This window comes from Mustela putorius, unplaced genomic scaffold (genome assembly GCF_011764305.1).
Source record: "Mustela putorius furo isolate JIRA1106 unplaced genomic scaffold, ASM1176430v1.1 tig00000759_pilon_pilon_pilon, whole genome shotgun sequence".
Classification (NCBI taxonomy): domain Eukaryota; kingdom Metazoa; phylum Chordata; class Mammalia; order Carnivora; family Mustelidae; genus Mustela; species Mustela putorius.
Genome location: NW_025421467.1, coordinates 9,144,312 through 9,216,400, shown reverse-complemented (window position 1 = coordinate 9,216,400; position 72,089 = coordinate 9,144,312). Strand labels below are relative to the sequence as shown.

Here is a 72,089-nt window from a genome sequence, read left to right as displayed (position 1 = left end):
GCCTCTCTGCTTACTTGTGATCTGTCTGTCAGATAAATAAATAAAATGTTTTAAAATATATATATATATGTAAAAACCAATAAAATGTACAAAGCTAAAAACTAAAAATATAACATGTTGGCCCAAAATGCAATAAAGAGGACAGGCCAGAGGTGCCTGGGTGGCTCAGTGGGTTAAAGCCTCTGCCTTCGGCTCAGGTCATGATCCCAGGGTCCTGGAATCGAGCCCCGCATCGCATCGGGCTCGTTGCTCAGCGGGGAGCCTGCTTCCTCCTCTCTCTCTCTGCCTGCCTCTCTGCCTACTTGTGATCTCTGTCTGTCAAATAAAATCTTTAAAAAAAAAAAAAAAAAAAAAAGAGGACAGGCAGATACTTAAAGGCAAAGGGAAGAGCAAGTTGTGAAAAGGCAAACATGGAGCAGTTTGTGGCTGATTCCAAGACGTGAACCAGCTCTGTGGGAGTAGCAGGTACACAAGCTGAGGCAGGAGAGAGAAGCACAAGTCTGTCATCTAGCCTCACTGAGGTGGTGCACCTCGAGTCTGGGGACAATGTGGAGGTACTAAGCAGACAAATTATATCATCTGTTTAGTACTGGCTGCAGAGGGAGCAAGATAAGAGGCAAGGAAGCCAGTTATGAAGTTATTCCAGTAACAGAGACCAGAAGAGTAACCTACAGCATCCAAAGTCAGGGTAGTAGCAATGAGGCTAGAGACACGTGGGTGGATCTGGGGAAAGGAACAGAATGGAGAAGATCTGCTTCCTAATTAAACAGCAGGTAAGAGTGAAGGAGAAGACAATGCCAGGTGTGCAACTCGGCCAGCTGGGCGGAAGTGGTGCTCTCCTTGCAAATAGGGAACACAGGAGAAAAAGCAGTTTATAGAGGATGATTAAGTTTAGTTCTTAATGTATATTATTTGAGGTGCCTGTGGGAAATCCAAGGGTGATATTCAAGAACAAAGACAGAACTCTAGAATTGAAACACGCAGTGCAGGGTGCTGGCTGACAGTGCACGATTCAAGGCCAGACTGGCCAGTTCCTGACTCTGCACTTATCTGTAAAATAAGATCAATAATAGTTCTACCTCACAGGCTCATGGTGATAATTAAACCACTTAATACCAATTAAAATTCTTAAAGTGCATGGCGTGTAGTAAGACCTCAGTCCATATCTTCTTCAACACCATGATTATCATTTTAGCAGCAATACACACATATGCATGGGAACACACACAAAATTATTGAAATCAGGAAAAGATAAGATCTTAGAGAGGAGGAGGAGGGGTAAGAGGTAAGAGGTAGTGGCTTAGGACCAAACATTAAGGTGTGTCAACACCTTAAGGACTGAGGGAAGAGAAACAAGCAAAGGAGACTGAGCAGAAGATGGAGACAGTAACAAGAAAACTAAGCAAATGTGATGTTAAGGAAGTCAACAGAAAAGAGTGTTTTAAGGAGGAATTATGCAATAATGTTAGCTATTGCCAGGAAATCAACTAAAATAAGAATTCACTGTTTGTAGTCAACCATCAAATTATATAAGCTTGACAAAGGACCGTTTCACTGGAGTGATGAGACAAAAGCTAGACTGTGATCATCTCAGATTTTCTGTTTGGGGTGGCCTGGGTAGCTCAGTTGGTTAAGCATCTGCCTTCAGCTCAGGGTCATGATCCCAGGGTGCTAAAATCGAGTTCCACATTAGACTCCCCACTCAACCTCCTTCTCCCTCTAACTCTGCCTGCCACTCCCCCTGCTTGTGCTCTCTCTCTCTCTCTCCATCAAATAAATAAATAAAATATAGTTTTTAAAATTTCAAAAAATTCTCTTTTTGGAACAATTAGGAGAAGGCTTGCTTCTAAAAGTTCAGAGTTGCAGACAATGATAATAAAAGAGGAGAGGGTTCTAGTTACAGGAAGGACAATTGTCACATGTATTCTGCTGGTGTGGATAGTACTTTGAGACATAATTCTCTACTCATGACATCTTCTATGAATAAACATCTAAGCATGAGGACTCAGAAGCAAGAAAAAGCCTTTTCTAAAAGGGGTCTCTTAACGTCATGGCTGGCACCAGCTACATACACCTTGAGGAAGACCACTCTCCCTACAAAATATCTCACCACAAAGCACCTTTTGAGATGCAACAATTGTAACATGCCTTGGTACTGTTACATTCCTGAGCAGTCATCCTGAGTAGAACTGGGAAGAGGTGAGCTGATGTGCGTCAAACCTCCTAGGTTTCCCTAGGAGGCAGCTCTGACATGCACTAGGAAACACTGAGGAGCAATTCTGTTGTGGTGGGAGAGGAAGGGCCTAACAAAAGCAAGCAGTGGGGCTAAGAGAAGGAAAACCCAAAAAAGGCCCATCTGAAAGGAACACAAAGATGGTTGGGGAGCAAGGGGTCTCCCGCACCAAGAAATCACAGTCCGGAATGTGGAATTAGATGCAAGGTATATGGGAAGTTGTCAGGGGGAACATGGGTTGGAGAGAGAAGCTATCTGTTAATTCAGTCAAAAAGCAGATGTTGAACATATGCCACATGTTTACAGTAACTCACAAGTTGGGGGAAGGGGATTGTGAACATAGCACTAAAAATCACAAGATCTGTACAAAACCTAAAAGCATAGAGGCAGGTGAGAGGCAGGTGAAAAAAATGGAGGGTATTTCTCCAAGAAGGTGAGGCATTCCTAAAAAGAGGCATTCTCCACATCACCAAGGAGGGACAGGTACTTTCATGCAGAGAGAACATGAGCAAAGGCATAGATAGAAAATTAACAATGACAACAGCAATCTCCAGCACTTATTTCACACTTCCTGCATGCCAGGTGCTCCCCTATTCCAACTCATGTCCTCAAAACAGCCTTACAAAATGGGCTCTGTCATTCTCATTAAACGGGTAGGAAACTGAACTTACAAAACATTGAGAAATTTACCCACTTCTCAGTCCTGGCAGGGTAGAACCTGGATTCACTCCCTGCATCCCCAGTGGTTTTGGGGGGTGGGGGATGGTGGATTTTTTTTTTTAAGATTTTATTTTTTGGGTGGGGGGAGAGAGCATGAGAGAAGAGAGGTCAGCAGGAGAAGCAGAATCCCTGGGACTCCAGGATCATGACCCGAGACAGTCACTTAACCAACTGAGCCACCCAGGTGCCCCCAGCATCCCCAGTCTTATACCCACACTCCACTGGCCAGGTCCCCTTTGAAGAAAAGGCTTTTCCCAGAGGCCAGACTTTAGTTTTGAAGAAAACAGCTCAGGTCATAGGCTGATGCCCAGGATTAGATTGTCTTTATGGCCACCCTTTTCATTTTTCTTGAAACTCTTACCTGTCCACAAAGAAGGGGTGGCTTATTTTCCAGTCTTTGTGCAGAAAAATACCAATCATTTTTCTCTCAATTCTAGTAAATAAAATATCTATAAAACCTCATATACTGCCCTTTAGTTCCACAACAATCTCCTAGATACACAGAAGAAGGAATTATAGAATATGGGGTTGGGGTAGGAGAAGTGTCCCTCTCCATCTACAAACACTTATTTAATTGACTAGTCTTTTTTTACCCCTCTGAAACCTTTTTTTTTTTTTTTTTTAAGATTTATTTATCTTAGAGAGAGAGAGAGCACACGTAGGAGGACCAAGAAGAGGGAGAGAGAATCTCATGGGTTTCGATATGAGAACCCTGAGATCATGATCTGAACCAAAACCAAGAGTGACATAATTGACTGTGCCTCTGAGGTACCCGGCCCTCTGAAATCCTAAAGCAGCACAGGGAACTTGTGTAGAGGCAATTCTGAGTGAGAGAGAAATAGAGACAGTGCCAGCAAAAGGAAGGCAGAACCACAAAGTTTGGAGAAAAGAGGCCATTATAGCAACAGATATCTTCCTATCATTGGAAATTCAGTGGGCTAAGAGGATGCTAAGGAAATATATTAAATAAACTAATAGTTGTCAATTTCATTTTCTACATCAACACTTTAAAGATTGTGGGCATAGAGCCATGAGGAGAATTAAATTATTCACTTAATATGAGCACTAACTCTACATCTGTCATGGTGCTTTAAATGCATCATTTCATATAATCCTCAAAACAACCCTTATGAGGTAGGTACTAATATTATTCCCCAATTTACACGTCAGGATTCTGAGGCATAGAAAAATGAAATGACCTGCCCAAGGTCACAGATAGTGTCAGAGCCAGGATTTAGTCTCAGGCACTCAGGCTCCAGAGCTTACACTCTTAATCATGAGACAAATCTCTAAGCCCTCTTATCTTTGTGAAATTATTTTAATAATTTAGTGGCTTCAGGAATGTTTCCTAGGCTATGGCTGGGTTCATATTAAGCATTCTTTCCCATAAGCACTCCTTATCAGGGGGCACCATTTAATTCAGGAGAGAGAGGAAGAGAGAGAGAGAGAGAGAGAGAGAAGGGCCACATCCTAAAAAGCCTGGGATGAAAACCAAATGTGTCCTCCCAAAAAAAAAATTTTTAAGGCACTAAGTTCACATGAGACTACTTAAATAATGCTAACAGAGTTTCAGCAGCAACCTTTTTTTTTCCTTTCCAGGATATGGGCTCAGGTGCCTGAAATGAGGAAGTTGGGTGACCATGATTATTTTTTAAGATTTTATTTATTTAAAAGAGAGAGAGAGAGAGAGAGCACAGCAGGGGAGAAGAGCAGAGGGAGAGTATCTCAAGGAGACTCCCTACTGAGCACAGAGCCCAACACCCAGCTCGATCTCACAAAATCAAGAGTCAGACACTCAACCCGCTGAGCCACCCAAGTGACCTGGTAATTTTTTTATTATTAAATAAAACATCTTTATTTTTTGTCTTCCGTATTGAATAGGAAGTGATAGATGTATGAATTCATAACTTTTTATTTGGACCATGGCTTAGAACAGTCTGTACTTTTGAAATTAAAAATAATAACAATAATAAAAATAACAAGCTGATGAATCATTATCTTTGATGACCAAGTGAAGAATTAGCAGTGAGGAAGACCCTTGTTTTTTTACTGTAGAAGATTTCTCATTGTCAACTAAGATGACTCCTATTTTATAAGCATTGACCTATTTGAAAGAAGTGTAACTTATGTAAGTTTCTTTTGTTATTCACTACCCCTTCCTGACATCTATTCAAATATGTAATAACTTTTTATCAAAAAACCTGCATACTAACACTAACGAGTACTAATATTTCATGCATCCATTCTGGGATTATACCGTCTGAATGAATACATCTTTTCTTTGAAATTAGTTTTATGTGAGCAGTACCTGCAGGTGGACCACTGAATATTAACAGAATAAAGGATTCTTCCACGCTGTCATTGCTGTTATATATCTCACTCCCACTTTTTAGGAGAGCTGGTGTTTGACTCAACCCTGAAAATCCCAATATAGATGCTGTTTTATTGGCGGTAATGTCTAGTCCTTAGAAAGATTATGTCATAAAGTTCCCTCTCTCTCCCTCTCCCTCCTTCTCTCTCTTTCTCTCTGCCTCTCGCTCTCTCTCTCTCTCTCTCTCTCTCACACACACACACACACACACACACCCCAAGCAGTTCAATCTTAGCCTGACCTCCCTGACCTGGCAACCAGATGCCCCCAGGTAAGCTTGTCTCTCTTTAGCATGAGAACAGTCCAGATTCAATAGAGTATATTGACCTTCCTTTTGGTCCATCTCACTCATGCCCAAAGGAGAGTCTGCGGTGGGAAAAGTCATATATCTAGAAACCTGTATTTAACATAGGTCCCTAGCTGGTTGAATAAAGCTTGCTAGTGTACTTTTAGAATGCTTACTTTCTTATTAGTTTATAGATAAACTACAAAACAATAAACTATTACAAAATAATAAAGCTCTAAAACCATAGTCATTATATAAATTGAAGTGATCAAATTAAACAAAACTCTGTACCAAACATGAGTCACTATGTTCATATAAGGCTACTTAAATAATGCTACCAGATTTTCAGGAGCAAACAACATTCTTCTCCAAATAAAAACTTGGAGATCATTGGGCAAAGTGCCAACCCATTAAAAAAAAATTATTTTTTCTTTTTAACTTAATATCTTCACCATGAAGAAGCATCTATTTTTCAGAAATTTTCTTCTTTAGCCCTATTTAAGATTATGCCTCATATCATTCCTAGAGATAATATGAAGTAGATCAGAATTATACTAACAAAAGGGTATTAAGCTGGTGATAATGTAAATGATTATTGTATAAATTATTTTCAAGGATTTTTTTCTAGTCATATTTCTAAGGAAGAGCTCTGTTCAGCAGAAATATGAGCCACCAACGCAAGCCACATGTTAAAGTTTTCCAGCAGCCACATTTAAAAAGTTAAAAGAAACAGGTGGAATTAACTTTAATAACATATTTTATAATAGTATACTTCAGTTAACCCATTATATAAAAAATTATTATTTCCATATATAATCAATATGAACTAGTTATTGAGGAGTTATTTTCTATTTTTTCACACGTTGTCTTAAAATTCCAATGAATTTGACAATTACAGTGCTTCTCAATTCAAACAAGCCATGTTTCAAGGGCTCAGCAGTCACATGTAGTCAGTGGCTACTTTGGTTCTGGGGAAAGTTTAGTTTCATATGTAAACTGCACTACTATATTAGGTGATAAGAAAAAATGATGTCAAAAAACATGACTCCTGCCCTCAGTGAGGACAAAATGCAGGAATTCTTCAGGCTGAGGAATTTCCTGAAAGGATACAGGACTACTAGCATAAATGTGCCTTTCTGCAACTTATAGACTTCCCCAAGACACTTGACATCCATCTGTCAGAAAATGGATAAAATATGCCAATTTTATTAAAACAAAGCACTCTAATACCATCAGCCAGAAAACTGTTTTAATAAATATATAAACCTTGGGGCGCCTGGGTGGCTCAGTGGGTTAAGCCGCTGCCTTCGGCTCAGGTCATGATCTCAGAGTCCTGGGATCGAGTCCCGCATCGGGCTCTCTGCTCGGCAGAGAGCCTGCTTCCCTCTCTCTCTCTCTCTCTGGCTGCCTCTCTGTCTACTTGTGATTTCTCTCTGTCAAATTAATAAATAAAATCTTTAAGAAAAAAAAAAAATAAATAAATAAATAAATAAATAAATAAATAAATATATAAACCTATGTTGTCTACAAAGTAAATAAACCACCCCCCCCCTTAGATGTGGCGCCCTTGGGCAGTGCATGACCTGCACAATTGTAGCAGGAGCACTACTGGTTCTCTTGGCCCAATTCTAGCAATGGCACCTTCTCCTCTCCCCAAACTCTCCCTCTCACACTCCAACCAACATCAGAAGAGCAGGACTCTCTAACACTGCTTCAGAAAGTCCACTGCCCCCTCATTCTGATGATAGTACAAGTTACGAAGAAGGGTACCTGGCTTCCTTTATCTGTACCCCCCACCCCACCCTCAACACACCATTCCTCCTTCAAGGAAGGTCGATGGATGGCCTATACTTCTACTGTCTTGACTTCCCATAGCCTCTGCCAGAATCTAAAAGTAAGGCAAAACTGGAACATTCCCCTTTAATGCAACCTGCTTCCTGAGAAAGTTCAGATGGCAATCCTTAATTCTGCATCCTGCATTTAGTCCAATACTTTTTTTTCCTCAGGGGTGTTCACATGATAAGCAATATTTGCACTGTGGATATGAAAGTCGACATTGTCAGTTAAGTTCGTTTCAGGCATCATCAGGCATTCATGGAGGGTCTTCTTCCTGGAGCTGCTGAATGCTTGTCTTTGGGTGGGGTCCTGGCAGACAGGCTGCTCAGCTGTACTTTCTTCTTTCACGTTTCTCCATGCCTTTGCCACCCTACACTAGACCCTCTGCTGAAGTTGACTCTGAGAGCGCTTTCTTTTCTCTAGCCTACTTAATTTGTGGGTATGATTATTGAGCTTAGCGCACATTAAAAGTATTTACTTTCAGTTTATATTTATTTCCAGAAATAAACATATGATATGGCCCAAGACTGAATGTTAGCATGATAAAGTATACTCATCATCTAGAAAACTTCACTGTGGTTCCACTGACTGGTAATAATAGTCTTTCTTCTAAGTAAGTGAGTCATCTTCACTCAAAGCTGAGGGAACAGCATGACATTTTGAGTTTCCAAGTCAACACTTTGTTGTACTTTTTTAAATATAAGTGGAATTGACTTACCTAATTGCACACAGAAGCCACAAAGCCCTAGGGCCAAGGAAATTTGTAGAGGCCAAAGAAAATGTTTTAATTTTTTCTAAACTCAAAAGGGAAAAGGAAATAGAATCCAACCTGGATTATATCTGTATTTATACCAAGGCAATTATAAAATATAACTTTTAAGTTTTTATGGAGGAAGGGGCTTAGGAAAGCAAAACTATCTAGGACCCAGCAGAGTACTGGCACATCCCTACTCTGGCTGATACCACAACTCCTGTGAACAATCTCGTGGACACTCTGTTCTTCATAAGTGAAGAGTATATTTCCTTCAAAATTTATTTCCAACTACTGTTTTAAAAAAATAAAATCTTCTTTAGCAACGATATGCTGGAGTTTTCCAAAGAATCCGAAGAGTTTAGAAAAAGAAGGCCTAGACTGTGAGAGTCTAGACTCTCTAACCTGTTTTGAAATCTGCATAAAACATTCCCTTCCAGCTATACAGTTCAAGGTCAAAGGAGATTTTGAACGTGCTAATTAAAATGTTAGATAATGCTTGAGCAGAAGAAGACTCATTCTTATTCACACATTTTGAGAGTGATTCATGAATGAGTGGGATAACATGTCAGACTGTATCCCAGACCTTAATCGCTTATCAAAAGTTAAGCATTTACTTACATCAAACCAAATTTACTAAATATAACTTCATAATAAAAGTGAAATTAAACTTAGAACAAAATCAGTAAGTCAGGTAGGTGTTAGCATTATGGTCTCTATAAGCTTAAGATCGCTCTTGATGTGGAATGTGTGAGTAGCTGACAAAGAAATGTGTGTGGCAAGAGGCCAGCAAGCACATGAGGCAAGAACTCCAGCAAAGGATGCAAATCCCTTAAATTAAAGGTAAAACAAATTTGAGCAGCACGCCTTGGATTCCAGCCAATGCTCCTTTCCTTAGCAAGGCCTGAGCAGTCCAGATGCAGAGACTGAAAGGTGCTGGTACAAAAGCAGCTGCCAGAAAGTGAGCTGAAGTAGGACCCAGGGTCTCAAAGACCCTAGGTTCATCAATAAATATGAGGTCGTTGGGGAGAGCTGTCAAAAAGCTATAGGTGATATTTCATGAAAGATGAAAGGCTTGGCGAGCCTGCAGCAGCCAGAGCTAAGGTAGCATTTTGGAACAACAGCATGGGCAGCTGGTGGTTTGAAGGACTGAGCTGTGGAGCAGCTGAGCCCCACAAGCAGTGCCTACCACAGCCAGGCTCCTTCATACCATTCCTCACCACTGGCTTCAACTCCTAGAGCAATAATGCCAACCACAGATGCCCTAAATCCATGCAGAAGGTGTCCACCAGACTATAAGTGGTTTTCACTTAAGCTAATAAAAATTCAGACATTAAAATGTTGAGACTTGGGGCGCCTGGGTGGCTCAGTCGGTTAAGACGCTGCCTTCGACTCAAGTCATGATCCCAGGGTCCTGGGATCAAGCCCCACATCTGGCTCTCTGCTCAGCAGGGAGCCTGCTTCATCCCCACTCCACCCCACCCCCTCCACCTGCCTCTCTGCCTACTTGTGATCTCTGTCTGTCAAATAAATAAATAAATAAATAATAAGATCTTAAAAAAAAAAAAAAAGAAAGTTGAGACTTGTGCAAAATCACATAGTTAACTAAAGTGCCTAGGTGGCTCAGTTGGCTAAGGTGTCTAACTTTTCATTTCGGCTCAGGTTATGATCTCAGAGTCCTGGGGACAGCTCAGGTCATGATCTCAGGGTCGTGGGTTCAAACCCTGTATCAGGCTCCACACACCATGGATTCTGCTTATCCCTCTCCCTTTACTCCTCCGCCCTCTCTCTCTCTCTCAAATCAATAATTAAAATCTTTTAAAAAAGAAAAAAGAAAAAGGTTGAGACTTGTGCAAAATCACAAAGTTTTCTAAGGCTATAGATTCTGAACTGTAACAGAGACGATATTTTGTAATTGTTGTCATTTGTAGAGATAATTAAGGATTATGCAACCAAAACATGTAGGAAACAGGTATTTGTTAATCAATTAATGAAAATAGTATGCTGTTTTCCTGGATTTTGTGTTTAGGGTATTTTCACCTTTTAAAAGATTTACGAAGTGTCATGTCTTCTCTCATTCTAAAGAAACATCTACACTGAAATGTGTATTGTGACTTTGTTTTTACTTAAAGAGTACCCCCCATTGAATAAGCTAAAGCACCCACAAATCTGCATGTGTTCCTGACCATCTGCATACCCACCACCAGATGTAAGGTCCAATTCCTTCATCATCCCAATGAAGAGAACCTTCTCTCTGGTTAAGTTGGGAAAAGAATCCAAATGAAGGGTGGTGAGCATATTTGAAATAAAAAGTGAATTGTCTTTGTATCAATCAAGGGTGAACATAAAGTTCGGTTGGTTAGGCTGCATTAATTACAGTGCTGAGCTACTACTTACCCAAAGGAGACAGGTGAGAGGGAGAAATGAAGTGGTGGGTATGCTGAAAACACAGTCCCAGCCAATCTGGCCATATTTGCTCATCATCATCACCAACTCGTGATATAGTCATCATCAGGCTAAACTCTGTTAGTTCTTTCTCTCCAGCTTCTCCTTGTCACTTAGAGATATATGGGAAGCTCAGAAGTAAGAGTAATTCCTAGAAAGTTTTCTTTCTAGATGTAAGAGATCACCAAGCCTGGCTTCCCATGCTTAGATCAGGTCATTGTAGCTACTATCTAGGCAATGATGACAGGGTCAAGGGAGTGAGCCCTTTTCTTCTGGTTCTCTTTATTGTTTGAAGTGTTTGAGCTAAAATTACTGGTGCTATGTCTTGTTAAAGTGATTAAACAAGGAGGCCATTTGACCGAGGTGGTCCTAATGTCTTGGTAGTTTATATAATAAACTTCAGCCCTAAGCTGAAGTCAATGCACTTGAATCCACAAAAATAACACTTAAGAATCAACAATCAAAAACAGCCAATGAGGCTTTCCCAAATAAAACAACCACAAGCTACAGCCAATCAAATAATTTTGTGTTGCTTCTGCATCTTCTCTAGAAAAACCTTTCCCCTTGCCCCCGTCAGTGGGGCACTTCTAACCACTTTCAGTTTGGTGTTCCTTGATTCCAATGACGTCTGCTCAAATAAATTCTTGAAAAAAATTTAAATGTACCTCAGTTTATACCTTTAAAGAGTTTCTAAAGCCACTCACTGTAGATTAAAGTTTAAAAAGGTGGGGGGGGGGGGGGAACACCTGGGTGGCTCAGTCAGTAAGTGTCCAACTCTTGATTTTGGCTCAGGTCATGATCTCAGGGTCTGGAACCAAGCCCAGGGTTGGGCTCTGCACTGGGTGTGGAGCCTGCCTAAGTTTCTCTCTCTCCCTCTCCCCACACCACCCTTATTCTCTTGCTCTCCTTCTCTCTTCCACCCTCTCTTCAAAAAAAAAAGGGGGGGGGGGGGGGAGCCTTAACCACAGCCCTGCCTTGGTTCACAACTCTTAATTTTACAACTCTTATCACTCCATTCCGTCCTCAGGTTCTACACTCTCATAAGGAAGCTCTACTGCATTTGATGATGATGATGATGATGACTAGTTTAACAGAACACTTACTAGAACTCAATATGCTCAACACTTTTTCATATGATCACATTAATCATCACAACCACACTTTGTGATAGATACTATTATTATTACTGTTTTACCAGTGGGGGAACTGAGACTTAGAGAAATTACTTAAACAAAGTTACAGATTGCAAGTGGCAGGATTCAGTAAATTTTAATAAACCTTAAACCCTTATATATTAGAAAAATTCCAGGAGGTGGAAATTTTGTTGATCTTGTTCTTTGCTATTAGACATCATAAAATTTTTTTAAAAAATTAGTGAGCATGCCTGGAGATAATTAAAATAGAGATTTTCCAAGATGCCCGGGGGGCTCAGTCAATTAAGCATCTGACTCTTGATTTCAGTTCAGGTCATGATCTCAGGATCTGAGATCATGGAACTGAGTTCTGCAACAGCCTCCTTGCTTAGCAGGAAGACTGCTCAAAGATTATCTCTCCTCCCCTTCTGCCCCATGCCCCATTTGCACTCTCTTTCTCTCTCTCTCTCTCTCTCTCTCTAAAATAAATAAATAAACCTTTAAAAAAAATAAAATAAAATAAAGATTCTCCAAAGAGAGGTTTTAGTAGAATGGAGGGAGATAATTGAATTAGGTGAAAAATAAAGAACCCTGATGAGGTGGGCCATAACTTGGAAAACAATTCTATATAACTTGGACCTATAGGTAATGCGAGGAGGGTCAGGGCTATAGTAGGTAAATGTAAGTGTTATATTTAGTGCCTCAAGACCACTGAAACATCCTTATTGATATAGCTAGTTAGTAGGAGCAGAACTTTTTCCCATATAATTTTTTTTTCTGATATTTAACCTGAAAGAAATGACAAGACAAACTGCCATAAAGCTGGTTCATCGGATTCACTTAATCCCATCAACATGATTATGTTCATTGAAAAATTGTCAAGGATTATTATTTTAGGATTCATTTTTTAAAATAGTTGAAATTGTGTGAAATATCACTGCAATGTACATGAGTTCATCATCCGTTGATTTATTCTCTGCGTCACGCTCTTCTTTGCCATGTACATTTTCCTACCACTTCTCAGACTTAACACTCTCACTTTTTCTTAAAAAAAAAAAATCTAATTTCCTTTCTATCCATTCCTCCTTTTGCTTGTCCTAGTCATCATGAATAAATTGTGTATGTATGAAGATGTCAGTGTACATAGATGAACAATGTGAATCAGAATACATTAAACTGACACTGTCAGTCTTCTCTCAACACCAACCTCACAAGCATAAATTTCCCCCTTTTATTTTTTTAAGAAGAAAATCTTCCTACAAAAAGATGTCTTCAACTAGTTAGGACCAGATTTCTGGAGTTTTATTCCACATAAGTGTCAAAACTTGCAATTTAATAAATGAGAAAGAGTTTTCCACCTAAAAGCTTCAAGGGGAAAGTACTTTCACTTAATACCTGGGTGGAAGGATTTACCCTCGAGGTACCACATGAGGACAGGCAGTGGCAACAGAGATAGTTTTCTGCAAAGGAGTATTTATAAGTGAATCTTTTTAAAAAATTTTATTATTATTTCTTGAGAGAGAAAGAAAGAGAACTCAAGCATGTGAAGGTGGTGGGGAGGGACTGACAGAGATGTAGAGAAATTCGTAAGCAGGCTCCATGCTAGCCCTTGAGATCATGACCTGAGCCAAAATCAAGAGTCAGACAGTTAACCAAATGAGCCACCCAAGCGCCCCAAAGTTAATCTTATTTAAGTACTGGTTTTCCATTTTTTTTAATTTTTTTTTTTAGTTTGTATTTAAATTCCAGTTGGTTGACATATAATGTAATGTTATATTCAGGTGTACATTTTAGTGATTCAACACTGGGGTATAACATCTGTTACTCATCACAGCAAGTGCACGCCTTCATCCCATCACCTGTTTTATTGATACCCCCACCCACCTTCCCTCTGGTAACCATCAGTTCATCCTCTCTAGTTAAGAGTCTGTTTCTTGGTTTGCCTCTCTTTTCTTCCCCCATGATCATTTGTTTTGTTTCCTAAATTCCACATATAAATGAAATGCACCCTGATATTTATAGCAGCATTACTAACAATAGCCAAAGTATGGAAAGAGCCCAAATGTCTCTCAACTGATGAATGGATAAAGAAGTTGTGGTATGTATGTATGTATGTACACACACACACACACACACAAAGAACTATTACTCAACCATAAAAAAGAGTGAAATTTTTCCATTTGCAATGATGTGGCTGGAGCTTGAATTTTAATGCTAAGCAAACTAAGTCAATCAGAGAAAGCACTGGTTTTCATGATAAAATTAGAAGGCACTGTCCTGGATGAAAATGGCCATTAGATATAATGAATTCTTACCTAAGAATTGAGAGATTCTTACCTAAGAATTGAGAGATTTTACACAGATTCTTTTTGTAAAAGATTTTTTAAAAATAAACCTTCTGAGTACATATTAACAATATTTAAAATATGAACATAATTTAAATAAATAATTCTTTAAAATTTTTCAACAACTAATATTCCACAATAATCAGTGAATTAATATTTCATTTCTGTATATTTAACTAGTGAGCAGTGTCTATAAGGATTAGATAAGAATACAGTATAAGGATAAGAAATAAGGATAAGAAAGATAAGAATATGGTACTTGCTGAGGCTGGTGAAACACCAAATATTGTTGACCAGCAGCTTTTCATGTTAAGCTTTTCTCATGCTCATATACTAGAGGGAAAGCAGGCCACTGCCTGTCACAGGTAACAAGACAAGGTAATGGACAAGAAGGTTATTTTCCTTGACATAGGTTTATTATTCAATTGATGCATTTCTCAAATTTGAAATTAGGTGAGTTGGTAAAGCAAGAAATTTTTTATAAATATGACAGAAGGACTCATAAAATTTTAATTGCATAGAACTTTTACAGATTCAGCAATCTGAATTCCAACATTTACAGGAAATGCTATACAATGGTTTTAATTCACATCAGGAGAAAAACACTAACTGCCAGAGTAACAGGGCTCTTCACCTTGTCAGGTTTTTAATGACATGAGCAAAGATTATAGATTAAAGGTTATGGTTTACATTCAGGGTTCTTTCTACATATGGTGTTCTTTCACAGATAACTTTTTCCCCATTCTCTGATGTTCCTTTCTTCCTCAGAGAACTTGAGAACTGGGATAAATAAAGGAAGAGGTAAAGAGAGATGGAAAGATGAGGCTGAAAAGATTTGGGCTGAGATTTTAATAGCTCAAGAGCTGTTGATCACAGGTGAGCCTTCTGACTTTGCAATTTTTTTTTATTAAATGCTAAAAAAAAAAAACACACACACTCATATCAATTATACTCCCAAATCTTAGACATGAGATCATTAGTCTTAGAAACATTTATTAGCATGACTGTTGGCTAAAACTTGGGGAGTCATATTCCTGTAAGTTATATTTGGAGAAGAGATAATTAAATACATAAATGATTTGGGAGATAATAGATAATGCTATACATAATTCATTATGTAGGAAAATGTTTACCTACATCTTAAATTTAAATCATTTCTATAAAATACATTTATGTTCCCCAAATCTATTATTTTGAATATATAATCCATATTTTCTTTATCAAACTTGTGGAAATGCTTAAAAACAATTGTTGTAAAAGTTCATTTCCACCTATTAAACACTAGATTCTTGTGTATCCCCCAGAATCTTTCTTAAGGATTGGTTTTTCATGATCTAAATAACAGAATGAAGACTGAAATAAATTAGTCATCTTGGCTTTTTCAAATAGCCACATTTGCTTTTAAAACAACATGAGGTACCTGACTGTGAATATGTTTCTCTGTATGAGATGATTTAATGAGTTCAGCTAGTCGGTCATATATAACTGTTTTGCTTGAAAATGGCTTTTTTGCAAAATTTTTGCATATATTTTGACATGAAATTTCAGCATAACAGAAACTCAATCAAAGTTAACATTTATATTAGCTGATTTTTAATGTTTGAAATAACAGGAAAGAAATACGGAACAGCACAGAAGCAAGGTAGGAAAATTAAGCATAAGATAAGTATTAATAAAGAAGAAAAACAAAGATTCAGATTACTGCCTTGAAACTGTATGGTTAGGTATTAGACTGCATTTTAAAATCTCTTTTTACTGTTAATATAACCTGCAGAGCCGTGCATAGAACCCTCCCATCAATCTGACTTTTCCAGTTATCACTCCTTTGCTTTTCTTTATATTTTCACTATTATATCTATCTCTAATTATGCAGATTTGTTTTGCCTATATTTCTAAATTCTGTGTAAATGGAATCATACTGTATGAATTGTTGTCTTTGCCTAACTTTAAGTCATGATATTCATCCATGCTATTTTTGGCTATCTTAATAATATCTTTTTTCCCAATTTCCATGTTACCTTTTATTTTTTGTGAAAATGTTTTACCAATAGGTCACTGACTGAATTATTCCAACTAGAAAATGTAATAGTCACTCTGCCCCATTTTTCAAATATCCATTTTGTCCTTTCACATATGTTTTTTATTATTGAGGTACCAATCCTCTTAAGTTTTTAAATGAATGGTAGTGTTGAATATTGAACAATCACAATGTAATATAGCAGATCTCTAGCACTTTTTCATCTTGCACAACTAAAACTCTATACCCATTAAGTAGCAACTCCCCATTGCCTCTTTCTACTACCATTGGCCATCATTCTGTTTCTATGAATTCAGCTTTTTTAAGTTCCATATATAAATGAGAACATATTGTATTTGCCTTTCTCTGTTTGACTTATTTCACTTAGCATAATGCTCTGAAATTCCATCCATGTTGTCACAAAAAGCAGGATTTCCTTCTTTTTCATGGCTGAATAATATTCCTCTGTGTGTGTGTGTGTCTGGTGTTTTCTTTATTCATTCATCCATTAGGTTGTTTCCATATCTTGGCAATTGCAAATAATCATACCATAAACATGGGAATACAGATATCTCTTTGAGATACTAATTTCCTTTCCTTCAGATATATACACAGGATTGTGATTGCTGGGTCTTATGGTAATTCTTTTTCTTATTTAGTAAGGAAACTATATTGTTTCCAATAGTGACTGTGCTAATTTACATTTCTTCCAATAGTGCAAAAAAATTCCCTTTCCTCCACATCCTCACCAACACTTGTTATTTCTTGTCTTTTTTTCTTTTAGCCATTTTAACAAGTGTGAGGTGATCTCATTGTGGTTTTAATTTACATTTCCCTGATGATTAGTGATGTTGAGCATCTTTTCATGTGTTTATTGGCCATTCAGGTGTCTTCTTTGGAAAGGTGTCTATTCAAATCCTTTGTCCATTTTTTAATTGTACTATCTGTATCTTACTACTGGGTTGTATGAGTTCTTTATTTTTTTTTTATAAAAACTGCTTATCAGATGAAAAGTTTGCAAATATTTTCTGCCATTCCATATGTTGCCTTTTCATTTTGCTGATAGTTTCTTTTGTTGCTCAGAAGCTTGTTAGTTTGATATAGTCTCATTTACTTATTTTTACTCTTGTTCCTTGCACTTCTGGTATCATTTCCAAAAAACTTGTTGTCAAGACCAGTGTTGAGGTGCTTTTTCCCTGCATTTTCTTCTTGTAGTTTTACAATTTAGGGTCTTACTTTTAAGTCTAATCCACTTCAAGCAGTATATATGCTTGTATCTTTGACTGCTTGCTGGCCATTAACCTCAAAAAATATTTTGAGAGTTCCCTGGGGCCTTGGGATAACTGCTTTCCCCTTCAAAAAGAATTTGCATTTGCATCTGCCCAGTACTAGGGGCCTCATACTCCTGGACCATATCCGGCTAAATTCAAGTCCTGAGAGTCCCTGGGCTAATTCGAGCACTCAGAGTACAAATCTGAGAGAGGATTCTTCTGGACCCTCCTAACGAAAGGTCTCTGGAAGCCACAACCCCAGAGGTCCATTTTCTCCTCCATTGCAAAGATAGCAAGGCAACCATCTGAGCAGTTCCCAGTGGTGGCAGAGGTAGGAGAGAATAACCTAAATCCAGTTCATCCATACCTGAGGATGTAACATCTGGGGCTCCAGCTCAGAAGAAGCATCCTCCTGCAAAATCTCCCACCTCTGTAAGCTGTGGGCCTTGACCTCTCCCTGGACACGATGACAAACATGGAACCAGAGCTCAAACAGCTGTGGCAACAATATGTGCCTTCTGGATAAAGACAGCCTTGGTGCTTTAATATTCTGCTTACCTCCCAGTTACAGGATCTCATCCAACACTGGTCAGATCTTGAACATTTTTAAACTGCTGTATACACACACATACACATATTCATACATATACATATAAACTTTTGTCCAGCATACTATATTGTTGTCAGTGGGAGGGTTAATCTGAGTTACCCAATTTACCATTACCAGAAACAAGACTTAGATGACACTTCTAAGTGTCTTTGTCAAGCAAATAATTTTCCAGATCTATTTCATTTTGTTTATTTGTTTTTTAGCACACTTTTCCTGTGCCATAAATATACTTTGTATGTGGTACTCCCCTTGCTGTAATACTTTTTCCTTCCCACATTGTCCTTTACTGAGCTCTTTTTTAAATGTATCCCATTTCTTTTATTTACTTACTTACTTACTTATTTTTTTAAGAGAGAGAAAGAGAGAGAGTGCGCGCACTGGGGGAGGGGTGGGTGCAGAGGGAGAGGAAGAGAGAAAATCTTAAAAAGTCTCCATACCCAGCACAGGGCCCAACACAGGACTCGATCTCATGACCTGTGCCAAGATCAAGACTCAGACACTCCACCAACTGAGCCACCCAGTTACCCCTAATGAACTGACTCTTATTCATCATCCTTCAAGATAGCCCAGGAATCATCTCAGGAAATCGTATTGCATTCCATTCCCAAATCATCAGAGTTGGTGTCCCCATGCACTTTACCGCAGACAGAGAAGACATGTTTAACAGTATAAGTATTGCAGGGGTTCTAATCAATACTAGTAGACACACAGACAAATAAGAACAGATGCCAGCTGTAAATGACCAGTACCTATGTGTACTGAGTAAGTATCAGCAGTGTTCAAAGAAAACAATAAGGTGTGATAACATATGCGTATTATCACAGTGCACTGTTTTGTAATCTGCTGTTTACATATCCCCTTTGATAATTTGTGAGGCCATTATGGACTGAGAACAGTCCTATTCACCTGGAATCTAATGTTGCATGGGTTATTGGTACAAAGAAGGCCCCAATAAATACTTTTTTCAATGAAGTTAAAGAAATGTTGTTTTCGTGGAACTGTTTAAAAAACTCATTAAATAAATCACTTCTTGGGGCGCCTGGGTGGCTCAGTTGGTTAAGCAACCGCCTTCCGCTCAGGTCACGGTCCCGGAGTCCTGGGATCGAGTCCCGCATCAGGCTCCCAGCTCCATGGGGAGTCTGCTTCTCCCTCTGACCTTCCCGCCTCTCATACTCTCTCTCACTGTCTTCTCTCAAATAAATAAATAAAAATCTTTAAAAAAAAAAAAAAAAAAAAGAAAGAAAAAAAAATAAATCACTTCTTATCCTTTCACAGCTTTAACCACTGGAAGTTCATAAACAATGAATTCACTTCACTCATCCTGTTGGAACACCTCTGCTGAACTTTTAAACAAATCCTGCAATAAAGAATCTGCTTATCAAACCCTCAGAATTGTGGATACAATCATCCTCCCTTCTATGATTGGGATTATCTGTTCAATGGGGCTGGTTGGCAATGTCCTCATTGTATTCACTATAATAAGGTAAGAGTTTCTATTGTTTTCCAGAATTTAGGCACATTCCATACTCACTACATGAATCCTTTTCCCTCTATAGGATTTTTCTTAATGAAATCGGTTTTGGAAAGATTTGGTTAAGAGCATTAAAGAAGGTTCTACAGATATTAGCATCATGTATTAAGTACCATCTGAATTGCAAAACTCAAAATGAAAAGACAAACAATGCTTCCTGCTGGGTTGGTAAATTTTTAGAGCCATGATTCTCAATCTTAGCCCCATATAAGATTACCTGGGGAGCTTTCAAAAATCCTAATACATAGTTTCATTCTAGACTAATTAATTCAGAATCTCTAGAGCTGGAGCCCAGGCATGGAGTAAAACTACAACACAACCATTTTATTTTCAACTTTCAACAACAGGAGTTATCCTGTGTACAGCTCAGAGATGGTTATACAGCCAATAAAGATGGAATTTTGATATTTATTCTTAAAAAAAAAACAAAAACTGTGCCCCCCCCAGTTGGTTAAAGAGATTATTTTGCACTCATTTGGGCAAGAGAGAGACTCCACCTGATCACCCAAAGATTCAGGCAGTCACCAAGCGTGAGCTGTTCCCTTCAGTGTAGACCAGCCCTATGTAGGCCAAACTGAGAGCCATCTGCTCCCAACACCTGCTGGCTTTGCTTCACATCTCCCACCTCACTCAGGTAATTCCCTCCGTCCTCTCAACCCCGTGGCATAAAGCTCAACCTGGAAAATAATAATAGATTTACTTGTTTCCCATGGGTTCAGAGGTAGTGTGCAGAGTCAGTGTGCCCCATCACTGCTTGATATCTTTGCTATCCTGATAATTTTTACATTTAAGCTTTACTTGTTTTAATCAACATAAGATCTTAAATGTTATTGCCCTAGTCTGTAATCATTCTTATAATCATCATTAAAGAAAATTTCATCCATGCTTCTATATAAGAAAACACAGTTGAGAGTACCTCCTAATAGGTGAATATTAACACATAACTACAACTACAACAGTCTTTTGCGTATCATATTATACTTACAAAGCAGATTGCAACTCTGTTGCAATCTCATTTAATCCTGAAAAGAGCAGTACTATTATTATACCCATTTAGGGAAAGAGACTTAGGAAAGAGAATAACTTGTCCAGCATCACACAGCTAGAAAGTGATAGTCCTGGAATTGAACTCGGATCCCATTATTGAGAATCCCAGGCTATTTTCTCCACACTAATAAAAACAAACAAATTGGGGCACTTGGGTAGCTCAGTCGGTTAAGCATCTGCCTACCACTCAGGTCATGATCCCAGGATCCTGGAATAGAACCCCACATTGGGCTCCCTGCTCAGTGGGAGCCTGCTTTTTCCACTGCTCCTCCCTGCCTGCTTTCTCAAATAAATAAATAAAGATCATTTTTTAAAAATCATCAAAACTAGAAAGATGGGTGTATCTACCATGTGGATAAAAGAATCATCACAGAAGCAATTAAGAACAAGAGCAGCCATCATGATGGTGATGGAGATGACACACCCTCCCTGAGAAAGCTCATAACGGGTCGCTTTCCTCAGGTGGCTTCTCATCAGCATGCCCACTTTCAAATTTTTATTGTCATTATCTCTGCAGTTAAGTGTAGCATTATGAATGGCATTTTTTACATCATCCATTACTGAAGATTTATTTAATATATTAGAATTTTACTGTCAATGAATTCAAGGTATTTTGTATTGTATCCTGTAAAGTCATTAGTGAACATCAAGCACTTTATTTTTTTTTATTTAAATTTTAAGTAGTTAACATATGGTGCAATATTGGTTTTTGGAATATCAAGCTTTTTACATTAATTTTTTTAAGTGCTAGAAGTAGTTCAACGCAGTATGTATTACTAATACCTATTGCAAGCCCAGCACCAAGGGTTATGAAAATATCAAAGAAATGTGGCAGCATCTGACTCTAAAAAGTTCCCATTTAGTGGAAAAGATTTAAACACATAATCAGGGTGCCTGGGTGGCTCAGTTGTTAAGCATCTGCCTTTGGCTCAGGTCATGATCTCAGGGTCCTGGGATCCAGCCCCACATCGGGCTCCCTGCTTGGCAGGAAGCCTGCTTCTCCTCTTCCACTCTCCCTGCTTGTGTTCCCTCTCTTGCTCTCTCTCTCTCTTTCTCTCTCTCTGTCAAATAAATAAATAAATATATATTTTTTAAAAGATTTAAACACATAAAACTGAAAAATAATATAAGACATCAGGAACAATCAAGTGAAAAAAAAAAAAGATGGCTCAAATAATGAGTTCCAGGAAGGAAAATAGAGGTAATCAGATATTCTCAGGAAGGCTCAAGGAGGAAATAACACCAAGTAGAGAGTTAATAGTCAAAAGCATGAGAATGTTTCTAGCTCTCTCTTGTTTGCCTGTTGCTCCTGCTCACTTCTCCTTCCATCTTCCTCTCATACTCCTTGGTATTTTTGCTGGCCTCTCCTAGAGATACATGCAGCGTACCTCACACCCATAGATCTAGCCTTGAGGAGAAATCGAGTTCTTTGCAGAACTGGTTGCATTTTTTACAGGCAACAGTTATATGCAAAGACTCTTCAATGTTAAATTTCAGACACTGTGAAAAGCTCTTGAAGAGGTCTATGGGGACAGAGAAAATTCTTGGTTCCCCTCAAATTACACCAATAGATAATGGTCTGACCCTATCTACCCATCTGGAGACAAAGCTGGAAAAAAAGAAGAAATGTGGAGTATGAACTCTTCCAAAAGTCGATACTGAGCTATAATTCCTGGAAACAGATTCTCAGCATAAAACAAATAACCATTTAACTAGAAAAAAGAAAACCTGTGCCATCATACTGACCAATTTATTTGCAATGACTGTGAAAAATCTGTCCTTTGTGTCATTACCATTTTATAGATAATATGTGAGAAGATATATGTTAATGGAGAATTTAAGATGAATCTTTTAGTCCCACAAAAAACATTTGGAAGCAACTTAATTTTAACTTTCATTACTAGGACTTTAATATTTTTCTTTGCAAATTGCTCTCCAAAAATGTATTCATCTATTAAAAGTCATGTGGAAGCAAATTAACTTTAATTTCTTTTTTGGCTTGGAATTAATCTAACACTTTTTTTTTAATTGCTCTCCAAAAATTTTAAGGCAATTTGTTATTAATATTTTCATCATGTTTTGCCATGATCTTCTACTTGTTGCCTTCTTAACAGATGGGTGGCCTAATTAGAATACTAAAACTACCCTAAAAATAAGGAGAAATAGATACATCTAAAGATTTAGGGACTTTCCTATTTATGATGAATATTTATCTCAGAAAATGAATAGAACTAAAATCAGTAAGATCATTAGTGATACTGGGAAGAAAGCAATGAACTAACTTCTAACTTTGCACAGGAAAACTAGAAACATGTATGAAAAAAAACAGATTTAAGGAAGACGGAGGTTCTGTGTGGCTATTTTTAAGAGTAAGAAGCAATTTGTGCATTACAAAGGTGACTATAAAAGTAGTGAGGCCAGATCATTACTAGTCTGTCACACGTTAAATTCACAGCTAGTCAAAAGGAAGCTAGATTAGAAAAATGTAAGAGGGAAATTGGGCCAATTATAGCGTAATCATTTCTCCCTTTTATTCTTCAGAGAGAGACTAGCGAACTTAACCCCATTACATAACTATGTTCCACGGTCTCAGTGGGCCCTGGGAAGCTACTTCCACAAAGGGGAGGATGTTCTTCTCCATCAGTCCCTCACCCCTACCTCCTGAACACATCATTCACCTGTCTGCTGACAGTCAGCTTCATGTGGGCAAAGACTCTAAGGGATGCTCTTCTTCCTGATAAATAAAAAGTCCTCTTCTATCATTCCCTAACCTCAACTCCCTATAAAGTCAACAAATTCACACTAAATCATGAATTATTAAAACACCTTACTTTAAACCCTCCTAACGATGTCTACATTTTATACAGAGATTACAAGAGGGTCAGTGCTTTAACCTGAAGGAACACTAATAATCTGATGGTGGGAGACCATTTGCTAAGACAGATGGGGAGGGGAAATACTTAGAAAAAGGCTTCTTCCTTTCTCCAAGTCAGCTTAAATCATAACTACTGGCTCCCTCTGACCCAGCCCTCAGCCATTCTCAGAGTATCAGTCATACGTAAGCTCTTACAGATAGACCGTACTTTTGCTGCACACATACCCTATGTTTTAGATACTGCAGAACTTTTCAGTCACATCTATTCACCTGAAATGGAAAGTTGTTGAGAGAGCCTCCTTGCGATGTGCACCAAGTGCACCAAGACAACTCTGGAATCTAAAGGGGTTGAATGCCTTGCCCAAGGACACTATGGGGGCATAGAAATGAAAATGAAAGGTTCTCTTTCAACTGTATTACACTATGTATCTAGAGCAAGGCTGACAAATATGTCCCTTGACCCTAACCTTTCCCATCCTTGCCAGTCATCTCCAGTCTGAGCACAGGCTTGTCCTGTAAGTAGTACCTGGGTGAAGATGAAGAATTCTTTCCAGCACAGTGTGCTCCACAAAATCACTACTAATCCATTGGGGTTGGTTGGTTCAAAATAGGAATTTAATTCAATTCGAGTTAAAAACCTAATGGGGGCTGGTAAGAAAACCCAGAGATACACAAAAGCAGAAAGCTTCTACCCTGTCCTACCACCATCTCCCACCCCAACACCACTTCCCTTCTCCTGGCCCCTGAGCTGGATGGAGAAAAAGAGGCAGGTGGTTTTACCGACCTCAGGAGTCTGGGCTGCCTAATGGGAGCTACAGCCAGAATGGGGTCTGGGGCCATGGAACAGGGACTATGGGATGAAGGTGGAACCATGGATGAAATGCAGCTACTGCCCAGAGATGCCAACAGTAGAAAGAACAAGGAATTGCCCTGGCCTCTCCTCTCCTCCATCTTCCAGTTTCCCCCCAGTAGTGCTTCCTATTGGCCAAAACCAACCAAAAACCAGTTGGCAAGGACACCTAGGAACAGAGCTGGAGAAGGTGGGGAATGGATTTGAAAGCAAACTGACCAGCGAAATGGCCTTCTGTGTGTGCGGTGTTGTATGTTTCAGCAGTTTTCTTTAATCCATAGCATATATTCTCATTTCTGACTGTAAAATGTAAACACATTTTTAATAAAAAAAAAATTTTTTTTAAGATTTTTATTTATTTATTTGACAGACAGAGATCACAAGTAGGCAGAGAGGTAGACAGAGAAGGAGGGGGAAGCAGGCTCCCTGCTGAGCAGAGAGCCCGATGCGGGGCTCCATCATGACCTGAGCTGAAGGCAGAGGCTTTAAACCACTGAGCCACCCAGGCACCCCTTAATAGAAAAATTTTAAAGTCAAAATCAGTCCTATTACTATTACCCAATAGGTAATCACTGTAACCAATAGATAAATGATTGCAACATATTTTTAAACACATGTTGACATACATTATTTAGATGTTACATAAATGTATGCTATATACATAATTAGGAATTTTTTACTGAATCAGTATGTTTCCCTTTTGATTAAATATCCTTGCAAACTATGGTTTATAACAACTATATAATTTATTGCAGGGTAATGAGGAAAACAGTAATTTGTTTTATCATTCTCCAAATTAGTGAACATTAGATATGGCCATGTTAACCATATGGAAAACATGTTAGCTAAAACGTTCACACTAGTCTATATTTTTTATTTTAAATGTTTGAGTCACGAGAGACAGAAATCTAATGAAGCCTGGCAATGGAAAATCTGAAGATAAATTAAACCTAAAAAAAGAATGCAAGTTATATAGGTAGAGATTTTACAATTTCTCTTTATTTGTGTTTTAATTTCTATGCTGTCACTTTGAGTAAAGAAAGCAGTAATAGACATAATGTGTATTTTTGTTACCCTATTATCTTATGCCCAGATCATCTTTTGCTTCAGAATTCTCCTTTTCTATACAGAATATCATTTAGAAACACTTAATTTTTTTAATTGCCAGTTAATGGCCTGTACTGTCCTCAACAATGGAATTACCATAATTCATTATCAGTAAATGATGGGTCCTGTCTGGAGAAGAGCAAGGGCCGTGAATCTAATTGCTGCAATTAGATCCTAAGCAAGCACTTTATATCCCAATTCAAATGGAAATAACATCTGCTTATAGGCTAAGATTTATGGGAGTTTTTGTGATGTTTCTGCTTTGTTTTTTTTTTTTTTTTTATAATCATATATTTTTTATATACATATATTTTTATCCCCAGGTCTGTGAATCACCAGGTTTACACACTTCACAGCACTCACCAAATCACATACCCTCCCCAATGTCCATAATGCTTTGTTTTTTTGTTTTTTGTTTTTCAATGTGGAAATTTTTCTACCTGACCTCTAGGGTCTATCCTTCATCCCTGCTATCTCCCATTGCCACAGGCCTGGAGAAGACAGGAGGAGAGACCAAGGACAATCCTTGGCTGCTCTTCTGGTTGACAAGATCTTTTCCTCAAATCTCTTCTCATTTTGGGTCTTTCTGATATGAGTCATCCCCTGCTGGGGACAAGGAGTCAACATAATTTATAGTGGCATCGACAACGCCCAGAGTGTGGTTGCTGAGTCAAGTACTCAACGGCAGTAACTTCCCACACAACTTGGACTTGCCAGGGCCTGGGTAAAATATCCTCGCTGACTAGTCTCACAAGAGGATTCACTGGCTTAGAAATAAAATTCACGGGCTGTAGAATTTTTAGCCAATGAATAATAAAGACACACACTAGCCTCCAAGCAAGGAGCAAAGCCCTGAACTAGCAACTGTGACATAACCTTAGGGCTAATTTTTTATATGCTCTTAAAAGTCTTATTTGTCCTCAGTTCAGATGCCACTTCTGCCAAGAAAACTGCTTTGACTGTCCCCAAGGGAGGGACAGAGGCCTGTTTTGTGTGTCCCTGTGCTTGTACTAGCTTTCTCTCATCGCCCTACGGGATCGTGTATTTAGATGTATCTACAGTACTAACTCTTTGATGCTCTGGTTTATAGATTATTTAGCTTTGCAGCCCCAGAGCACAATATTATGCTTGACCTATAATAGGTATTCAATAAAATATTTGTTGAATTAATGAATATCATCTCTCAGATAAAGATGTTACCTGTTTATTATTGTATGTCCCAACTCCTTGAACACAGGGACCAAGTGAATTTTTAATATAAATTTCTGCTCTTAGGAAATTCTTTTGCCTATGAAGAAGAGTGCCATATCTAGGTAGCATTGAAATCACTCCCTCAGCAGAAGCCATGAGATCATCCTCCCGACCTCTACCTGTCTACCCTTTTCAGATTTCTTCTCTTACTTTGTCTGGATTTCGACATCTTAATTTATAGTCTTTGCTAGTGGGTTAAAGTTTCTTAGGATATTTCTAAGAAAAGGTTGAAATTTCCTTAGCAATGACCTGTTAGGATTGACTTCCACTTCAGTGGGGGGAAAAAAATGCATTATACGATGGAAACCATTTGTTTTCCCTGTTCTGCTATCTTTGGTGATAGGCATAAGCAAGGACTTAGCCTTTCTCTGGAGTAAGCTTCAAGTTGGTATAATTTGTTGCTATGTAGAAACTACCTCCAAAACTTAGTGGCTTAAAACAATAAACATTTATTATCTCACACCATTTCAAGGGGTGAGAATCCAGGAACAACTTAACTGGGTGGTTCTCTCAGTGGCTTGGAGTCTCTCACCAAGCTGCAATTACGCTCCTCTCCAAGGCAACAGGAGCATCTACTTCCAAAGTAGCTCACTCACACACCTGGAAGACTGGTGCTGGCTGTTGACAGCATGTGGACCTCTCCATGTGGATGTCCCCAAAGAGTTGCTTGAGTATCTTCCCAAGATGGCAGCTGGCTACCCCAGAGAAAATGATCCAAGAGAGAGCAAGGAGGAACTCTATAATGCCTTTATGTTCTATGTCACACATTGTCATTTCCACCAAATTACATGTGTGAAAAGTGGGTTACTAAGCCCAACCACCCTCAAAGTGACAAAACTAGGTTCCACCTTTCAAAAGCAATATCAGAGATTTGGTGGCCATATTTTTAAGCTACCACAGTTAGTTATTAGATATGTAGTTCAGAATGTTTAAATATGCACAAGACTAAGCATTTGTATGTGCATTTGGGTAGGTGTTCCTTTAACTTCTTTTTAAAATTCATTTTTATAATTAACAATTTGCAACAGGTGGCATAAATTGAAGAAGGGGCATATTGTCAATATCAATCCTCAGTTTCCATGCTTTTCTTTCAGGTCCAGGAAAAAAACCATTCCTGACATTTATATCTGCAACCTGGCTGTAGCTGATCTGGTTCACATCATTGGAATGCCTTTTCTTATTCATCAATGGGCCCGGGGAGGAGAGTGGGTGTTTGGGGGGCCCCTCTGCACCATTATCACGTCGCTGGATACCTGCAACCAGTTTGCTTGTAGCGCCATCATGACTGTGATGAGTGTGGACAGGTAAGTAAAGAAACTTTGAAATAGCTTAACATAATTCAGAAGTGCCTGTTATTTCCCACTGTCATCCCAACTTAAGCAACATTGGTGCTGGTTTGTAACAGCCAAGTTCCTCTTCCTTTGCTAGTTTCATTGGAGGACTTAAAAATCTTCTTTCCAACTTTCATAGAAATATATATATATATATATATATATATATATATATATATAGTTTTAAGATTTTATTTATTTACTTGACAGAGACAGATCACAAGTAGTCAGAGAGGCAGGCAGAGAGAGAGGAGGAAGCAGACTCCCTGCAGCAGAGAGCCCGATGCGGGGCTTGATCCCAGGACCCTGAGATCATGACCTGAGCCGAAGGCAGAGGCTTTAACCCACTGAGCCACCCAGGTGCCCCGAAATATGTTTTTTAATGGAAAAACTTAAGACACTAAAATCTGTTTTTGAAAATCATTCTTCTTAACTATAGTTTTATTTATAATTCACTGAAAGATTTAAAAAAAAAAATCTGGAAATCATGAAAGGTTGGAAGCCAGAATGAGTGCATCGTTCTTGCAATAAGGAAGCTGAGGTCCCAAGAAGTGAGGGGCTTTTCTGAAGGCACTTGGCAAGTCAGTGGCAGAGTTGAGAACTAAAGTAGGTCTCCTCACTCTGTTCAGGGCTCTTTCTGGTATGTTCAATATCTTACTGGTATGTTCAATATCTCACAGACTCCTGTGATCACCTAGCATTTTGAAGGAATCTGGGGAATAGATCTGGGCTCCTGAATAGCTATAAAGAGATGTTCCAGTACCAGGAAGACCATTTTTATACCCCTTGTTATAACTGGTTAATGCAAATGCTACCATTTTACATTAGAAGTGCATTTGACTGTGACCTGGAATGTACCACAACCATATTCACCAACAATGTAAACTAGTGTTATTAAAGGAGACGATAGTGATGGTGGGTACTTGTGAAGCCAGTGAGTGGTGGAGCCCAGTCCAGGACCAAGCTGTCTCTAGAGAGGGCAGGTTGCTAGTAATTACCTCCTTAACTGGCCTCTGTAGGACGCAGGCACACTAGGATGTCCCTGCATCATTCAGAAGCTAGGACCTCCAGACTAGGTCTTAGCAGCTTTCTCCAAAGAGAAACAAGCCCTAAAGACACAGTAATATGCATAACGGGAATTGTCTCAGAGACCAACCCACATAAAGTCTCCATCCATCTTCCCATCCCTACCCCAAGCCAGCACACTTAACCGCCACCCGGATCTGCTTTATCTGTCTCCCTTGTTGCCAATATATCACATAGTTTAATTTATTTTATGTGTGCATGTATTTGTGTACTGTTTATTGTTCAACTTCCCCTGCCCCTCAGAGGTAAATTCCACAAAGGCAGGGTCTTTGATCATTAATATATCCCAAGTATCTGTGTGACAGTGCCTGGCACAGGGGTGCTCAGAAAATATTGATGAATGAATGACTCTCAGTCTTGAGGGCTATGTTAAATTGCCCTGGGTCCATCTGCAACTCCTTTCTCAACTCTGTCTCTTTTACCCTTCCACATGTGCCTTTGGGGTGGAGAAGTGATGAACAGTTTTTCAAATGAATTAACAAAGGAATAGCAAGGTTTAAAGAAATCATTCACTGAATCATTATTATTCAGACATGAATAATGATGGTGATGTTCAATGTACTTTTTATAACCTGTTGCTTTCCTGTAAAAGAACTCTCAAAATATAGAGTGTGCTTCTCAATTTATAATTAACACTGCATTTTTAAAATCAATGTACTGTGTAGGTCTGGTTAGTTCAGCTGATGCCAGCCAAGGCTGAAAGTGTCTTGAGTAAAGGCTGGTGAGCCTGCCAGCCTCCCAACACAGGGAGAGGGCTCTGCACAGGGCAGGCCCACTGCAAGAAACTTAAGTACAAGTCTTACCAACTGTAATCCCATTCTCAGAGATAATAAAATTTCTTGCAACCCTAAACCCTGAAAGCCGGAGAGTATTGGCTTTTTCTTTAAAGAAGGAAAATCATACCTCTTCTGTAAACCTCTTAAGCAAACAAAGAGAACGGACATTGTCCTCATTGGAGCAGACCAGCTGTACACAGGTTCTTTTACTGTGAGTGAATGTGTGCATGTGCATATGTGTCTTATATACCTGAATTTCATTTTTTTTTAAATCTAGTGGACACACTATGCTAAAATTTTACTTCAGAATTGACACTAGGACCCTTATCCTTCTCTCTGCCCTCACTCGATTACATGACCAGAGAAAAATGAAGTTTCTATAAAACTGAACCTTTTCCTCTTCAGCATTTCTTTGAGTTCCAACTGTACTATATGCATAAAACTTCAACCATATCTGCAATTTTTTAAAAAGAAATGTACTTCTCTTTGCAAGGCCATAACCATGGCATTGACCATGTCAGTGCCATCAGCAAGCTTTATTGCTTATACATTGTTTTTTAATTGCGAATTCAATAGAGCCCAAGTTTTAAGTGTTTCTGATCATTTTCATCCTTCTTGCTCTGATAAGTAATATCTACATGTATGTGTAGTGTTTCCAAAGTGGGTGCCTACCTCCAAATCCATACTAAAAAAGTTCTGTAAACATCCAAAATATTAAAAATATATACCTCCAAATGAAAGCTGCCTAGATTACTTTTGTAAATAAATTCTCTAGAACTTCAAAAATCAGTAAGGAGAAGCCAAATCCCCTATTCATTTATTCACTCATCCAGCAAATTTTTGAGTATGTCTATAGGCCAGGAACTCTGCTGGATATAAGAGATACAGCAGCATTAAACTAACAGTCAAGGTTCCTTCCTTCGTGGGGCTTCCACTCCTGAGATGTAGACAGATATTAAGTGAAGAGTCACATGGGTGAATCTGCATTTCCATACAATGATAGGTACTAGGAAGGGAAAGGAGAGTTCCCCTACAATCTGCATATATAGTCACGGGCCCTTGTAGAAAGTGAGTGGTCAGGCTTCTCTGAGACACAGACTGTTACACAGAGACTCCAAGGAAGAGCAAGAGCAATCAGAGGGAGCTAGGCAGGTAGGACAGCATACACCTGGCCCTGAAAGGTAAGAGAGCTTGAAGGCAGGCCAGGGAGAGACTAACACAAGCTACAGCCTGAGGGACAGGCAGTACCAGGTGAAGAAAGTCTTTGCAAGCCATGGTAAGAATTCTGAATTTTATCTGAAAGGCCATGGAAAGCCAGGGAGGGGTTTTCAGCTGGAGGAAGGAAGGTGTTGGGGTGAGGATACAATCAGAGAAGATTCCCTTATCTATTGATGCCGTAACTCCTTCACCCTTTAATCCCTGACAGAATGATGGCTGGGCATCTGTACAATCACTGCTCCATTCCCTTCCCCAGCAAGGGTGTGGGGGGAGGAGTCCTTCTTTCCTTAATGAAGGTGCCGTGTGCAGAAGGAGGAGTGGCTAAGGTACCATGAGCCTCAAAAGTCTCCCTTCATGCCAAATGGTCCCTTAATAAGTATCCCTTAGAAAGTCCTGCCTTTTATGCACAATTGAAAGAATAGGGGAAAAGAATGTTTTTTTTTTCTTTTTATAAATCTTCCTTAAGAAGATTCCTTAAATCTTCCTTAAATCAACATTAAATGACCATCAAAACATATTTTACATTAATGTAATGTCTACAAATACTGCCTTCCAACACCTGCACCTCCAGCAGAAGTGTGCGTTCACAAACACTCTTCCTTCTGGGTCTAGCCTCTTTAGTTTCCAGTTGGGTCTGAAAAATTCTTCTTGGATTTCCTAGAGAACCAAATATATATGGTATGTCAGGACTTCACGTTTAATTCATGATTATCCTTTTTTTCTGAATCAGAAATGGGAAAAAAAGAGAGAAGAAAAAAAACACCCTTCCCTATGAAATTAGCCCCCATCCCCCCTCTGGGCTCCAGCCTAAGTTCCTTGAGGAATTTGCATTGTCTGTACCAGTCACGTTTGTGTATCCTCACTGTGATTTCTGTGAACTGAACCTCCAAGAGCCTGGGGTCCCCAATGGAAATCCATCTGGGCAAAACGTCTGTCCCAGTGCGCCAGAGCCTCATCCCGCCAACGGGCTCTCCTACCAGCCAGAGCACTTGCCTCCTTCCTGCCTCTGCGTCACTAAAGAGGGCCTCTCCCTCCTGGAGGAAACCCCCACTCAGAGACAAAGTTTTCCAGAGCCTAGCCTGCATGGGAACCACCTTTGTAGAGAGAGAGTTTGCACAGGACTAAATTTCACCATTATCAGTGTGTTCGTGGAAACGACAGTTATTTCAGTGAGTGGTTTATTCAGACTTGCGGGGTCAGGAGTTGTTTTCTCTACAGGTACCAGCCAGCTCTTAAAAAATATAACTTTCTTCTACCCTGATAGAGGTGTGCTTCAGGGAGGATAATAATACTAATAATTTACTCTTGTCATGAACCTTTCATCCTTGGAGCTCAGTGCTTTTATTGATTGTTCCTAAACCCTTCTTAACGGGCTTTGCAGGTACTTGGCTCTCGTCCAACCATTTCGACTTACAAGTTGGAGAACGAGGTACAAGACCATCCGCATCAATTTGGGCCTTTGGGCAGCTTCCTTCATTCTGGCGTTGCCTGTCTGGGTCTACTCGAAGGTCATCAAATTTAAAGACGGCGTGGAGAGTTGTGCTTTTGATTTAACATCCCCTGACGATGTACTCCGGTAGGTTGTTAAAACTTAAGAAAAATAGAGTTGAATTAAGTTGTGGAGTGCTTCATCCTCCTTGTCAACGTGTGAGCAGTCGTGCAGAGTGTCCTTGGGGACCCTCCAAGGGGCAGTCTCCCCGCTTACTTTTCTGCTTTCCGCAATCAGGTTGGTAGTTCGATTTTAAGGGGAGGGTAACCCTTAGAAAAAGATTTGGAGTTTAATTACGTAGCTTCAGTGGACAAAAATATATTTAAATATGGATTTTAAAGGTCCATGGCAACCAGGTACAACAGAAACACAAAAATCAAGGCAGAGGCAAAATTTCCAAAAGGGTCTAGGAAGTTACTGAGACTCAGACCTTATCGGTATGCCACTGGAGTTTGGTTGAATGGTGTTCCTCCCAAAAAGAGATAGTCAAGTCCTAATTCTCAGGACCTGTGAATGTGATCTTATTTAGAAATAGGGTCTTTGGGGACGCCTGGGTGGCTCAGTTGGTTAAGCAGCTGCCTTCGGCTCAGGTCATGATCCCAGCGTCCTGGGATGGAGTCCCACATCGGGCTCCTTGCTCAGCAGGGAGCCTGCTTCTCTCTCTGCCTCTGCCTGCCATTCTGTCTGCCTGTGCTCGCTCTCTCCCCTCTCTCTGATAAATAAATAAAATCTTTAAAAAAAAAAAAAAAAAAGAAATAGGGTCTTTGCAGATATCATTAAATTAAATGAAGTCACGCTGGGTTAGATAGAGCCAGGCCCAAATCCAGGGATTTGTGTCCTCCTGAGAAGTAAGATTTGAGGGGACTCACACAGGAGAAAGCTTGTGGATACTGAGGCAGAAACTGGGGTGATGCATCTACAGGTGAAATAACACCAAGCACTGCCCAAAACTAGCAAAGGCGAGGGGAAAGGCATGGAACCAATTCTCCCTCAGAGCTTCCCAAAGGAGCCAGCCCCACCAACACCTTAGTTTCAGACTTCAGTCATCATAATGGATACGATAAATTTCTGTTGTTTCAAGCCATCCAGCTTGTGGAAATTGGTTACAGCAGCTCTCAGCAGCTAATACAGCAGCCAACACAGGGACTTCTCACATTTTAATTTGAAAAGAAAAATTAAATGAAAAATTTTATTTGAAATTTTGAACACAGCATTGGAGTCTATAACTAAAATTTTTTGATGGCCTACTAAGTGCCACATATTGTGTTAGGTGCTTTTTGCATATATTATCTCAAGTCGTTCTGGAGGATTCCTTTTTCCCATACACCACTTGTTGAAGAGATGAGTGATTTCTGCATCATGTAGTCATGGCCTGAGAGAGATGGTGCCAGAGGCCCTTGCAAGGCTGCAAATCCAGTAATGAAAATCTCCAGAGGACTGCAACATATGTAGGATTTATTGTTTATTCGTTATTTCTCCCACCAGCACTGGCTGCACTTACAGGTAAAAGCCATCTACCAATCTAAAGGGAAATGATATTTATTTATTTGACAGACAGAGATCACAAGCAGGCAGAGAAGCAGGCAGAGAGTGAGGGGGAAGCAGTCTCCCTACTGAGCAGAGAGCCCGATGCGGGGCTTGATCCCAGGACCCGGAGATCATGACCTGAGCCGAAGGCAGAGGCTTAATCCACTGAGCCACTCAGGCACCCCGGGGAAATGATATTTAATCACCACTGGCTGATACATTAATAAGGACCCCAACATATCTAAAGAGGAGCCCAACCTGAGATGACTGTATGACTTCAGCCTTTGCCAAAGAAATAATTCACAGTTTTGCACCAGAACCTGCTTCTGTTCTTTTTGGTTAGTTGTCATAAAGGATATTCTGAAGTTCTAGCCTCTGTAGATCCTCCTAGAGTTAAGTTCTTATGGGGAACTGAGACTGGAACCACTGTACGGCTTTCAGAGTCCCTTAGGCCCCAGGTGCTCTCTCTCCCTGTCACTCTGTCCACACCCACCCAACGTGGGCTGCCTGCTTCCACCAATGCCATGCTTCTTCCCAGAAAGGAGGACACCTGGCATCTGTACAGAAATGGAGTTGGCCTACCTGAAAATTTCCCCTGAGGGAGCATGGAGGAAAAGACTGGCCTATTTCACAGCAGGCCCTTTGAGAGACCATCTGGAGTCTTGATTACAAGCGTGGGTTGTGCAGCTCAACTGTCTGTCTGGGTTCATCCTACCCAGATGCTCATCACTAACTAGCTGGATGACCTTGGGCAAGCCACTTCCCACCACTGTGCCTTAGTTTGTTCCTCTGTAGCAGAATACTAATGGCAATTGTACTCATGGGGTTGTAGTAATTCAGTGGTTTAAAGTATGTAAAGTACTCATATCCGTGCCTACTCTATAATAAATGATACCTGCTGTTCATTATTGTTGTTAACAATATTAAAAGATAATGGTAATACATATTCTCTCCTGTTCCTACTCCGTAGCCTCTGGCTTGGCTAGAGAAGAGATAAGCACTGTTGCTAGCAGACAATGGAAAGCAAGAGCTTTTTTTTTCTTTCAAGATTTTAAATTCAAGTTAGCTAACATATAATGTAGTATTAGTTTCAGGACTAGAATTTAATGATTCATTATTTGCATAATAACACCCAGTGCTCATTCCATCAAGTGCCTCCTTAATGCCCATCCCGTTACCCCATCTCCCCCCCCACCTCCCCTCCAGTGAACCTGTTTGTTCTCTATAGTTAAGAGTCTCTTATGGCTTACCCCCCTCTCTGTTTTTATCTTATTTTATTTTTTCTATGTAAAAGCAACAAAAATCCTTACCTTTTCCCCAAGGACTTTTATCTTAAGCCCCCCAAAATTTGAGAACCATGCCTCATAAACTGTAAAAGTTCCTGGCATTGGGAATATGACAGTTATGTCTTCTCTCTTTCTCTCTCTCATTTTACAGGTATACACTTTATCTGACGATAACAACTTTTTTTTTTCCTTTGCCTTTGATTTTGGTGTGCTATATTTTAATTTTATGCTATACTTGGGAGATGTATCAACAGAATAAGGATGCCAGATGGTAAGTGTTTACCCCATTTTGCTTTACTTGTTGAAAGAACAATTCAGAGATCCTAAAACATCTACAACAGAAATTTAAACAACAATCACTTGAAACATACATTTAGACGTATGGGCATTAATGTCTACATGAGTGATTTCTGAAAACAGGACAAGTTCTGAAGCAGCTATTTGAGTATCTCTCAGTGATAAATGTCACAATCACTGATGTAATGGTTTCATAAAAATGTAAACAGAACTCAAGATACTATTTAAAGAATATCTTTATGTTTGTCATCAACAATGTTATTTAAATGTTTTATTTGTACATTTCGCAGAGTTGTATACATATATGAATATCTTAGATGCCATGTATAACTTTCTAACTTCTATGTTTTAAATTTTTAATTTGGAGGATAGGGGTCTCATTAACACATGAATACTTAGGACAAGATTAATTAGTACTAAGTAAAGCCAAAGACTTACTAAGACAATAGACTTGGGAAGAAACGTTAAAGATATTTGTCTATAAAACTCTATGAATAAATCTAAATTATTTTCTAGGGGGTCCTGGGTGGCTCAGTCCATTAAGCATCTGACTCTTGACTTTGGCCTAGCTCATGGTCTCAGGGTCCTGAGATAGAGCCCTGCCTGGGCTCCATGCTCACTGAGGGGTAGGGGCTTGGGGAGGGTCTGCTAAGGATTCGCTCTCCATTCCTCTCCCTCTGCCCCTCCCTCCCATGCACACGTGCTCTCTCTTTCTCTAAAAACAAACAAACACATCTTTTTAAAAAATTATTTTCTACTTGAAATTATATATGCCAAGTTGTTTGAGTGAGTCAGTGAATATATAACATGTTGGGTTTTAAAAATATTATTAAAATTTGTTGTCCTTAGACTGGACTACTGTATTTATTTTGGACAGACAAAATCACTAGATTTCCCACACATAACTTCCTCTTAATTAATCCCCTCTTAATCCCTTTCATGTATTTTAACCTTCCCTCCACCCACATCCCTCTGCCAACCAGTTTCTTCTCTAGTTTTAGCCTATTTTTTGTCTCTCTTTTTTTTTTTTTTTGCTTTCTTCATTTGTTTAGTTTCTTCTACGTATGAGTGAAATCATATGGTATTTGTCTTTCTCTGACTAACTTAGTTCCTTCAGCATTATACTCTCTAGCTCATCCCATGTTGTTGCAAATGATAAAATTTTATTCTTTTTATGGCTGAGTAATATTCCATTATATGTATATATCACACATTCTTTATCTATGTTTATCGATGGACACTGCAGTTGCTTCCATATCTTGGCTATTATAAATAATGCTGCAATAAACACAGAGTTACATCTATCTTTTTCAAATTAGTGTTTTTGTATTTTGGGGGTAATTACCCAGTGGTACATTACTGGATCATATGGTAATTCTATTATGGTATGTCATTGCAAATACCTTCTGTCATTTAGTAGGTGGTCCTGTTGTTTTGTTGATAGTTTCTTTTGATGTGAAGAAGCTTTTTATTTTGATATAGTTCCAATAGTTTATTTATGCTTTTGTTTCCCTTGCCTCAGAAGACCTAGATAGAAAAATCTTGCCATGGTTGATGTTAGAGAAATTACTGCCGGTGCTCTCTTCTGGAATTTTTGTGGTTTCAGAGCTCACATTTAGATCATTAATCCATTTTGAGTTTATTTTTATTCATGGTGTGATAAAGTGGCCCAGTTTCATTCTTTTGCATGTAGTTGTCCAGTTTCCCAACACCATTTGTTGAAGAGAATGTCTTTTTCCCATAGCACATTCTTGCCTCTTTTGCCAAAGATTAATTGACACTATATATATATATATAAACCCACTATATATATATATATAAACCCACTATATATATATATATATATATATATATATATATACCCACTATATATATATAGTGGGTTTATTTTTGGACATCCCAGGGATAATCCCACTTAAATCCCACTTAATTGTGGTGAATGATTTTAATGTCTTGTTGGATTCAGTTTGCTAATTAATATTTTGTTGAGGATTTTTGCATCTGTGTTCATCATAGATATTGGCCTATAATTCTTTTTTTGTAGTGTCTTTATCTGGTTTGGTATCAGGGTCATGCTGACCTCAAACAATAAGCTTTCCTTCCTCTTCTATTTTTTGGAATAGGTTGAGAACAGGTATTAACTCTTCTTTAAATGTTTGGCACAATTCACCTGTGAAGCCCTCTGATCTGGATTTTTGTTTGTTGGGAACTTTTTGATACTAATTCATTGCTTGTAATCAGTCCATTTCAAATTTTCTGTTTCTTCCTGATTAAGTTTTGGGAAGTTATACGTTCCTTGGAATTTATTCATTTCTTTCAGGTTGTTTAATTTGTTGGTATATAATTTTTCATAATATTTTATTATCGTTTCCATTTCTGTAGTGTTGGTTGTTATTTTTTTCTCTTTCTGATTTTATTTGAGCCCTTTTTTTTTTAATGAGTTTAGCTAATGTTTTATCAATTTTGTTTATCTCCTCCCAGAACCATTTCTTGGTTTCATTGATCTGTTCTGTTATGGGTTTTTTTGTTTCTGTTTCATTTGTTCTGCTATATTATTTACTATTTATTTCCTTTTATTGATTTTGAGTTTGTTTGTTCTTGTTCTAGCTCTTTTATATACAAGAGTAGGATGTTTATTTGAGATTTTTCTGCTTTTTGATGTACGCCTGTATTGCTATAAACTTCCCCCCTAGAACAGCTTTTGGTGCATTTGAAGGATTTGGGACCGTTTTGTTATCATTTACATTTGTGTCCATTTTTTAAACTTCCTCTTTGATTTCTTGATTGACCCATTCATTATTTAGTAGCATGTTATTAAATGTCCATGTATTTGTGTTCTTTCCAGATTTTTTTCTTGTGGTTGATTTTTAGTTTCATAGCATATGGTCAGAAAAACATATATCATATGACTTCGATCTTCTTTAATTTTTTAAGACTTGTTTTGTGGCCCAAGATGTGATCTATTTTGGAGAATGTTCCATGCACACTTGAAAGAAAGTGTATTCTACTCTTCAAATGGAATGTTGTGAATATATCTCTTGTATCTATCTGGTCCAATGTGTCATTCAAAGCCACTGTTTCCCTGTTGATTTCCTATCTGATCTATCCATTGATACAAGTGGAGTATTAAAATCTCCTACTATTAGTGTATTAGTATCAATTACTTCCTTCATTTTTGTTTATAGCTGCTTTATGTATTTGGGTGTTCCCATATTGTTTCCATAAATATTTACAATTGTTACATGTTCTTGTTGGATTGTTCCCTTTTTGACTATGTAGTATCTATCCTTTGTCTCTTGTACAGTCTTTTTTTTTAAGTCTATTTTGTCCAATATAAGTAATGCTACCCCAGCTTTTTTTTTTTTTTTAACCTCCATTTGCATGATGACTCTTTTCTATCCCTTCACTTTCAAACTGCATGTGTCTTTAGGAATGAAATGAGTCTCTGGTACGCAACATATAGATGGGTCTTACTTGTTTATCCATTCAGTCACCCTACCTTTGATTGGAGCATTTAGTCCATTTACATTAAAATTAATTATTGATAGGTATATACTTATTGTCATTTTAAAAATTATTTTATGGTTGTTTTTATAGTTCTTTTTTTTTTCTCTTACCCTCTTCTCTCATGGTTAGATGGCTTTCTTTGGTGATATACCTGGATTCCTTTCTCTTTATATTGTGCTAATCTATTACTGGTTTTTGATTTGTGGTTATAATTAGGTTATATATGACATTTTATGCATAGTCTGTGGTCTCTTAAGTTTGAACCCTAGATCTAAAAGCACTAAATTTTTACTTCCCTCCTCTCAATATCTTAAGTATATGATATTATACTTTACATCCTTTTATCTTATGAATCCCTAGGCTGATTATTATAGATATATCTATTTTTGCTGCTTTTGTGCTTTCTGCTTTTCTTACTCCTGCTTATGATCTTTCCTCTCCACTTAAAGAATTCCCTTTAATATTTCTTCTGAGGTTGGTTTAGAGGTGATGAATTTCTTTAATTTTTACTTGTCTAAGGGACTCTTTATCCCTCCTTCTATTCTGAATGATAGCCTTGCTGAATAGAGCATTCTTGGTTGCAGGGGTTTTTTTCTTTCAGCACTTTGAAAATATCATGCCACTCCCTTCTTGCCTGCAAAATCAATTGAAAGTCTTAAGGAGTTTCCTTGTTTGTAAATGCTTTCTTTTCTCTTGCTGCTTTTAAAATTCTCTATCACTGTTTCTTGTTACTCTAATTATTATTATCTTGTTACTCTTGCTGTGGATCTCCTTAGGTTGGTTTTATTGGGAGCTCTCAGTGCCTCCTGGATCTAGAGGTCTTTTTCCTTCCTCCAATTAGGAAAGTTTTCAGCTATTATTTCTTCAAATAAATTTTCTGCCCCCTTTTCTCTCTCTTCCCTTTCTGGAATCCTTGTGATGCAAATATTATTATGCTTGATTGTGTTACTGAGTTCCCTTAATCTATTCTAATTTTTCAATTTTTTCTTTTCTCTCCTGTTAAGTTTGATTGCTTTCCATCATTCTGTCTTGTAGGTCACTGATCCATTCTTCTGTTTCCTCTATTATACTATTTTGTGCTCACTTTGCCAGCACACATACCTCTAATCTACTATTAATTTTCTCTAGTGTATTTTTACTCTCAGTAATTTCTCCAGTCCACTGAGTATCTTTATGATCATTACTTTAAATTCCCTAACATTCCCTAACAGGCATTTTGCTTATCTCCATTTCATTTGGCTCTCTTTCTGTGACTTTGTCCTGTTCTTTCCTTTGGGGCCCATTCCTCTGATTCTCATCTTATCTAACTCTGTTTCTGTTTCTATGTGTTAGAAATATCAACTACATCTTCTGCTCTTGAAAGTAGTGGCCTTCTGAAGAAGAGATCCTTTAGTTCACCAGAACCCGACACTTCAGGGGTCTCTCCCATACATGTTGCATGTCCTTACTATTATGGCTGAACTGCATTTCCCTTTAGTCCAGTAATTCATCAGTAATGGCTCTCTTTGCCTCCTGTGGGCAAGGTTTTATTTCTGTGTTGTTAATGGATCAGTATGGGGTTGCCTTGGGCTTAAGTTGGGTCAAACCCGCATCTGCCAGAGTTGCAGTCACACCGAACTGTAAGGCACTCTCCCTGAGTTGTCTCCTGAGAAGCTTTCATTGATGGTCAGTGCACAGCACTTTTCTCAGAAATGCAAAGAACATAACTCATACTGTCCAGTTATGCCTCAAAATGGAAGAAGTTAGAGGAATGATGGTGCCTGCTGTGATAAACTTACAACAACTTTCAGTTGCTATGCTTTTTTTTTATATTATTCCCCAGGCTTATTCATCTGCTTCAACTATGTCCCTGGAACATTTCTATTAAATGCTTAAATATAATATAACATGACAAAACTTGGGAATTTTGAAATATTTTTTATTTTGGAATCATTTTAAATTAATAGAAAAGTGACATAAACAGTAGCAAGAGTTCCTATATATGCCTCACTTCGTTTCTCCATTAATATTCTACCTTACCATGATGCATTTGTCAGAGCAAAGAATATTGCATTAGGACATTACTACTAACTAAACTCTATCCCTTATTGGATTTCTCCAGTTTTTCCATTAAAGTCCTTTTTCTGGTCTAGGAGTCAATGCAGAATACCATATTGCATTTGGTTGTCATATCTCCCCAGTCTCTTCTGGTCTATGACAGTTTCCTAATTTTTTTTTATTTTTCATGACCTCGAGAGTATTAAGGAGTACTGGTCAAGTATATTGTAGAATGTTCCCAATCTGGATTTGTCTGATATTATATCTGATATTATGTCTGATATTATATATCACAGACTGTAGATCTCTGTTTTGGAGCAAAATCTGTTCTTCTCATCACAACATATCTGGGAGCACATGGTAACTGCATTACATCTCTGTTGATGAAGTTCTAAGAAACCATTGCCCACAATTTCTATGGTTGTTTATATTCTGTCTATCCTAATGTTTCCTTTGTAGTTACAACCCCAGTGTTCCAAAAGAGAGAGTGATGAAGCTGACAAAGATGGTGCTGGTGTTGGTGGCAGTCTTTATCCTGAGTGCTGCCCCCTACCATGTGATACAACTGGTGAATTTACAGATGGAGCAGCCCACACTGGCCTTCCATGTAGGCTATTATCTCTCCATCTGTTTCAGCTATGCCAGCAGCAGCATTAATCCTTTCCTCTACATCATGCTGAGTGGAAATTTCCGGAAACGCCTGCCTCAAGTGCAAAGAAGAGTGACTGAGAGGGAAATCAACAATATAGAAAATACCTTGAAATCAAGCTTTTAGGAAAGTATATGGATCACCAAAAGTCTAGATAGACTTGCCTATGTTATTGGTATTATTAGAAAGGGCAGGTGAAGCAGCGTGCTTGTGTCCATCCTTCCTGTGCCCTTGTGACTCTTGGGACCATGGAATGGACAAGTAACCATTCAAATGCAATGATTTTAATATGCTAACTTTACTAAAATGTAAATATTTGTCTGCATTGAAAGTGAGGAATGGGATAGTCTAAGATACCCGAACTCCATGGTTGTGGATGTTATTTCAGTGTATTATAAACTAGTCACTGATAAAAAGTCATCCCATGACTATTAACTGAAAACTCACAAAGAAATCTGACCTTGCCATCCATACTTTGCTCACTGCAACAGTGCTCTTGAGGTTCCTAGGAGGGGAACATTGTACAATGAGGTCTGAAATTTGGCCACTTTTTATCTACAAAATTTCATATGGTCCCATCTAATGTCTTTGATAATCAATTCCACTTGTTAGCGTAACAGTCACCATGTATTGAAAATATGCAATATGTAAGATCACATGTAACAAACCCATAAGGTATGTATTACCTCAATTTACTTAGCCTCAGAAAGGTTAAGTGATAGATTGATGCAACGCAGTACAAAGAGATGGGCTAAAATTCGGGTCTTCCTGTTTCTGTCCTTTGAAAGCACCATCTTGGCAACTTATAACTATCATTCTGGAAAGTCAATAATTTGGGGGGTTTTGCTTTCTTATGTAGCCCCATAAGGAAATAACTAATGTCTGTAAGAAGTTAGTCAATGGTTTAAGCATATTTTGCATTTAGCTTTGTTCTCATGCTTATGAATTACAGAAACCAGCATCTGCATATTAATGATAATACTCTTCAGGATGTTAAGCACGTACTTGATACATTCTCTTTAGATACAATATATGTTTGTTCAAGGGTACAAAAGTAATACCCCTAAATTTGTAGATATTCACTACATCTATCTCTTCCTCTTTGGGCTTATATAAAACATGCGCTTTGTATAGAAAGAAAAAAAAAAAAAAGACTTTTATAGCCTGTATTCTCAACAAAGGTTAAACACTGTTATTTTGTTTGTGGATGAAATCTATAAACCCACCTCCTTCATCTAAATCATAAAATCACTTGCTCCGTGGATGTCTTAAACTGATTTTTAATCTACCCTTTATAGAAAAGAGTCACAGAGACCACCTTTTTTTAACAACGTAATGTCAAGTTTTACATCTCAATTATCAAGACACATGACTTTTGACGCAAAGTACTTGGTTCTAGATCTCCTAAAGACCATTTTGAAACAAGGCAATATGTAAACACATATCTGGGTTAAAGGTCATGTAAACAACATGAGACTGATGTAGGTCAGTTCTCTAACTGAACTCTACAGAGCTACACCCAGAGCCTAGGTGCTCCTTTACAAGGTCAGAAGAAGCTGGGTCACAGCTACAATAAAGCCCTTCCTTCTCACTTCCCTAAGGTGCATAGTCGGGGTTCAGTGAGTAACCCTGATATCTGAAGACCCACCACCACGGGTCATACACAGATATTGTCATCTGGTAATTGAAAAATAGCTGAAGACTTTACCTCCATTGTCTTTTTTAATACAGACAATATTATGAATTTAAAGATTTAAATGACTTTAAACCAACAGACATTTTTCTAATAGCATTTCCAACAGGCCTCAAAAATTCCAGTATATAAATTGGTTAGTGATTTAATTTATATGTATTAAGACTTGTAAAGAACTTTAACATTTAATTAAAGTAAAAAATAAAAAGGGTGACTATTAAACTCATTTCTGTGCCTCTATACAGTTTTTCTATACATAAATGTATACACACACACACATGGACAGATGCAAATTTGCTGAGGTGGTTTCATAGAGATCCTCTGTTTCGTATTTTCGCCCATGATATGTGTACATGTTTACTTTCAAGACAAGTTAATGATCAGTTTCCCATATCTAATTAATACTTGGGAATTGGTCATTACTTACAATCAGAACTATATGCTTATTCAATTTAAGGTACCTCATTTAAATTTTGACCAATTAATATGAATTAATGAATAATGCTTGTATAATTATTTACTTCTGGCTTGTAGCTTGTATTTGTAAGGCTTTCTTATATAAAGGATTTCATATTTCCTTAATAGAGCTTCTCCTGAGCGAAGCATAAAGAGTTCAGAATTAGTAAAATGTGTCCTAAATATGGCTAATAGTCGAACAGCACTATCACATTGGATTCTCAGAAATTGAGGCACTTGTATTATACCTGAAGTCTTAGAAATTACTGCTTTTCATGGGTTACGGTATCACAGAAGTCATGGAATCTTGGACTTGAAAGATAGTTTAGAGATTATCAGATGCTACAGATGAGAAAAATAACACCCAGAAAGATCATTATTTTTACACATTCAGAGACTCTTCTCTAGTAACAAACTATAGAAATGATCCCTGAAAGTATAGTTTTAAGATAGAGTTATTTTTAACACAGTCTAGTGTGTGTCGAGAGAGCCACTCTTAATGGGCAGCTAAAAATTAGTCCGGAGTTCTTTCCAGCAAACTTTCCTTCCTTTGGGGACAGTGAGAAACAATTAATAAGAAAATTAAAGATGATACTTAATGACTATAACAAATTCCTGAGAGTTCAGTGAGTAAATCAAGATTGTGTAAGTATGTATTAAAAGCTACAGAATTGGGAAAAAAAAAAAACCTGATTCATCATAATTTGCTTGGGCTTCTATTCAAGATGGCAGAGATGAATTTTCCATTGATTTCCCAGAGTCTATACAATGAGCCCAAAGCAAAATATAGAAAGTAACAATATTTTCTTTTACCATCCCCAGTTTTTTCATTGACACTTTTCAATACCAAAAATTTAGTTCGTTCTACACGTAGCCTCCTCCTTGCTTATTGCTTAGGAATAGCCCAGAGCTATGACTCCTTTATGACTTCACCCCAGGAAGGATAGTATTAAATTATTTCATTTGCTCTTTCAGCAGTTAGCTCAAATACAGCAATGTCCATCCAAAAAACTATGCTAAATTCGTATCTTGATTTTTGGTGTTTGTATATTCATTATTTTAACAGATATCTACATAAGAATTTACCGCTAGGATACTATGCTGGACTCCACGGGGGAGGGGGGGGCGGAATTAATGCCTAAAACATTACCCAATCTCAAGAACTGAAAATCCAGTGTCTCCTGTTTCCTATAGATCAATTCTACCTACTTGGGTGATGAAAAAAACGATCTCCAATGAGTTCTCAATTCTAAAATACAATTCATGTTTAAAATGCACCATTAATTTAATAACCGCCTTTGGGAAATAAATACACAACATTAAATATTCACATTAATAGTAAGAATCATAGAAAAGAATCTAGATTAATTAAACACCTCACAAAATGTTTTACTTTTTTTCAGGCACAGGATTGAGAAAAAAATGTAAATAATTGTGAAATAAATTTTATTTCTATAACAACAAAGTCACAAATACTTGCTACTTTAACAACTGAAAAACTTAACATGGCATCCTTAAAATCAAACTTTGAGTTTCTTGAGAATAAAATTTATCTTGGGCTCCATTACTCCTTTCTGGGAATATAATTCTGGTAGATCTGCTCCTAGAGACTGCTTCAAAGGTATATCAGAAGTGTAGAGTCACATCCAAATCAAAAGCAAAAAAAAAAAAATTTCTAAAATGCATGATTTTTACTGAGAATACAATTGTTTTTCTAACACATATAATAAAATATGTTCTTCTTAATTTAACACCATATACTTGTTATTTCTGTGGGGAAAAAACATCCAAGGCAAGTATCTCTTTTATGAAAAGATTTAAGTAATAGTAGACACTTTTTAATAACAGCTCCCTAGGGATGCTTGGGTGGCTCAGTTGGTTAAGCTTCTGACTTCAGCTCAGTCATGATCCCCAGATCCTGGGACTGAGCCCTGCACTGGGCTCCCTGCTCAGCAGGAGGCCTGCTTTCTCCTTCTGCCTGCAGCTTCCCCTACTTGCGCTCTCTCTCACTCTCTCTCTGTGATAAATAGATGAATAAAATCTTAAAAAAAAGAAACTCTCTGAAATATCATATGTAGATTTATTCCTGTTAAGTAACAAAAATTCAACTGAGTAAATTTTAAAAATCTAATTGACATCATTAAAGAAGTCATAAATCTGGTAGTATCCCATCTAGCAAACAGAAGGGCTCTCAGAGGAGTTGTACAAAATGGAAGGTCCTTACAGAGGACATGGGGCAAGAAAGCTCCTAACAAAAGAAAAGGATTCTCCCAGGCAAGGCCACTTTCCCGTAGGGGTCAAGGCAAGAGGTCTGCCCCCAAAGATGATCTCATTTCCCTTTGGAGGATGGAGAGGGCCCATGCAGCAGACCTGTTGGCAGTGATCAAAAAATTCCTGACTGACTAAACTTATTTCCAGAAATAAGACATTAGCAATGAGGTCCTGTCCTCAGTTTTCAATATTGTGCAAAGCTCTGGAATTCCTAGTGTACAGTAGAGCTGGTTTCAGCTCCAGCATCCTCAATCACTGGATGTAAAAGACCTTGGTAAAACTATTAACCAAACTACTTAATTGTCGGAATCGGGAAAATTGGAGCCCAAAGAAGGGTAGACAAAGTCAAACAGCTTTTTCTTGTTAAAACAAGGGCACAATTCTGAAGCTCCCACCTCGGGCCTTTCCATGTTTCTCTCTGGGAGGTCTCGGACAGTAGGAGGCTATAAATTTCCTGCAAAGAAATTTGGCTCACAAATGTAGTAAAATGCTAATGAATGCAGTGAGAGGCCCTGAAGTTTTTTGAGGAGAGCAGTATCACTATCAGATATTTGCTGGTGGAAATTACTGTCACTCGAGTAGAGGATGGAATGAATGCGGAGAGCCTAAAACTAGAAAAGCAGGCAGGAAATTATCACAATGGTCCAATGGGAGAAAAAGTTGCTGTCAACTGGACAATGACAATAGAAGTGTATGCTTAACTAACATGTGTTGAGTACAAAAAATGTGCCAGATATTGAGCATAATCTTATCTAATCCTCATGTCAACCCTCAAAGCTACATACTGTTATTGTCATTACTGTCCCCATTTTATAGATGAGGAACTCAGAGCTTGAGGTAGCCAGCCTCAGATTACATAGCTGGCAAGGGGCACTCAGAATCCAAACCCAGATCTGATGCTCTCATCCATTCACTATGCCACTGCTTCTCAAAATGTATAACACAGGCCTATCGCTTGGGGATTCTGTTAAAATACAGATTCCTTTTCTTTCCCAAGTTTTAACAAAGGATTTTTTCCAGATATATTAAAGTGTAATTGAAAAATAGGGATACTATTTTTTAAGGTATACAACTTGAAGTTTTGATATATGTATCAATTGTGAAATGATTACCACAATCAAGTTAATTAACATACCATACCCATCACCTTGTTTGTTTATTTGGTTATGAGAACACTTAAGATCTACCCACTTAGCAAACTTCAAGGATACAATACAATATTGTTAACTATAACCAGCATACTCGACATTAGATCTCCAGAATTTACTCATGTTGTAGAGCTGACACTTCGTACTCTGACCAACATCTCCCCCATTCACCCCACCTCCTAGCCCTTAGCAACCACAATGTCACTCCTTGCTTCTATAAATATGACTATTTTAGATTCCACCCAAGTGATATCATGCAGTATTTATCCTTCTGTGTCTTGCTTATTTCAGTTGCCATAATGTCCTCCACGTTCATCCATGTAGTCATAAGTGGCAGGATTTCCTTCTTTAAAAAGCTGAATAATATTCTTGTGTGTATGTGTGCAAAGCCTGTGTCTGTGTGTCATCTGTGTGTATTACATTTTCTTTATCCACACATCTGCTGATGGACATTTAGGTTGTTTCCATATCTTGACTATTGGGAATAATGCTGCAAAAACATGGAAGTGCACATACCTCTTCCAGATTTCATTTATTTTGGATATATACTCAGAAGTGTGATTGCTAAGATGTATGGCTGCTCTATTTTTAATTTTTTGAAGAATCACCATACCATTTTTCATAATGGCTATACCAATTTACATCTCACTAATGGTGTACAAAGGTTCCCCTTTTCTCCACATCCTTGACAACATTCATCTTTTGTCTTTGTGATAATAGCTATTCTAACAGATGTGAGGCAATAACTCCTTGTGGTTTCAATGTGCATTTCCCTGATGACCAGTGAAGTTGAGCAACTTTTCCTCTGCCTATTGGCCATTTGTATATCTTCTTTGGAGAGATACCTATTTAGGTCCTTCACCCACTTTGTAATCAAGTTATTTTTTTTCCTATTAAGCTGAGTTCCTTATATTTTTTTGGATATTAACCTCTTATAAGATTTATGGTTTGAAAATATTTCTCCCATTCTGTAAGTTGTTTCTTCATTCTGTTTGTTTCCTTCAGTAGCAGGAGCATTTTTCTTTGATACAATACCATTTGTCTATTTTTGCTTTGGTTTCCTGTGCACTTAGTGTCATCTCCATGAAATCAATGCCAAGACCAATGTCAAAAGATTTTTCCCTATCTTTTCCTCTTGTAGTTTTGTATCTCAGGTCTTACATTTAAGTCTTTAATCTACTTTGCGTTGATTTTGTATCAATTATCTCTTATTTCTACATTGTATGAGAGGAGTCCAATTTCCTTCTCCATGTGGATATCCAGTTTTTCCAACAGTATATATATTAAAGAGATTATTCATTCTCCACTGTGTTTATGGCACACTTGTCAAAGATCAGTTGGCCATAAATGCATGTATTCGTATTTATTTCTGGGCTTTCTATCCTGTTTCATTGGTCTACATGTCTATCTTTATGCAAGTACCATACTATTTTAATTACTGTGGTTTTTAAAATATAGTTTGAAATCAGGAAGTATGATGCCCTCCAGCTTTGTTCCTCTTGCTCAACATTGCCATGGCTATTTGGAGTCTTTTGTATTTCCATATGAATTCTAGAATTGTTTTTTTCTATTTCTAAAAAGAATGCCATTGGGATTTTGACGGCAATTTCACTGAATGGACATTTTGACAATATTATTTATAATCCATGTACAAAGGATATATTTCTATTTGTCTGTGTTTTCTTTAATATCCCTCATCAATATTTTATATTTTCAGTGGATAAGCTCTTCAGCCCTTTGGTTAAGTTTATTCCTATTTTATTCTTTTAGTTGTTATTGTGAATGAGATCATTTTCTTAATTTTCTTTTCAGATAGTTAGTCATTCCTGTATAGAAATGCCACTGATTTTTGTATATTGATTTTGTATCCTGCAACTTTATTAAATTTATTTATTAGTTCTAACAGTTTTTTGCTGAGTCTTCAGGATTTTCCACATATATGGTCATGTCATCTGCAAATAGTGATAATTTGACTTCTTTCCAATTTGGTGTTTTTTATTTCTTTTTCTTGCCTAATTGCTCTGGCTAGGACTTTAAGAATTGTGTTGAACAAAAGCAGCAAGAGTGGGTATCCTTGGTTCTTGATAAATCTTAAAGGAAAAGGTTTAAATTATTCACCATTAAGTATGATGCTAGCTGCCAACCTTTCATACATGGACCTGATTGTGTTGTGGTAAGACCCTTTCAATCCTATCTTGTTGAAAATTTTTATCTTAAATGGATGTTGAATATCGTCAAATTTTTTTGCATTAAGACATTCAATGTGGTTTTTATCTTTCAGTCTGTTTATGTAATATATCACATCAATCAGTTTACATATGTTGAACCATCCTAGCATCCCAGGGATAAATTCCACGGAATTGTAGTATATGACCTTTTTAATGTACTGTGGAATTCAGTTTATTAGCATTTTATTGAAGACTTTAGCATCTAAATTTATTAGAAATATTGGCCCATATTTTTCTTTTTTTTAAGATTTTATTTATTTATTTATTTGACAGAGTATAAGCAGGGGAAGTGCCAGGCACAGGGAGAAGCAGGCTCCCCATTGAGCATGGAGCTTAATGTGGCACTCCATCTCACCACCCTGGGATGATGGCCTAAGCTGAAGGCAGATGGCTAACAACTGAGCCACCTAGGTGTCCCGGCCTTTAGCTTTTCTGTTGTATCTTTGGTATCTGGGGATAGTAGCTTCATAAGATAGTTTGGAAGTGTTCTTTCCACTTATAAATTCGGAGGAGTTTAAGAAAGATTGATATTAATTCTTCTTTGACTGGTGCAATTCACCAGTAAGGCCACTTGGTTCTGGGCTTTTCTTTGTTTTATTGTTGTTATTGTTGCTTAACTGACTCAGTCTCTTTCCTCATTATTGGCCTATTCAGGCTTTCTATTTCTTCTTGATTCAATCGTGAAAGGTTGTATGTTTCTAAGAATTTACCTCTTTCTTTTAGATTATATAATTTTTTCACATAGGATTGTTCATCTTCATTGTTCTTATGGTTCTTTGTATTTTTGTGGTATCAGTTGTAATGTCTCCTCTTTCATTTCTAATTTTATTTGTCTTCTCTCTTTTTAAATGCAGATTCTGATTTAGCAGTTCTAGGTGCAATCTGAGATTCTGCATATCTAACAAGTTCCCAGTTGATGCCAATATTGCTGGTCCCTAGACCAAACTTTGAGCTGCAACAAGTTATGCCTAATGGAAGTGTGAAGGAGGAGACAGACAGGAGAAACCTTCCAAAAAAATAAAGCTGGTTATGCAGACTGAAGAAGACTAGAGAAAGAAAAATTTTTTGAGATGTCTAGCCTATGAGAAATTACCAGTTGAAATAATAACCCAAAAGGAAGACCAGTTGCAATTTGTATTAACTAAATAATTGCTGCCTGTTCTTAAACCAATTTTATTAATTTTATTATTTTTTAAAGATTTATTTATTTATCTGAGAGAGAATGAAAGGGTAGTGTCAATTACAACCACACAACAAGTGAGGCTGTGTCAATTCCAAATGAGAGCACATGAGCAGGGTAGGGGCAGATAGAAAGAATCTCTAGCAGATTCCCCACTGAGCATGGAGCTGGACATGGGGCTCGGTCTTACAACCCTGAGATCATGACCTGAACCAAAATCAAGAGTTAGATGTTAAACTGACAGAGCAACCCAGGTGCCCATTAATCAATTTTTTAAAGGGTTAAATGACATACATAACAATAATAATAAAGATAAAAATAAATAAAAAGAACTGAACCTACTCTCTAACATTATCAAAATCAGGCTACCAGTAGTAGTTAACAATGCCGACACATTATTTATAATTATTTATTCAACTCTATTGTTTATTAGCAACCCAGCCAAAACAATAATCTATGCTTACTTAAATCAGGATTGATGGTGACATAGAGAGGCATAATCCAGATAGCAGGGATTAGTTTCTTCATAAAAAAAAGTACAGAGAAAGGGAAGGAGGGGAAACTATAGGCTAAAGTTAGTCAACCTATGTTTCCATATCTAAATTTGTATAACACTTTGAGCAAGTTCTTTAACTGTTCTAACCCTGTTCCCTGTCTATAAATTGAGGATGATGATATCACCCAATTCATACTTCTTTTGTGAGTTGTAAATACTTAAATCACTTTGAACACTGCTTATTGTAAATACTTGGTATTTTAGTATCATCATCACCCTCATCATCTTCATTATCATCACTTTAAAATACTCAACAAATTGAAAAATGTATGAACAACATTTTATAATCCCTCTGACTGAGAAGTAGAATTTTTTTCCCCCATCCCTTGAAGCTATGCTGACCTCGTGACTTCCTTCGACCAATCAATTATGGCGGAAGTGAGGTTGTGTCAATTCCAAAGTATAGGCCTCAAGAGAGCTTGTAGCTTCTATCTGTGCCCTCTTAGAATCCTGCACTCAGACACCATGTAAAAAGTCAATGTAGCCTACCAGAAGATGAGAGGCCATGAGGAGGAGAACTGAAGCACCCAACACCAACTCCCAGATGTGAGTAAAACCATCTTGGACCTGAGAGTTCAGCTGACTGTCCAGCATTCACAGTCATATGAGTGACCCAAATGAAAGCCACAGAGGAACCACCCAACCAATCCACAGGATCGTGAAAAATAATAAATAATTGTTGTTTTAGTCATAGCTTTTGGGGCAACAGCAATAAGTAACTGAAATAGCACCCATAAAAGTAAAATTAATAAAATGGCCCTTGGTGATTTAAAAAATTGTGATCTTCTGAAGTATTACAGTTATTATAAACGTTGATTCCTTTCTTTCTTCATTCTATAAAGATTTGCTGAGCACCTAGCAGTCTCCAGATAATATACTAACATATATATATATATATATATATATATATATATATAACCATAATATATAAAGTGATAAACAAAACATTTTCCTGCCCTTACAGAGTTTACAGTCCAGTTAGCATTACAAATGGAACATGGAAATACATATATAATTATAAATTGTGGAAAGTACCTAGATAAGAGACTCGCAGAGACATACCTTAGTTGTACTGGACAGGTTTTTTCAGTGTTTAGACATAGCGATGCTGTGAAATAAATGCTCTCCCATTGATTTTATTTTAAAAGAAATGGCTATTACATCAAACTCAAAACGTTTAAAGTATGAGGAAACTGTTGTTCCGTCTCTTTTCTATTTAAAATAGTAGATATAAATAAACTACCTCCAGAGATGGAGAAAGCAGATGGATTTGAAAATTCAAGCTCACACTGAATATAATTAACTTGGAAAGGGAGAGAAGCTAATGACGCCTGAGATTATAGGTGCCCAGGAGACAGGCAAAGGGCTAACTTATTTTTAACACTACACTAGTCTCAGCAGTGAGGAAAATTCAAACTTGATTAAAGTCTCTGAGGAGGTGAAAAAGCAAATGAAGAGAGAAAAAAAAATGTGGCTATTGGAGAGTAATTAACATTTTGACCCAGTTGCCAGACTGAGTAGGTGTTCAGTGCTTATTAACAAAGCTGGGTTTCTTGGGTCATTGCAAATGAGAAGGTCTTGTGAAAGCACTCTGGGCATTGTTTACTATTTGATTCTGAAGAAGGTATACCTGGAAAGAAAAATGGGCTTAGGCAAAGCACTTCCTCAGCGGGAATGGAGAATTGTTTTCTGTTCCGAGGAGGCCTTATTTGCATTTCCAAATAGAACCCTCCGGGATATTAGATCAGGCAAAGGAGAAGATGACTCTTGGCCTTGAAGCTTGATAATGCTCAGGTCCCAGGTCCCTGTGATTGAGACTTAAATAAAGCCTGGTCTACAGAGCCCTTCACAATCGAACCCCAAGGGCCATTCCCCTTTGCTCACCCTACAATTTGGTCAGTCCTATACAAGGAATACGCATTCACAAACCCGAGTTTTTTTATGTGCCATTCCTGCTACCTAGAATACTCTTTTCTTCTCCACCTAAGAAGCTCCTGCCCTTCACCCCAGTATAATTGTTATTTCTTTACACTCTCACCCCCAAAGCAAGACAAATTAGTCATTTCCTTGTTGGTACATACTACTCTGTGGCATCCTCTGTTATAACAGCATTATGTACTTACCCAGTACATTTGTAAGCTCCTCAAACCAAAACATATCTCATCCATCTAGGTATTGGTTATACTTAAGTATCTATCACATAACAAATGTCTGGGAAACAATCAATTGATGGAATAAATAAATAAATAAATAAATAAATAAGAAAAGGAGACAAAGAATACTTGAAGAGATGCTGGGGTGTCTGTGTGGTGTGTGTGTTTCTGTATCCATAGTCATATGTGGGCATGGAAAGATACATATCTAAATGTTAACATATAGGAAGATTTCTCATATAAACTATGAAAAGACTTGTGATTGAAATATGTTACTAATCTCTTTAAACTTCTTTTCATTTTTTATTTTGAATGTAGCAATAAAACACTGGTATACCACTTGTGTATTAAAATGCTTGCAGACATTTTGCCTTAGTTAGGTTTTAGCTAGGATTTTCTAAAAGGCATCTGATTTGCACTTCTTAAGATTTATTGTGAAAAAATGTAAGTAAATGAGATAAAAGGATTTAATGTGGTTTCAAATGCCTTACTGTGAAGCTATGAGAACAATATTTGATAAATGTTGCAAGTGCTTAACTTAAAGCTTAGACCTCTGTAAACCAATTTCTAAACTTCAAAACCGCCTAGTACATTTAAGAACATTTGAAAGTTCAAAGTATAACCTTTTCAAAATTACATAGTAACATCAGATATCAAGCAGAAAATACTCAATTCTGTCTTCTTTTCCAATGAATCAAAATCCCATAAGTGTTATCAAGCAAATAACTACATGTTCTAAAGATGGCTGGTTCTACCAAGTGTCTTCTCTACATGAATATTCTTTCTTGCCTCCATAGAATTATTGTAACTTGACAGGCATTTGAATATATTCTTGCTGTCAAGATCTGCTTTTAAATAATGCTTTTTTTCTTCTCTGAATTTAGAAAAAATATAAAACTGCTCAATATAGAGAATTTGAGAAGCAAATAAGTAATTTTCTTTAAAAGAAAATAAAAATCATCCTAAATTCAGCAGCCCAAGATAATTATTGCTAATATTTTATTATAATAAATATTTCATTAGAAAAATAATATAGAGGGGCACCTGGGGGCTCAATTGGTTAAGCATCCAACTCTTGATTTCTGCTCAGGTCATGATCTCAGTGCTGTGAGATTGAGCCCTGTGCAAGGCTCTGCACTTAACCCAGCCTCTGCTTGAGATTTTCTCTCCCACCCCCACCCACCATGAAGTTTTAGAATTATAAGTGAGGTTCAGTGGGATGAGGTCTGGAGCCGTTGACCAAGAAAGAATTCTTGAGACATCTTGGGGCAAAATGGTGGTTTATTAAAGCACAGGGACAGGACCCGTGGGCAGAAAGAGCTGCTGCCCCTGGGTTGTGAGGGGTGGTGGGTTCTGTAGATGGGGTTGGGGTGGTAAGGAAAAGGGAGGTTTCAATAGAACTTTCATATGCTAAAGAGGACCTACAAGCTATCAAGACACGGAGGCCATTTTTCCCTCTAGCAAGATATTAACATTAAGATAGGTGGGAGATGCCTAAAGAATGTCGCATATGTCCCAGGCAGGAGTGGGGGTGGGGGAAGGTTGCAGGGTGTCAGCTTTTGCTTTGTCCTCAGCCAGTCTTCTGTTCCCTCATCACCTCCCCCACTGCACTTTCTCTCTAAAGTAAATAAATAAATCTTAAAAAAAAAGAATATAGATAGAAAACTTACAAATATAAGATCAAAAAATAGAATGAAAATCACAGTGTTTTCTAGAGTAGTTTTTCCTAAGTATATGTTATTTTAACACATATTGGACCATGGTGTATATTTTTAAATAGAATTTAGGTTACTCCTTGGATTTGGTTTGGTTTTTTAGTTATAACTAATTTTAGTTATAACTATAACTATTACTTATAACTATAACATAACTATAACTTAACTATAACTATAACTATTTTTTAGTTATAACTAATACTGCAGGAGAATTTGTGTGTAGGTATTTGAATTTTTAACTACTTTTTGAGAACAGATATATAAAATAGAAATAAATAGATCAAGGAGTACCCAGTTTTTAAAACTCTGAATACATGTTGACAAAATACTCTCCAAAAAGTTATCACTATGGAACTTCCTACTTGCAATAGATAAGAGCATCTATTTCCTATCTCTTCAATAATATTCAGTATTTTTTTTGTTTCTGCTATTATGACAGGCCAATGTTTCTCAATAATTTTGCCATTTCTTTTATTATGAAGTGAAGTTGGCCATTTTTCACATGTTAATTTGTCATTTGTATTTCATTTACTGCGAATTAAGCCCCTTGAGGACAAGGGTGTTTTTCTCCCACACTGTAATGACTCAATAACTACTGTTAAAAGAATCATATTTTCACATACTCTGACCATTTGTTACATTGGTATTTAGTGTTTTTCTTTTTGATTCTAAAAGCAACTTATATTCTAGGTATTTGTTGCAATTATTTTCCCACAATTTCTCATTTTGCTTTTACTCTTGTTTATAGTTTTCTTTGATGAACAGTCTTTCACTTTATATAGTCATCCATTCACCTTTTTACTTTGAATTTCTTCTATTGGTTTTAGGGCTTTATGAACCCCTCTTCAATTCTGAGATGATTTTTACTGTAAATATAACTCATAGTAATTGTTGGGTGGAAGAGGGTATTTATTCCTTCTGTCAAGGTATTTAATTTTCAGAAAAGGAATCAGGGTCCCGTGAAAATAACTTGAGTAATTGGTGTGTTCTAGCAATCCCTAAGAAGTGAAAATATGAGACTTTAGAAAGTTTTTATTTTTCCTTACAAGTTTTCTTAATCTGGGGTGAGTCCTCTATCAAATTCAATGTGCACTTTTCTAGATAGAGTCTGAAAAGACCTATGATTCCAAAATTGTTAAGAATCATGAGATGTTCTTCAAGGATTTTTCACATTTGACACTATCTGGATTCCCCAGTCTCTAAACTTTAAAAACTTTTCTTCAAATCCAGAGTTTGACATCCCACAAAGAAGAAATGGCTGAAGAATAGTGATTGGTGTTTTTAAGTTAAAGAATAAATCTAGCACAAGCTTTTCTAAAGATGCTGTCATGCTGAACACAAACTTAACCACTGATAACTTAGAACACTGGGTGCCAGGCTTACATGGGTACCAGCCCATGTGTATGTCATTGAAAATTCAATAGATCCTAAGGTCTAGAATGTCAATCTTTTCACATAATTTAAACTCATACAAGCTCCCAATTGGATATGAACTATTTAAGCCCACAAGCCTTAAAATCCTACATCACCATCCTCTCCAAAATACCTCCAACAGCAGTCACCAAATCAATGATTAAAGATTTCTAGGGATAAGAAGCTCTTTGCTTCTTAAGACAGTTCACTGCAGAATTTCTCCCTCCAGCCCTTATTTCATGAAGATCTAAGTTTTCCATTTATCTTTCTGAAACAGTGGAGCCCAGGTAATCAGGCACACCTGCAGGAAATCTGCTGAAACAACTTTTCAGCCTTCTTAAATGGATGAGCTGAGACATAATCAAAACAGCATGTCACTGCTTTGTACAGATTCCTTGCTGAAACAGTGTGAGATTTTGAATACAGAGTGCTCCCTAAAAATGAAGGCAGCATTTACGTTTTAAAAAGTATAGTAATTCTCCTAATTTGGGGAAACAGAGATGGTAGTTAGTTTCCATGTAGACAATCATTAGAGTATAAAGTCAGCCTACTTCCACAAAACTGGCCAATCATTTTGACAAAGCTAAGCAAATGAGCAGAGATATTGTCAGTTTTGACTTGGAGAAATGTCCCAATGTCAGCATCGACAAATGTCTCTGGGGATTTCCAACCTGCCATCTAGATTCTTGTAACAATGGGAAGGGGGTGTAGAACTGAGTGTGTGGTTGTTTTCTAGGGAAAAAAATGTGCATATGGATGCAAAAACACATGTGAGATAACTTCAATATGTACAAATACTTATTTTTTAAAATAATCTTATTATTCATCAAAAATAGCACATGGACTAGATATGGGAATTAGCCTGCTAATTTATACATCACTCACAGCAATAAAGAAAGTTCAATTAGAAACCCATGGAGAAGACAGAACTCAATTAGGATGAACTCAAAGGTAACATGTTATAAACTCTTATCACTACCTCTAGATCCCTAAAGAAAATAATTCTACTTTTTTGAGACTTGTGCTCTGTTTTAAATAATTACTATAAAGGGTTTTTGGCATATGGCTTTTTTATTGCTTATCTGTTTATATAAAATGCTACTAATAGTGTTTTTCAAGGCACAGGTCACAACCAGAGAGCCATGAGACCAAGTTAGTGGCTCTCAACCAGCTGTTTTTCCTCTCCCCTGAATTAAAAGAACATAAAGAGTTTGCGTATATGTGTGTATGTTGTGTGTCCACATACATGCAATAGTATAAACTGTATTTCTTATTCTAGGTCAAAATCAAGTATATTTGAAAGACATTCTTTTATAGATTAGAGAATAGATAGAGATCAATAAATGATAGATTCCCATTTGTTTAAGAAAAATATTATGTCCCTATCACCAAAATCATAATATTTTTTTAAAGTTTTTTTCTACCATATGCTACCAAAGAATTTTTTTTTTTAAGATTATTTATTTATTTATTTGACAGAGACAGAGACCACAAATAGGCAGAGAGGTGAAGGAAAGCAGGCTCCCCACTGAGCAGAGAGCCCAATGTGGGGCCCGATCCCAGGACCCTGAGATCATGACCTGAGACCAAGGCAGAGACTTTAACCCATTGAGCCACCCAGGCACCCCCAAAGAAATGTTTTTAAATTACTTCATTCATCTTCACAACTCTCCTGTGTGGAAAAAATTGGACTTAATTAAATGGTGCTGTCAACTTCACTTTAAAGGAATGGATTTCTATAGATAGTAGCTGCCAATTTTTATTTGCCAAACCAAAGATTTTTCAAGAACACAGAATAAGATTTCTGAATTGTCACTAAGCATGAAATGTCAATGGTAATTTATTTCTGATGACAACAATTTAGACCAGGTCAAAATACAGACTCAGGAAACTTAAAATTCCACATATACAGCATGCCTTCTCAACTTCTCTCAATAGCCAAGTCCCACTTATCTAGAAATGGACTACCTAAAGTGTGAATTATTCATGTAAAACTCTCACAGATAAAACAAGGGCATGCACATATATTCTCTGTTGCCATGTTTGTCTTGCCTTTTTGTCTTAGACACAAGGTGCCAAATGCTTGCCTAGAGCACAGCTGGGAATCTAAGCCCCTAGATCACCATCCCAGACTTGCCTAACTGAGTCTCTGATGTTAGCCAACTGTGCTCCCACTCTACCTCTGCCTGTCCGCCCCTAGTAAAAAGATTTCTGCCAAACCCTGCAACCCCCTTCTTGAAAATCTTCTTTGTTCATATCACACCATTTCTCAACAATAAATTCCCATGCACCATGGCCATACATTTAATTTGGAGTCTCATGGTAAATTACAAACTTCACAACTAACCTGTGAGAAACATCAACTACAGTAAACTTCATCTTGTACATTGGCCCCAGTGTAGCTGGAATTTTTCCTCAGATCATTCAGCCACTCAGACAATTCCTGAGAGACTTAGTAGGGGGGGAAATATTGTGATCATTTACTGGAAGGTGGTATGCTTAGCGAACAGAATTAAACACACTCAACATTTTTCTATTTTTCCTTCAATTGCAATAGACCTTCAAGGTTACATCCAACCCCACTAACTATACAAAAGAAAGAGCTCTTAATTGGGAATCATGAGACTAAGACACTTCCTATTTTCTCTAATGATAAACCCTAAGTCCTGTTTCTCCACCATTGAAAGGATGCAAAACAGATCTAGGTGTTCACAGGTAGGCACTGTAATCACCCTATTGAACCAAAGAAGAGCCAAGCAAAAGTAAGGAGAAGACTGACACATTATGAGGGACATATACTGGGAAAAGATTGAACTTAGAAGAGTTGGTAAGAAGTGACTGATTAAGGGAAGGGCATAAAGAAAATTCTAAATGTCAATGACTACATTTTAAGCCTTATATCTTGGATAATCTTTCTAAAAATATTAAGCTCTAGTGGTTATCTTGTCATACAATGCAAACTATTTCTAAACTAGTATTCAGTAATTCACTGGTTGTAATAAAAATACATTTCAAATAACTAAGAGAGGTAGAATGAAGTGCTCAAATAGACATTTTTATTTAATTAATTACTCCGTTCTGTCAAAGAGCTGGTCAGTTTAGTGAAGGGGAAAATAGACAAATAGCTATGCGGCTTAACTGCTTAATCAAACCAGTTTCAATGGTTGATTCCTGCATTCTACACAGATCCAGCTCCCAGTCACCTGCCCCCCACAAAAGAAGAAAACAAGGATTCAATTTCATAGCATTTGTTTCTATGTCAATATATTAGGTTCAATTCTACCATGAATGTTCAGTTCCACCATGAGATGGCCTATATGTGGCATTCTGCCCATTTTTCAGGACCAATACATAGGATAAAACAGAAAAAGGATAGTCCAAGAAGGAAGGATTTCCAGAAAACAAGGGCAAGAGGCAGAAGGTCCCAGCAGAAAGAACTGCCCTTCAGGTGTGTGGACTTCAAGGATAGGATGGTCTCCAAAAATGCCAGAGTTCCTTCTTTCCTAAACACTTGCAGCAGATAAATAACAAGGGCTAATTCATAACCCAGTAAGTGATGCTTTGAATTATAAAGATATAAAGAGAAACTCCAAGAAAAGTTTTGATTTCAGGCATGTGAGAGGGCTTGCATTTTATAACTGAAGTAAATATAACTGGTGAAATAGAACATCAATCCTGATTATAGCATCAAAATAAATTAATTCCCCAAGTTCTTGAGGTGGGCTACAATGTCCTTGATTCAACAAATTTCTGTAAAAATTTATTATGTCCCGGTCATCAGTGAGTCTACCTCCTTCAATACTTCTCATTTACAAGAAATTACAGAGCCATCATTTCCCAGTCCATCTTCAGAGTCTTCTTCTATCCCTCTCTGCACACCTTTCTCACCCCTGGATTTCTGGCTACTCAATGAAAACATCTCACCTCTTCTTATCTCCTAGTATAGTAAGAACTTCTAGAAGCAAGAGCAGGGCTCCAACAGCAGCAGCAGCCGTGGCAGCACCAGGGGTGGCAGCTGATGTCTAGGTAACATATTCTTTTCTGATTTGCTCCTCCATCCTTCCAACAAATTATCAATCAGCTCCCTGCATTGATCCCTCTCGGCTTGAAATACCTAGTGCTTTCTATTTTCCTGACTGAATCCTGACTAATAGAGACGATCTTTATCTTCATTGCCCATGTTTCTCCACTTCTTCCTTATATTTTAGTAATTTACAAATAAATACTACAAATGAAATGCTGTAAATGTATTTATAAATATTTCACTTTTTACAGGTAAAGAAACTTTAACCAAATAAATTATTCCTGAGTTTTAGAACTCTCAGATAGCTACACAAGAAGATTTAACCAATAGGCCTAAAAATTGACTAGAGTCTGTTTTGCTCTTCTGATGATAGAGTAGCCACTTAACAAAATAAGACCTTTATTTTTACCAGCCCAATATCGTCTAAAGAACCTACAAAGAGACCAGCTGGCAGAAGGAGGTAAGAGTGTTTGAAGATTAACTCTTCTGAATCAATTTAGAACAAAGTGTGGCAAAAAACAGACCATGTAAGTGAACATTAAATGAAATATGGTATTAAATTACCTCTGAGACACATGTGGGTCCTGAAACTATTGAAACCAAGTCTAAATGTGTTTGGAGTTGAGCACAAAATGCTCAATTTGGTAAATATAATACAAAAAAGATTCTTTTAATTTTGATAAAATGACAATACTACCTTCTCCAAAGGTATTTTTTTAATCTACTCTGATTTAAACTAGGAATTAATAATATTAATGCCTGAGCAATCAGAGATTTTGCTAAGAGTCTTGAGAATCCAGTAATGTCTCTTTTTGAACTGTTAGATATAGTTGGAAGCCGTCAGTTAAAGCAGAACCATGTGACAGAACCATGGTCTCTTTCTCTGTAAGTGAGTGAGTTTGTTCTACTCGGTTTTGTGCCATTGGGCTGTTCTCAAACCCCAAACAACTAGCCTTTGAATATATTCCGTGGTCCTAAGAAAATGAAAGAATCAAAGATTTATGGCATTTTAGAACTTCATCAGACCTCAGAAAACTTTTCAAGATATCACAACATTTATACAAAGGTTTCTCCAAAGACTTATCCACATTGATGAGTTGAGCAGTCAGCATAAGACCTTGAGCCCCTATACAGGTCATTTTGCCTCTAGTGCACGGACAGAGAACTTAGGAATGGGTCACCATGTGCAGGAAACTCAGAGCACATTTTGCTTAAAGTCAATGAATCAATCACACATTCATTCACCCTTCCTAGGTCTTCAGAATCTATTCCACTCCAAAAACAAATTCTGAGTTGTGGCTAAAAACCAGTCTGTAAGAAGCTGCATTCTATTTGTGAATTTGTTTTCAAGGGAAATATATGCCTTCAGCTATCTGTATATTAAGAAAATTTCCACAGAGCTTTTATCCAGGTTGAGTTATCAAAGCTAAACCATAGTAAAGCAGCTAATTCTATAGTAAATCAATAAATGCCCAAATTGGTAAACTGATATAGCTTATAACCTTAAGTGAACACAATTTCATATAGCAATGTTCTTGTAAATGTTACTTCTTACAATAAACATTCTAGTCTAAAAGTTATGTGTGTACAGTTTGGAGAACTATTTAAATTTTTTCATTGTTATAAGAAAAATCTTTCCCATGACTAGCAAAGAGTCTTAGAATTATAACTTCACAGTGATAGGATATAAATAAATATTTATCAAATTTTTTAGTGACAGGTATTCAAATACTAATATTTTTGTTATCTAACAATAAATAATGGCTAGGTGCATGCTTGTCCTCTCAAAGCACCTATGTCTATAGTCCCCCTTTTACCAAGGTTCTTAATTTATAGCCATTAGCCAAGGACAGTAATTTCTGCTCTTTACGTTTTTGATTAAGCTGAGGTTAAGTATGCAAGGCTGATAATTTAATGTTTCCACGACCTCTCTTTTCATTTTCACTTTTCTAGATCATCATCACCACAAGATGTGGACATAGGAAGGAGGCAGTAGCAATAAACTCCTTCAGGCATCTCTCCACTCACCTGCTCCAGGAAAAAAATCCACTCTCTCACTGAAGTCAGGTTAATCCTCAAAAACCACATCACACCCCCACTCACCTCCCTTGTCATTTTACTTGCCCAAATCCTGTGTTTCCCTCCAGGATGAATCAATGAAGTCTGTCCTTATTCCTCAATGATAACTCCTTCCACTGACTTTTCCTGACATACAATGTCTTCACTGCTTGCATGGCTTTTGTACCCTATTTTAAATTGTTAGTCATCATCATTTCCATTCAGATTCCCAGATCCTTATTTTATATTTTGATACCTTGCGTAGTAACCTGCTTATGGTAGGCCATTAATCAACTACTTGCTGATTCTGGCAGTCAGTTGGTGAAAAATAGGAGGTCAGACTGATTGTTGCAAACCTTAGCTCTACCCATTTGAGTCACAGTTCTCCTCAACATAAAAGTAATAAGACTACTCTGATGGTTGTTGTAAAAAAAAAAAAAAATTGAGAAATACCAAAGTGGTATTTACTAGAATAGTAGCTGACCTTTTTTAGTGCTCAACAGCAGTAGCTTTAGTAATGAACAAAAGCCTGCGTAGCGTTATTAATAACCATATAGTTTTGAGCAGCACTATCAATTAGTCATTACCAATAACAAACCAGAGCTTGAATCTCTTTAATTCTATTCCCACTATCCAATACTTCCATTGCTACCAAAACAAAATGTTGAACTTTCAAGCTTGTTCAGACAGTATCTGTGTTTATGCACTTTATCTATGGAATCTATAAAGCAAGTATTTTTAATATTTTTATTTACCATACTATGTTTGTTTGATTTTCCCTTACATTTATCATAAGCTTACTTTATTTTTGTGCAGCAAAGTAACAGGTGATTATAGCTTGACAACTGTTTTCTACCTTTGATATGCCAAGTTGTAGTAGGGTCATTTTTTTAATCTTAGTCTTACCACCTACATGACATTTCACTAAGGTGCAGAGAAAACCATCGATTTTTCATGACGGAATTTTATTTTCCCTTCAAAAGTTGGCAGATTCAAGTGATCTATTGTCAATGACCTTTATAAATGAAAAATATAAATTAGAACAACTTTGGAATCTTTTCATCCAGAAAAATGGCAAACAGACCTTATGACAACTGAGGCATTCAAAAAACAAGTTGGTCTATCAGCAGAAGACTCCATTTCCCTATCCCAAGCAAGTTTCCAGTAGGGACAAAAACACATTCAAAGGCTGTTCTACTCCTCATGTTCTAAACATCTCAAACCAGTCCGTAGGGCCATGGAAATATTAGCAAACCCACTGGCTCACATGCATAATATAACCGTAGCCCTATCCATCTCCTTGACTGCATTCAAGATATTCACAGCATTCACATCTCTCCCTCAGGATATCCTCCCTGACCTCACTTCCATCTCTTAACGCTCATCCTGTATTAGCCCATCATTTGGCCTCTAATCTTCCCTAATCTGATAGCTCTGCATTTAGTTACAGAGCACCAGGCTATGCAACTTTAAGTTGATTGTCTGTCATGTCTGTCATCTGAAGACATCTGAGTTTGTGAATTCTGCTTTAGTTACTATCTACATTCATGTCTCCTCTTTCACATAAAACTTTAATTCATTAAGAATAAGTAGAATAGGGGCGCCTGGGTGGCTCAGTGGGTTAAAGCCTCTGCCTTCGGCTCAGGTCATGATCCCAGAGTCCTGGGATCGAGCCCCATATCGGGCTCTCTGCTCAGCAGGGAGTCTGCTTCCCACCTCCTCTCTCTGCCTGCCTCTCTGCCTACTTGTGATCTCTTTCAAATAAATAAATAAAATCTTAAAAAAAATAAGTACAATATAATCATCAGGGAAATGCAAATCAAAACCACAATGAGATATTGCCTCGCACCTGTTAGAACAGAGATCATGGAAAAGATGAGAAATAACAAGTGTTGGTGAGGACATGGAGAAAAGGGAACTTTCATGCACTGTTGATGGGAATGTAAATTGGTGCAAACTCTATGGAAAACAGTATGAAAGTTCCTCAAAAAATTAAAAATAGAAATATCTCATAATCCAGTAATTCCACTAGTGAGTATTTAGTCAAAAAACCAAAACTACTAATTCAAAATGATATATGCACCCCTGTGTTTACTGCAGCATTATTTACAATAGTGAAGATGTGGAAGCAACCTATGTCCATCAATAGATGAATGAATACAGAAGATGTGAGATAGGGGCGCCTGGGTGGCTCAGTGGGTTAAAGCCTCTGCCTTCAGCTCAGGTCATGATCTCAGGGTCCTGGGATCAAGCCCCGCATTGGGCTGTCTGCTCAGCAGGGAAAAGACCCTTCCTCTTTTTCTGTGGGTTTCTCTGCCTACTTGTGATCTCTGTCTGTCAAATAAATAAATAAAATCTTTAAAAAAAAACCCAAAAAGAAGATGAGAGATACACATGTACACACACACACACACACACACACACACACACACGAATATTACTCAGCCATAAAAAGGAATGAGATTTCTGTCATTTGCAACAATATGGATGGGCCTGAGGGTATTATGCTAAGCAAAGTAACTCAGACAAAGACAGACACCATATGATTTCACTTACATATAGACTCTAAAATACAAAACAAATAAACAGAAAAAGACCCATAAATACAGAGAACAAACTGGTGGTTACCAGAAGGAGGATGGTGGGAAAAATAGTTGAAATGGAGTGGGAATTATAGACTTCCGGTTATGGAATAAATAAGTGATGGGGATGAAACGCACAGCATAGGAATACATTAATGGCATTGTAATAGGGCTGTATGGTGACAGACAGCAGCTACACTTGTGGTGAGCACAGCAAATATGTGCAGTTTCCAGTCACTATACTGTACACCTGAAAATAATGTGACGTTGAGTGTCAACTATACTTCAGTTTAAAAAATAAATTTAAAAAGCCATTAAAAGGGTTTGTATATTAAGGCCCATTTTTAGGTATTATTATTAACACTAAGTATATTATTCTGATTTACTTTCTCATGTTATTTAAAAGTATAAACTGAAAGTTATCCATTCAAGTTTCAAGTGCATTTTGTATATATGGCTATAATAAATTTGTAATCATATGCTCTTAGTAGGGTTTAAGTGTTTGTTTTATACCTTATGCTATTAAAAATTAGGGATAAAAAAGATTAAGTAGAATAGATAAAATAGAATCTTCTCTTTTTGCAATACATTTAGCATTCAAGGAGGGTTTTTTTGTTTTGTTTTTTGCTTTGTTTTGATTTATTTTGTTTTTTGTTTTTTGTTTTTTTTTTAAAGAGTGGCCCTCTCTAATATATTCACTGACATTCACTTAAACACCAAAAGCAAGCTGACAGGCACAAGATCCTGATTTCACCTTGACTCAGGTTTAGAGTAGCTGAGTTTATATCTGCAATATTAAATCTCTCTGGCTTGAACTATCAGACATTGTTCTCCGAAGCAAAGAAGAAGACCTAGCAGGTATGCTGAAGCCCTTAGCATCCTGCTGAGACAACGTCCCCTTTGCACTCATTTGGAGTATTTACTTTGGGAAAAAGTGCCATCCACTATTCTCTATGCTAGTCAAGAGACTGGGTAATCCCCTTACCCTGCATAAAGCTCAGAGGATTGATGCCAGTGTTAGACACAGCCATTTCTCCAACAAGAGAGACGATCAGGTTCGCTTTTTTTTTATTTTTTTTAAACTCACCTTAACAGTGTTATTTTATAGAGTTTGGAAAATAAAGAAAAGAAAGGGAAAAAGGAAGAGGAGGAAGAAGCATGGAGAAGGGGAAATGTGCTTCAGGAGAATATTTTAAGGTTGGAATATATATTCCTTTCAGCTTGAGAGAATTTAGTTAATCAGGGGAAATTTGCCAGTTGAGAATAAATGGCTTCTAATGAGAATCACAATTTCTCCTTTCCCAGAACTCTCCAAGAGAAATGCCAAGAGATCTGGGTTCTGGATGTTTCAGACTTCCTAAAATAGCAGAAGAATGGGGGGGGGGGGGCGGAATGTCCTGAGTACTTTCAGCAAAGATGTTCTGAGTGCTTATTGTGTGGCAAGGACAATTCTAACTACTGAGATGCAAAGATACATAACTCACTGCCCTTAAAGTCAAAACAGACCAGTAAAAATTAATCAGTCAATCAGTGCTACATACTGGAAATGAATGCAAGGTGATTTGGGACATAGAAGATAAATTCTGCCTCTACCTAAGGGTAAGAACAGGAAAACCATCAGCAAAACAAAACAAGTGCAAACACTTGCATTAGTCTTGATAGCTGAGTAAAAGCTCACCAGGTATATAAAATAGGACAAGACATGCCAGGCAGAGGGTATTTCATGCCCATGGAAGTTTTGGACAGTATTTTGTGTCGGATTTACTGGGCTATGGACCAGAAAAGTTAGAGAGAGCTCAGAGAGATGCTGGACCAATAGGCAGATGTTAGGGTGTTGGGCGATACAAAGCTCAGAGGCTAGGCCATCACACTTAACAGGATAGTCTTTCCCAGATACATCTGATTGGCAAGAGATACATACGTTCAAGCATCAGAATTTGTCGAAGACCTGAAAGTTATCATGAGGGTCAGTAATAGCCACAAAGATCACCAGAAATACGATATATAGACCAAGAAGTCCCATCTGAAACCAAAAAATGGTAACCTGGGTATTGAAAATGAAAGCAAACTTCCAGATAAATATGATTAATTCAGCATGCATTTTTATAGTCTCTCTCTTCTGTACTTGCACCAAAAAGTCAGTAAAAGGGGGAAAAAGTGTAATCCATAAAGGCAAAGAGAATACAAATGTAAGTGAGCAATACCCAAATAAGGAAAATGGAAAGAGAAGAGAAAAGTGGTAACTGGTGGAAGAGTAGAAGTTGAAATCTAAGTGCTTATACAGAGAGATGACAAAGAGAAGCAAACCCAGCAGAACACAGAGAAGGCCAAATACTGGGGATAATAAGAAGCATGAGACTAAATAAAAGAGGTGATGCGCACCTTTACACTACATAATTACACACCTCTACACCCCCTTTGTCACCTTTGCAGCAAGAGAAGATCTCTTTCCTATTCCTCCACACTCTTGTTATCAAATGCTAGCAACCAGGCATATTCAACTTAGGGAACTAGATGGTTATTTTCTGGAGATATTGGGTCTATGTTAATCAGGAAAGGGTAGACCTTGCTGCCATAATTAATGAATACTTTAAATAGTGTATTTCTCACTCATCACTTTCTGAAACATGCCAAGTTGTTTTTCTCTATATTGTGTCTAATCATAGAGAATCTACAGCATCCAAGGGCCACAATAAAGGCTTTTGCCCACATTCCCCTCTCATTAATTCTGCCTCCTGGCTGATACTTGTAATTCTTCTTGTGGCCCTGCATGCTGTGGCATGCCCCCTCCTCTTGGAAATTATGAATAACCACTATCTTTTCAATGGTAATTATCTCCTGCTCTGTTAGAATTCACCATATCTGAATAAAAACAAAATCATGGGTACATTTTAAAACAATTTCCAGGAAAATCTTCCAACATGGAAAACAGAGACAATGTGACTATACAGGCAAAAATACCAAAAAAATAGAGAGAGAGACAATACAGGAGAAAGAAAAAAAATGTAATTACCTACAAATACTATCCTCAAATAAAAGTGAAAATATTGCATTTTTATACAAAAATAGACTATTAGTATAAAATCGGATCAACAAATGAGAAAGTCCACTTAGAAATTAAAATGATGATGATGCTCCAGCTAAAATTTAAAAGAACTGATGTTGAATGATAAAAGTCAAAAATCTTTTCAAGAAAGATTTTTTTTAATGGAAAATGGAAAAAAATAAAAATCAGAGGATCAATCTAAGAGATCCAATATCTGATGAATAGCTGTTTCTGGGGGAAAAAGAAAAAGGGAAGTAAATTATCAAAAGAATCACAAAACTTATTTCTCAAAACTGATGTACACGAATTTCGAAACTGAAAGGACCTCCTAAGGCTCAGTACAATAAATGAATAAAGACTTACACCAGGACACATCATCGTGAGTTTTCATAGTATTAGAGATAAAGAAAAATCCCAACAGATTCCAAGTTAGAGAGGAAAAAGATGAGGAATCATACTGGTATTAATTTTTTTTTTAGATTTTAATATATAGCAATGTATCCTAGATATTAAGGAAAAACTATTTTTTTAAATAATTTTTTATTTTTTATAAACATATATTTTTATCCCCAGGGGTACAGGTCTGTGAATCACCAGGTTTACACACTTCACAGCACTCACCAAAGCACATACCCTCCCCAATGTCCATAATCCCACCCCCTTTTAATTCATAATCTTGTACCTAATCACTGATCAAGTATGACAGAAGAATAAAATAAAAGATAGTTTAAAACTTGGAGTGACCCAGAAATTTTATCTCCTATGTACCATTTCCCAGGAAGATTCTGGAGAATCTACTTTACCAAAATTGAGAGAGTAAATCAAGAAAAAATAAGACATAGGAACCAAAAGAAAAACATCTAATGAAGGAAGGGCAAAGGAAATCTCCTGATGGTAAAGGCAATAGACAACAAAACTGAAGTAGACCTTAGACTCTTTCAGTCTGGATAATGGAAGATTCCAGGAAGGAGGTGTCCAGGGAAAAAATTAATTAATTAATTATTAATAATAATAATTACTATTATTATTATTATTGATGGATTACTAGATGTATTTGAACACATAGAAAATAGTAGTACAAGACATTCTATAATTTGAATTCTATAATTTGACATGTACAGAGCTTAGCAGTCATCACTCCCACCCTTACAATAAGGAAAATGCTAAAAATTTGAAAATCAATTACTCTTCTTAGATAATTCAGAAAATCGAAATCACAGGACAAACCACCACCCCCAAAGCTGGAGAGAGAAGTGAATACAGAGAATATAGACTGGTAAGGCTATTAGGAATATAGCCTGCTAAGGCAGGAGCCACCAGTACCAGAAGCCATTCAAACACTTAAATGATAACTTCAGTGAATGCTGGGAGCTAAGAATAGACTAGTTTGAGAGTTTTAAATTACTAGGAGCCCAATGTGGGCAGAGTCACACTTACATGGGTTTTACCTCCAGGAGCTTCACCAGGTACCTATGGTAAAGAGCAGAGAAAAATCCCATATTTACCCGGGAATGGAAAAGTAGCCATTTTGAAATAAACCATGAGCATTTTCCACAACAAAGGCCTACCTGGCAGGGAATATATTTCATCAGAACTTTATCAGAGTTGGATAAGGGAAACTACCCAACTCTAGCCCCCTCTAGGCTTTCTGTCTCATCTAAGGCAGGAGGAGGTAGTAAAAGCTGAAAAATACTGTGAAAGTCCCAGAGGTACAGGCCCACTAAAAACCTGTGACTTAATCACAAATATAGAATGCTTCCCCTTCCTCCTATATCTTACCAGCATATCAATCAGGATTCTTCATAAGGAGTCTCTAGGGAAAACCAAAAAGAAGAGAAGAGACAAAAATTAGGACACCAGAGGAAACTAAAGCCTCTTTAACTTAACAGCTAAAGCAAACAATAAACATAGCCTAACTCCTAGCCAAATAGACATAAAACATTGCACTAAAATCCTATCTCAGCTCCTATCACATACTACATCATGTCCAGTTTTCAGTGAAAGAAAAAAAAAAAGGCAAGCCATAGTAAAATGCAAAACAAAAACATAAACAAAAATCCAAGACATGTTTAATAATACAAGGAAAAAACATAATCTGAAGGGACAAACATCAAAAACAGACTCAAATATGTTAGTGATTTTGGAATTATCAACCATTAATTTAAAATAACCATGATTAATATACCAAGAGATCTAATGCTAAAACACAAGAACAGATGGGCAGAACTAGAAACTCTACGAACAAGTCAAAAAGAAATGCTAGAAATCCACTGTAACAGAAATGAAAAAAATACTTTTGTTGGCTCATCAGTAAATTGGACATAAACAAGGAAAGAATCAGTGATCTTGACACTACGACAATAGAAACCTCCCAAACTCAAAGGCAAAGAGAAAAGGGATGGAAAAGTAGGGAACTAAATATCCAGGAACTGTGGGACAACTACAAGGAAGTATAACATAGTATAATGGCACTACCAGAAGCAGTAGAAGCAGAGAAGAAAGCAGAAGAAACATTGAAGTAATTATGGCTGAGAATTTTCCATAATAAAGGCAATTACCAAATCACAGATCCCAGAGGAAGCACAGAGAACACCACATAGGATAAATATCCATAAAAATCTACACTTAGACATACAGTATTCAAAATGCAGAAAATCAACGGTAAAGAGAAAATCTTAAAAGAAGCCATAGAAGAAAAACACCTTAACTTTATAGAAATAAGGGTAGGAATTACACAGGACTTCTTGTCAAAATACATGCAAGTGAGAAGAGACTAAAGTGAAATATTCAAAATGTTAGTTAAAAAAAAAAAAACCTAAAATTCTGTACCAAGTTGACCTGTCTTGGAAAAAAAAAAAAAAAAACCTTAAATGTAGTTCTTCAGAGAAGAGAAAAATGGCATAGTTTTAAAAATCAGATCTACAGGGGTGCCTGGGTGGCTCAGTGGGTTAGGCTACTGCCTTTGGCTCACGTCATGATCTCAGGGTCCTGGGATTGAGCCTCACATCGGGCTCTCTGCTCAGCAGGGAGCCTGCTTCCTCCTCTCTCTCTGCCTGCCTCTCTGCCTACTTGTGACTCTGTCTGTTAAATAAATAAAATCTTTAAAAGAAAAATCAGATCTACATAAATAAAGGAAGAGTACCAAAGGTGTAAGTGAAAGTAAAATAAATTTTTATTTTTTTCTTCCTTCCTGATCTAATAAATATTTTTTCAAAGTAATAGCAACCATTATATAAGTGAGATGAATGCAGCAATGTTATACATCATGAGATGAAGAAATTGGGAATCTTTCATTTTAAGGTACATGTCCTACCCATGAGGAGTTAAGAGTTATTTGAATGTCAACTTAGAATTATTGAAAAATGTATAGTGCAAACTCTAGAGCAACCACTAAAAGAATAATTTTAAAGAAGTATAATTAATATGTTAAAAGAGGAGAAAAAGGAATCATATAAAATTGTCAATTAAAAGCAGACAACACAGGGAAAGAGAGGAAGACATCCCATAAGAGAAAACAAACAACAAGTACAACAAATACAAAACAGTTACAGAAATACTAGAATATACTAGAATATCTGGGGGGAAATCATCAACGTCTTCAAGGACACCCAAAAAATAAAACATGAGACAGAGAGATGTCAGCAAGATGGTGGAATAGGAAGCACTGGACTCTTCTTTACCCAA

General features: G+C 37.4%; 1 protein-coding gene and 1 pseudogene across 1 annotated transcript; one reads left to right on the top strand and one right to left on the bottom strand.

Annotated features, from left to right (window-relative positions):
• Positions 1-19,308: 19,308 nt before the first annotated feature.
• On the top strand, positions 19,309-42,008 carry MCHR2 (melanin concentrating hormone receptor 2). The gene is made up of 5 exons (XM_004767090.2): positions 19,309-19,501; positions 27,774-27,983; positions 32,472-32,666; positions 35,544-35,663; positions 41,693-42,008. The coding sequence occupies exons 1-5, from the start codon at positions 19,320-19,322 to the stop codon at positions 42,006-42,008; spliced, it is 1,023 nt and encodes a 340-aa protein (XP_004767147.1). The 5' UTR covers positions 19,309-19,319.
• Positions 42,009-44,394: 2,386 nt separating this feature from the next.
• On the bottom strand, positions 44,395-44,477 carry LOC123393163 (annotated as a pseudogene).
• Between the last annotated feature and the right edge of the window lie 27,612 nt (positions 44,478-72,089).

Excerpts from the sequence above, each read along its gene's own strand:
- MCHR2 (XM_004767090.2), top strand. The coding sequence starts at position 19,320 with ATGAATTCACTTCACTCATCCTGTTGGAACACCTCTGCTGAACTTTTA. Across the intron at positions 32,667-35,543 it reads TCCCCTGACGATGTACTCCG|GTATACACTTTATCTGACGA; the intron begins GTAGGTTGTTAA and ends CTCATTTTACAG. Across the intron at positions 35,664-41,692 it reads CAGAATAAGGATGCCAGATG|TTACAACCCCAGTGTTCCAA; the intron begins GTAAGTGTTTAC and ends TTTCCTTTGTAG.